Source organism: Silene latifolia, chromosome 2 (genome assembly GCF_048544455.1).
Source record: "Silene latifolia isolate original U9 population chromosome 2, ASM4854445v1, whole genome shotgun sequence".
NCBI lineage: Eukaryota > Viridiplantae > Streptophyta > Magnoliopsida > Caryophyllales > Caryophyllaceae > Silene > Silene latifolia.
The window spans coordinates 16,224,949-16,297,037 of record NC_133527.1 but is presented as its reverse complement, the minus strand read 5'-3'; the positions used below and the strand labels follow the sequence as shown (position 1 = coordinate 16,297,037).

Here is a 72,089-nt window from a genome sequence, read left to right as displayed (position 1 = left end):
TGCTTTTTTATTTAATTAAATTCCTAATTACTTGTATTTCGACATGAGAACCCTGAGTTACTCCCCACTGACTGTGACTTTCATATTTATTATGAATGACAGGTTGGTGATGAAGCTTAAGTGGGGAAGACCGTGTGAGCTAGCGAGTTCTTACCTCGGACCTTATTTAGTTATCATTTCGATAGACTCACCCCCTTTTGAACTTATGTTAATTCGTGAGATATCTTTTTGTAATACTCCGTATTTATGAGTCTTGGGGTACTCTATCGAGTAGGCCTTACTCTGTCGAGTAAGGGAGTTTTGCGAAATAAAATAGTTTCTGACCTGTTGGGTACTCGATCGAGTAGCTGGAGTACTCGATCGAGTAAGGGGGTACTCGATCGAGTGTCCGGTTTTACGGGGAGTTTTCTCGGGTTTTGTTAATTATGCGATTAAGGTATTTAAACATAGTCGTCATTGTTTTAAATCACTTTTACAAAACCTAAAACCCTGTTTAAGAGAGAAAGCAACCAGTTCATCTTCCTAATCGCATTCTTAGCAATTCCCGGAGTTCAGACGGTCAGTTCTTGTCGTTGTTTATAACGTTGAGTTCCTTGCGTCGAGGGTAAGATCTATGTACCCTTTTTATTGTATTTCCTTTGATTTGGTTAAACCCTAATTTTGGGATTGGGGGTTTTTATGATTTGGTAAGATTAGATTGTGATTATGTGATTATGTGATAGGAGAAGGATTTGTAAAGGAGAGGTTTTGAGACAGCTGCTAGACCGTCGTATGATTGTGTTGCTTTCCAGGTAGGATTTCCTACTCAGTATTAGTCCCATAATGGGATGATTGTTGATGTGTTGAGATTGATTGTTTGATATAGTAATTGTATTGTGACGGCTGTGATTGTGATTGTACACTGTTGATAGATTCAGACGATTGTTGATTTTGTGATTGTGATTGGTTGCCTATGGTTCTCGAGATGCGCTCTTGGCTGAGTGGAGTCACTTGCGGTAGTGGCTTCACGCCCTAGTTTCGCCCTTCGTGGAACCCGCCACGGAAGGGGATGTGCACATTAATGGGACAGGGTTATCGCTCGGTATGATGAGCGGGGCTTAGGTGGGAACGGCTGCGGTCCCCCAGCTGCGTAATGGTCCAAAGGACGGTTAGTATTGAGATGATGGGAATTGGTTGGTGGTGTGTGTGTGTGTGTGACGGATTCAAATTGTCTGTTTATCTTATTGTTGTTATCTATATTAATTGTGTGATTAGTCTTGACCCGTTTAAATGTTTTAAAAACTGTGGTGATCCATTCGGGGTGGTGAGCGATTGCTTGCGGTATATCTTGGGTACGCGTGGGATCTAGCTGGGGATGGAGTCATCACATATCCGAGTCTTTAGTCTTCCGCTGTGTTTGTTAGGACAGTTCCTTTCAGTTGTATTTTCCTTTCAGTTGGTTTTGTAATGTAATCACTTAAACTTATTTAATAAAGTATGTTTCTTCATTGTCTTATGATTATCATGCCTCGGGTAACCGAGATGGTGGCATCCTTATACCTGAGTGGTCCTGGTAAGGCACTTGGAGTATGGGGGTGTTACAAATGGTATCAGAGCGACGATCCTGAAACCTGTAACCAATGAATCTAATGAATCTAGGGAGTCAATTAAAATGAACCCGGGGTAAAGGTTGTAGGAGCTAATGCAAAGGCTTGGGAGACGTCCTAAAGTCGCGAACTCGCCCTACAATTTTTAACCGGTCACCATGGGATATGAGTCGGGGTCGCTATGTGTTTAGCTTGTGAATTGTGTACCAATATGGTGATGTGTGGCATGAATAAGGGTGATTTTGTATGCTGTTGGTTGAAAGCATGTTGGATGATACTTGGTTTACCATGTTGATTGGAATAGTTGGAAAAGTATGTGAGAATGACGAATGATGTGGCGGAAAAAGGAAATAGCTTATATGTGATGAATAATGATGTGCAAGATGAATGATTTATTGTGTACATACTAGTAACTTGTGGTTAAAGGATGTGACATGATTTTTTTTCATAATCCCGTTTGCGTAAAGTTAGATAATAAGTTCATATAATTGTCTACTGCGGTATCGTATGCACTTATAGATGAAGAATGTGGATGAAATAGATGAACTGATTGGAAAAGATGGGGTGTCAATTGGATGAGAATATGAATTTTGTGATTTTGAATATGTTTAGGTGACGAAGTGGGTTTGTAATATTGTTGCATTAGTAACATGGAAATAGGATTTGTAAGGTATGAGTATGTTTTGTGTTACGAAAAGTTATAAAATTAAAACATGTGTGTAATATGTGATTTGCAAGTTATATAAATTATGTGCATGATGAATGTTGTTGTTTGGCTTTTGAAAATAGTAACATATGATTATGAATACTGGTTTTATGAGTTTGGACTGGTTTTGTTTGCTTGGTTGTTGTTTAAGCTGTTTGGAAGTGAAAATCAAATAGTTATGTCGTCTGATTACCGCAAAGTTGTCTTTAAACTGTTATAACTTGAGATGCATAAATGATTTTGATGTGATTCCAATTGGAGGTGATAGCTTGTCCTTTTACGATTCTAACGATAGGTCACACGCCCAAAACGACCAAGAAATGAGTGAGTTATGACTGTTTTACGAAAAATGGACAAAGTCTTTGAGAATTGGGGTACTCGATCGAGTATCCTTGGTACTCGATCGAGTAAGGGGGCACTCGATCGAGTACGTTAGTTACTCGATCGAGTAGCCCTGGTGATTTGTTTTACGTGCTTCTGATCTTGACCTACTCGATCGAGTAAGTACCTTACTCGATCGAGTGGCCTGTACTCGATCTAGTAACCCTTATTTTGGGTCATATGCTTATCTTTTGACTTCGTTGCATATTATGTTTAATTCAAAGTGGTTATTTTGCTTCTTTATGCATTGTTTTACATGTATGTTGGTCTTGACGCGTAAGTTACCCAATCTTGTGGTGTAGTGAGTGGCACCTGTGGTAAGTATGAGTTCGGTGGGAGGACAAGAGTTATACGTGGTTGTAATAGATAGTGGAAAAAGAAAAGGGAGATTGGTATGGCTTAATTGAGGCATAGAGCACGTTTTGCGAGACGGGATGAGTGATATGATTGTGTGTTGAGTAATGTAAAAGTAAGAGAATGTGGGCAAAGAGTGATGCAAGTTTAATGAATGTGAGAATAAAAAGATTGAAAGTAAGGATGCGAATAGTGGCAGCTTGAGATGTGTAAAGAATTATGGAGGGAAATGGTTAGGAGTCGTGTGGGTTATGGATATATGTAGTGAAAGTTCGTTTAAAGGGGTTGAGAAGAGTAATCTATAGTGAACTTTGTGGAGACATGTCGCTAGGTGTATTTGTAGACAGTGAGTGGGTTTGGGAGGTTTGGTTTATTAAAAGATGAAACTACTGTGTGATTTCCTTGGGTAATTAACGGTATTAAATGAATTCTGATTTCTAGAAATGTAAAAAGGGAGATGCAATTGTTAGAACAGTAACGTTGATTTTATGGATAAACTAGAGGCAAGAGTGATTAATGGCATAATAAGATAATATTTATGGTAAGAAAGAGTGAGATGATATCGATATGAAATAATGGGATTTGAGTTTTGGAGCAATGAAAAGATAATCGGAGCACTAAAGAGTTAGATAGAAGTAATAAGGAGCTGAGCTATTAATGGTATTCTTGAGTATAACGAGAAAAGAAGGATAAAAGTAGGTTGAGAAAAAGTTCACCGGAGTTATGTGACATAAAGTAAGGAATTGTCGAGATGTATGATACTATCAAGGGTAAGTAAGTTAATAGTTATACGGAAGTTTCAGGACAACATGATTAATCATGAGTTTCGAGGAATTAAGGGAGTATGAAGTTGGTGGAGTATTTGCACGATACGAGATTTTTGGTGGAGAGTTAGATGATGATACAATTAAGGATAGTATTGGGAAGAATGTTGAGGTAATTTTGTTAATGGATTGGATGTTCGTTATTTGGGATGTCAACCAAAGATAGGAAACAAATCGTGACGTTTAGAGATGAGTGTAAGAGGTTTGATGCCCGGACAGCGGTAGTGTTATGGTTTGTTACTAGTGGTTAAGGGTAATGGTATATTAGAAAGGTAACAATTCTAAAGAGGTTGATTTTGCAGAGACCAGATTGATAAGTACAGTTATGAAAGAGTATAAGATGTGGTTATATGAGGCGGTTGTTAGTAGTTGAGTATTAATGGTGTGGCTACATTTGGCAGAGGGTGATGGATATGCGAAAGGGAGAATATGTTATGAGGTGTATACGAGTTAAGCTCGGGCGACAGGTAACCTATGTTGAGTGGTAACTTACGTGATCAGGATCGACCAGTTGGTTGTGATTACGGGTCTATGATATGTGTAAATGTTTGTGTGAGGTTCTGACCTCACAAGAAGTGGTATGGTGTGATAATTATAAAGTTGTTTTAGGAATGTTCTGTAATATATATGTTGGACACGGTAATTTAATTGAATAATATCCAAAAAGGTAATAACTTGATTAATTTGACATGGCTAGTTATAATTTTATGTGTATTAATAACACATGTGTATTCCGTGAAATGGTAGAGATGATGTTCATGAGATGCTTATCTGTTTATCCATATAATATGTTGCGTGGTGATTTAATAAAGTGGATTTGAGTAAGTTTTTCTTGTCTGAGAAGTTATGCTCAGTCAGTGTTTATGGTAATCGTATGCAGTTGTGATGTCTATCGGTGTGGTTGTGGTGCCTCGGGTGGTGATCCGGGCACGGTACATAATGTTGTGATGCGGGTATTTTCGCACTACGGTGTGGCTGTTGGTGGCGGTGTTGTGATGCCGTCACCGATTGTGGTGGAGTAGGCGGGATGATTATGATTCGAGTTTCGAAAGTGCATACCAGTTATTCATAGTTTGTTGTTTTGTTTGATGTTGCTCCCTGCGAGTTTCAGTTTCTGCAGATAGGCAGTTGTCTTGTTTATTGATGTTTTCTTTACCAGGTTAAGTTGGGAATGAGGGTATAGTATGATATGAAATAGAGTCGTATATGTTTTAGTTGTTGTCATGGTATAGTGATGTTCTATTGATGGGACACGGTTGTGAGAGGTTGTTACAGTAATTTTGATCTTGTTCTAGATAAGGCTTTAGTAGACATGGTAATGGAAAATGATTCGTGGAACATGTGTTGTAATGATCTGAAAGCGGCAGGTAGTTCATAATCTTTTGTTGGGACAGTGAGTGTAGGGTGTTGGGGGAATTAGTGTCATATTAAGTTATGTATGAGTTTTGCGGTAATAAAGGAAAGAACTTGAGGATCTGGAATGAGTGCACGTAACAAGTGTGGATCGTGAGTTATGCTTTTGATGATGGGAGTTTCATATAGTTTATATAGAGAGGTATGTCATGTTGCGGTAATGTGGAAAAGTTGAAGTTTTGGGTTAAGATAAAGATTTTGAGGTATAGGTTAGGTGGTGTGACGAGTGAATTGAAGTATGAGAATTGTTTAAGTAAGAGAGCCTTGGATACATGCACGGCGAGTGTTTAGAGTATAGGTGGTTATCTATGACATGTGATGATGATGAGAATAATGAGAAGATATAACTAAGGATATAGTATTAGTAGGTTACGAGGACATAACATTTATCTTAAGAGGAGTAGGATGCGATAAAAGAGAGTTTCATGGTGGTGCATGTTGTAATATAATTGGAAGTAGAGTGTTAGCGTAGCGTAAAGGAGGGATTTGTTTTGTGGATGATACTTATAAAAGGCCATGGCCGTGCTTGTAGTAGTGTGATGCTTCGGAGTGTGAGAATATTTTATATAGTGTTGACAGTTGGAGGATGATGTTATGAGTCTGAGTAAACTTCGAGGACGAAGTTCCTTTTAAGGGTGGTAGAATGTAACATTCCGTTTGATGTTATGAGTATTTTGGTAGTGTATGGAGTTAGTGCTGAGAGAGATATAATGGAGTTGATACGATATCGTGAGCCATGTTGTGGAGGTAGGAATAGTTAGTGGAGTTGGTGTTACGAGTTCATGTTTGGGTTGGAGTTTTGTTTTGAGTTCTTAGTCACGTTGTTGTGTCTTGATCGAGTTAGTATGTTTGTTTTCATGTATGGGTTGAACTTCGGGGACGAAGTTCTTTTTAAGGAGGGAAGACTGTAATACTCCGTATTTATGAGTCTTGGGGTACTCTATCGAGTAGGCCTTACTCTGTCGAGTAAGGGAGTTTTGCGAAATAAAATAGTTTTTGACCTGTTGGGTACTCGATCGAGTAGCTGGGGTACTCGATCGAGTAAGGGGGTACTCAATCGAGTACCTTGGGTACTCGATCGAGTGTCCGGTTTTACGGGGAGTTTTCTCGGGTTTTGTTAATTATGCGATTAAGGTATTTAAACATAGTCGTCATTGTTTTAAATCACTTTTACAAAACCTAAAACCCTGTTTAAGAGAGAAAGCAACCAGTTCATCTTCCTAATCGCATTCTTAGCAATTCCCGGAGTTCAGACGGTCAGTTCTTGTCGTTGTTTATACCGTTGAGTTCCTTGCGTCGAGGGTAAGATCTATGTACCCTTTTTATTGTATTTCCTTTGATTTGGTTAAACCCTAATTTTGGGATTGGGGGTTTTTATGATTTGGTAAGATTAGATTGTGATTATGTGATTATGTGATAGGAGAAGGATTTGTAAAGGAGAGGTTTTGAGACAGCTGCTAGACCATCTGATGATTGTGTTGCTTTCCAGGTAGGATTTCCTACTCAGTATTAGTCCCATAATGGGATGATTGTTGATGTGTTGAGATTGATTGTTTGATATAGTAATTGTATTGTGACGGCTGTGATTGTGATTGTACACTGTTGATAGATTCAGACGATTGTTGATTTTGTGATTGTGATTGGTTGCCTATGGTTCTCGAGATGCGCTCTCGGCTGAGTGGAGTCACTTGCGGGAGTGGCTTCACGCCCTAGTTTTGCCCTTCGTGGAACCCGCCACGGAAGGGGATGTGCACATTAATGGGACAGGGTTATCGCTCGGTATGATGAGCGGGGCTTAGGTGGGAACGGCTGCGGTCCCCCATCGGCGCGGGCTGGTCCAAAGTGGACGATCGATATTGAGATGATGGGAATTGGTTGGTGGTGTGTGTGTGTGTGACAGTTCAGCTGTCTGTTTATCTTATTGTTGTTATCTATATTAATTGTGTGATTAGTACTGACCCCGTTTAAATGTTTTAAAAACTGTGGTGATCCATTCGGGGGTGGTGAGCAGTTGCTTGGCAGGTATATCTTGGGTACGCGTGGGATCTAGCTGGGGATGGAGTCATCACATATCCGAGTCTTTAGTCTTCCACTGTGTTTGTTAGGACAGTTCCTTTCAGTTGTATTTTCCTTTCAGTTGGTTTTGTAATGTAATCACTTAAACTTATTTAATAAAGTATGTTTCTTCATTGTCTTATGATTATCATGCCTCGGGTAACCGAGATGGTGGCATCCTTATACCTGAGTGGTCCTGGTAAGGCACTTGGAGTATGGGGGTGTTACACTTTTCCCCAATAAATAGACTTGTTTTGTAAACTTAAATTTAACTAACTAAACTTATGTATCGTGTTGGTGATGCCTCGCGTTGGACTTCATGAGAAGCCTTAAAAGTTTTAAAAATCTCGTGTTTCCGCCACGATTTACTAGTCACTTTTAGTTACCTCAACGAGGGGTGTCACAGTTGGTATCAGAGCATATATTGCTCCCGACGCACACACGTGTACCCCAACTTAAAATTCTTACTTGACCTTGAATAATGAATGAGAGATGGGTAGAATTAAGGACCTAAGTTGGTAGCCTTTTTGTGTATGTTTTGTGATAGGTTCTAACTTGTTTGCTCTTGTGCAAAAGATGGCACGACCAACCCATGTGGAAAATTCTATCATGCAAGCCCTCACTCAAGTGCTTGCTAATCAACAAAATGCTCAACCCGCTCCCCCTCCTCATGAAGCTCACCGTCAAGGAAGTTATGCATGGATTGCAAGTCAACTAGCAAGGAACAAGGCTAGGACCTATGGTGGTGAAGTGGATCCCGTTGCTCTCTCGGAATGGTTTCGTGACATAGAGAAGAACTTCTCTCTCTTTGATGCCCGAGAGGAGGACAAGGTGAGGTTAGCCTCTCACTTTCTTGTGAAGGAAGCCGATAGGTGGTGGACTTTGACCGGTCCTACCGCTACTCAAGACCCCAACTTCGATTGGAACCGCTTCAAGTCACTTGTGGAGACCCGCTTCTACCCTAAGGAGCTCAAACAACAAAGATTGAAGGAGTTCATGGACTTCAAGCAAGGGAAGCTATCAGTTCAAGCCTACACCGATAAGTTTAATGAACTTGCTCATTATGCCTCCAAATTCGTGAAAGATGAAGAGGATCGTGTCTACTTCTACAAGAACAAGTTGAATCCTAAGGTGGAAAGCATGGTGAGAAGAAATTCAACTACCTTTGTGGAAGTCTATGATGATGCCATTTGGGCCGAAAGCTCTTTGAAGGCCATTGAAGAAGAATCCAAACCCCACTCCTCTTCTCATTCTTACCGTTCTAACTTTCATGGCAAGAGACCATTTGTGCCTTCTACTCCAAACTATGCCAACAAGAGGAGGTTTGTGCCAAGGATGCAAGACTATGGAGGACAAGAACCAAGAGTTCAAGAACCAAGAGGACAAGCTCCCACATCAACTAATAGGCTTGAGAAGGAACGCAAGTGCTACCATTGTAGGCAAGCTCTACACCCCGGAATTGGATGCTATGGCAAGCCCTTGACTTGCTTTCATTGTAAGAAGCCCGGAAATCGTGCCGTTTATTGCCCCGAGAAGAAGGATGCTCCTACTCCAAATGCTAGGCCAAGAGGAACCATCTTTGTCATGAGTCGAGCCGAAGCCGCCGCTCATCCCGATATCATTACGGGTATGTTCTCAATTTTTGATCAACCTTGCCTCATTTTATTTGATACCGGCGCATCTTTATCTTTTATATCTTCCAAATTCTCCGAAAAGCTAGCCATTGAGCCTATTCCTAGTGAGGAAACTTCTATATCCTTACCTTCCGGAGAAATGTTCTCTTGTTCCCTTTCTTTCTCCAACATTCCTATCTCTATTTCGGGAACCTTATTCCCCGCTAACCTACTTAGTTTTCCCCTTGAGGAGTTCGATATAATTTTGGGTATGGATTGGTTGTCAAAATATGATGCAAGATTCGAGTGTAGAGACCAAAAGATTCGCCTCAAGAGTCCGCTAGGCACTCGTGTGTCCTATAGGAGAGTCCGTTCCCAAGAAGGTGTGAAATTGATTTCCGCTTTGAAGTTGATGAGTATGAGGAGGAAAGGTTACCAAATCTTTCTATGCGTGGTGACTTCTACCTCCCCTACCTTACCAAAGATCGAAGAAGTGCCCGTGGTTTGTGAGTTCGCCGATGTCTTTCCTGAAGAGTTGCCCGGAATTCCTCCCGAGCGTGATGTTGAGTTCTCTATCGACCTTGTACCCGAAACCGGTCCGATTGCTAAAGCCCCATACCGTATGGCGCCAACCGAGTTGAAGGAGTTGAGAAAGCAACTTGATGAGATGATTGAGAAAGGATTCATTAGACCTAGTGCCTCGCCTTGGGGTGCTCCCGTTCTCTTTGTGAATAAGAAAGATGGATCCATGAGACTTTGCATTGACTACCGTGAGCTTAACCGTGTCACCGTCAAGAACAAGTATCCTCTACCAAGAATTGAAGATTTGTTTGATCAACTCAAAGGTGCTTCTACTTTTTCCAAGATTGATTTGAGATCCGGTTATCATCAGATTCCCGTCCGTGAGTCCGACATTCCTAAGACCGCCTTTAGCACGAGATATGGACATTTCGAGTTTAAGGTGATGCCCTTTGGTTTAACCAATGCCCCTTCTATCTTCATGGATCAAATGAACCGGACCTTTAGTGAGTTCTTAGACAAGTGTGTTGTGGTCTTCATTGACGATATCCTCATCTTTTCCAAGTCCGAAGAAGAGCATGCCGATCACCTTCTGTAATACCCCGTATTTTATATAATCGATTAAACGGATATTATTATATATTAGTTAGTATACATTTTATATTACTATTAAGTCGGGTTAATTGTTTAGTCGTGTTGATATCGTAAGACCGAGTTACTCGTAAACTTGTTGGGACGGGTTTAACTGAACGATAGCTTACCCATTTACCAATCACGTTACCCATGACCCATTTACCATCTAACTTGATCTTTAACCTAAATTTTAAACTAGTTTTACCCTAACCATACACACCACTTATCTCACACGCCTCCCTCCTTCATCAACACCAATCATCAGCTTTCACGCAAAACGAGAGAGAGAGAGGGAGCATGAGTGTTGACGGCGCAGCAAGGAAGGCCTTAGGGTGTTTGTCGATGACCGTGGGTGGCCCTGGTGGCTGTTGTGGTGGCAAAAAGGTAAGAGTTCAACCCTTTCCTCTGATTTCGCATTTCTGTCGAGTTGTTTGGTTGTTGTTTCGTGTCTTAGGGAGGGGATGAGGGTGGTTGGCGTCGGGGTAATGGTAATGGGTGGTTAGTGACGAGTGTAGTGGTGGTGGTTAGGGTGGTTATAGGTGGTGTTAGTGGCTGTGCAAGGCGGCATCGACAGGGGGGTAGTAAACGTGTTTAAGCAGGGGTTTTCAGGCGGTTTAGATGGTTAGGTTGGGGTGGCACCACCGTGGACTCGGGGGAGGTCGAAATGGTGGTGCCACGGTGTCTGGGTTCGTCGGCTGACGGCAAGTAGGACTGTGGTGGTGTGGCAGGTTATAGGTGTTGGCTGCGGTGGTAGTAAGGAGAGAACAGAGGGTGTTTGGTGAGGCTTGGCGGTGAACCAGGCCAAATGGCAGCCCTGGTTCGACTCGCCGGCGGCAGTCGACCAGGCTGGTGGTGGTTGTTGGTGGTGGGGTCGAAGTGGGGAGCATGGTTGGTGGTTGTCGTGGTGGTGTAGGTGGCGCGTAAGTGGTGGGGGTGAGAGTGAAGTCGTGGGTTGTGTTTAATCGGGTTATTCATATTGTTTTGAGTTTTGAAACGGGTTTGTCGGAGATTTAATCGTTATATTTCGTAATGGGTCGTATTCTTAATTAATTAATTAATTTAATTCTGAGTTATTTAAATAGTTAAAGACGGGTTTAAGTCGGGTCGTTGAGTTGTTCAGTATTTGATTCTGGTTTTCTTAAGCGTATAATTCGTTTAATCTTTATTTATCATATTAGTTATTTAACTTAAATTCCCGAGTCTTTTAAAATAATTCAAGTCGGGTTTTGAGTCGGGTTTGTTAAAAGAGAAAAGTTTATATATCGGGAAAGTTTCCATTTTAAGAAATTCTATTTTTAGTAACTTTCTATTTTGGGAAGTTGGGTCAAATACTAATCGGGTTATTTTGGTTATCAGTTGGGCATAAGTTTGGTGTCGGGATTGTATTTCGGGAAAGCTTCTATTTTGAGAGATTTCTATATTTAGTAGTTAGTAATTATAAATATTATAATTGTTTTAGGTGACGGATTCGTGAAGGATCGATAATCAGATTCGTTGCTTTATTTCTGGACTGCTTGAACTACTTAATTGGATTTGCTGGCACTTTGAGGTAGGGAAATACACTTGACTTCTTATCGTGTTGTTGAATTGTGTTGACGTGTTTGTGTTTCATATGACCAAATTGTGAACGTGACTTGATTCGTGGTTGTTGAGTACGCTATGATATGGTTGACTGAATTGTTCGTGTAGAGTGTGTTATCACAACATCTGGTAGCTGACATGATTTCATTCATTGATATACATATTGTATTGCATTGTTTACTGTTGAGCATTCATATGCATTGGATATGGAGGATGTTGAGGTGATGTGGTGTGGTGATGATGATGTTCTGATAAGGCCCAGGCGGGTTCTGCAGGACTTGCCCTGGTGTCCTCAGCTGCGAGCTGGCAGATCGGCTACGGTCGATATATATATAGTCTACCGGGGATCGGTATGGCTGGGTTGTCCGGGGTATGAGATATGAGATATGAGTTGAGATGGAGATGGAGGTGACGGAGGAGCATGCATATCATATTTTGTTGTTTTATTGTTTTCCCTACTTAACCTCGTGGTTGACCCTGTGTATTCGTGAACACCTGTGATGACCCAAATATTGGCGAGCAGACTTGACAGGTTAAGAGATAGAACGGGAGCTGGATGGGCGTGAGACACTGGATCAGACGACTTAGTAGCTAGATCATCATCTAGAAGACTTTCACTTTTATTTATGTTAGTTCTTGTAATTTGACGTAAAGAGGTTTTGTAATAATTCAGTTAAAGTAATTATATAATTTTGCCTTGGAGTTTAATTTGTTATTCACTACCTCGGGAAACCGAGATGGTAACAGTCCGGTTTATTAGGGAATGTCTTGCTAAAGGCTCCTTCATAAACCGGGGTGTTACACCTTCGTATCATTTTGGAGATCCTCCGTCGCCAAAAGTGGTTTGCCAAATTCTCCAAGTGTGAATTTTGGTTGGCTAAGGTGTCATTTCTAGGCCATGTTATATCTAAGGATGGTGTTGTGGACAGCGGGCCGCCCACGGGGGCGCTTGGTGAGGAGCGAAAACAAGCGTTTGCATTTTGTATGGAGTCGCCACCAATTTTTATGGGAAATTGGAACCGTTCGAATACCTTGCGTCATGTCAAGACACAAAGTAGTGACATGAACACTAAGCAATCGTTACCCTTAGCGTTCTATGTCTAGAATGACTCTCGTGGATGCCAATGAACACGGGTGCTCACAGATATCTAGAGTAAGGGGTGAGGGTACGTATTAGGAAGCTCTTTTGATCGAACACCTAATCCCGCCCGCCTCGATAGCGGCCTCTACTAATGATTAGGGAAGTTATTCGTACTTGATATATCGTCGGCTATATGCATGCAATGCAACATCCATAGATTAATCCTAACATGTGAAAATTAATACTAAGTCGGTGAGACAATTAGTTTAGCATACAATTGGGTCGAAATAGGATTTAATATTGATTTACATGTGAAAACATACAAACAATAAAAGAGAAATACAATAACGATAAATTACAATAATGGAAATTACATTAATTACATTGAAATAGGCGATTTATGTCGAAAATACCTTTAAAACGGATAATTTGAGAAAAGAAAACAAAAGAATAAAATACGAACAGGAATTAGTGTGATAATACGGATAATAGTTAGTTAATTACGTAAACTAATTAATTAGGTCAAGGCAGAAACGGAGTTCGAGGACGAACTCAACTGAACAGCGCAAAGATAGTGCGCCCTCAGAAGAGGCGCAGCGATTCTTTCGTCTGTTCCAAGGGTGAGTTCGGGCCGTGAGTTTTAATCGCAAATCGTTAATGTTAATTGTTAATTTTAAGGATTGATTAGATTATTTGACTCGGATGGAAGTGATTAACAGGTTATTTACATATTATTAACGGTCATGAAAGCGATAAACATGGATGAAACTAACTAGAATGAATCATTTACAAGATTAATGAGATATTAATAATTAACAAATTGATGAACTAATTAGATTAAATATGATGGATTAATGACGAATACATGATGGTGACAATGATAAACAGATGTAAATATATCAACGGATGAATTCCAGAGATTCAATACGGGAGAATCGAACCTCTAAAATCCGAATTGATTTTAATGACGAAAACCCGCAAATATGAATTACTTGGGATTTAAGTCGGATTTGACGATGAATCATAAGTATTAATGATGATAAAAAATATACATGTGGATTAATATGTTATTATGACGAAAGATTAATGAACAAAAGGAAACAAATAAATCAAACAAACACGAATTACAGAGGACGGAGGAAGAAGAAAAGAAGCAGGAACTGCGGCAGCCTTACGAAGAGGCGCGCAAAGCTGCGCTCCTTCAAGAGGCGCGGCGATTCTTGCTGCGTCCTTTCTCGACGTCTGTCTACTGAAAATCCGTAAAAAGGGTTTCTTTAAAGACGGTTTTGAAATCGGTTTTAATTGATATTTTCGACATAAATCTTACAATTGATGATTACAATAAAATAAATACAATAAATAAAGAGATAATATACACCCTCAGACTTACATGTTGACGAAACGAGAAGGACTAAGAAGATCGATTAGTGATGCTCGACGCGAATGCAATGAAAGTGCCCTCGTAAGAGGAAAACGATTGATTAATTAAGTTGATTGAGTGTAGTTGGTCAAATTGGTCGGTCATGCAACAGAGAGGCTGGTACCCGGAAGGATCCGAGCTTACGTGGTCGGAAGTCCAAGCACGTAGGCGCCAATTAGTAAGAACGAAGTCTAGAATGCAAAGGGAGAAGAGAAGGGCGGACACTCGCGTGAGAAATATGAGGAATGAAGGCTCCTATTTATACTAATCACTTGAAGGAATTATGGTAAGATTAGGATACGGAAGGAAAGATCCGGAAATAACCGACTTAGGTTAAACGCGGAAACTTGGACAAAAAGAAAACCTTGAGGAAAAGGCGCACCAGGTGCTGCGTCCCTTGGAAGAGGCGCGGACTTGCGCGTCCTTTCCCACAGGTTCCTCTCGCGCGTAGAAAACGCGTTTGACAGCCTGTCGTATTTTAGGCATAACTTTCTCTACAAGACTCGGATTAAGGTGATTTCGGCGGCGTTGGAAAGCTAAGAGAAAGATCTAGAACTTTCTGTGAAATAGGCCTGACCCAAAAAATCCGTTATGACCTCGTAAAATGGGCCTAAGGGTCGGGTTATCATTTTAGCTAAATGAAATGCACATTTTGTAATGTAACTTTTAGTTTAGCCTAATGAAGTGACATGGGACTCAAAATGAGATATAATCTCAACATTTTATGACATCCTAACCTTAGGTAGACAAGCCCATTGCTTTGACTCGGGATTTGACGATTTTAGGAAAATGAAGACGGTTTTTGACCCGGACTCCAAATGAACTCTAATTACTGTCAAAACGACCGTATCGGCGTGTAGATGACAACTAAGAGGTAGACATTAATATTTGAGCAATCACTTGACGATAATCTTACGAACTGTCACAAATCGTTCCGCGTACCAAACATGCGGCCCAATCATCACCGGGTGGTTTGCGAGGGGTGCAGAAACGAGGTGTCTACAGAGCCCCCACTTTGACTGAGGCTTGGACAAGGCGAAAGTCAAAGTATAGCCATCAGGTCAATCGAAGATTACAACCTGACGACTATGGCGACGCGAGGCGGCTCAAGGGGTCTGAGCCAAGGACCTGTCGTCGGGAACATTTTAGAGTCTGTCGACTATCGGGGAGGGTCGTTTAAAGTCCATTAGACTACGTAAGGAGGCTCGCCAGCCATAAGAAGAGACCATACCTGAGACTTCTTTCTCGAGATGCTTCCGGAGTTGCGTAGGAGCTAAGATTGAGCATGGGAGCTAAGGGTAAGACCTAAAGGACATATAAGGATTGTGCTAGGGTGTGGGACCCTAAAGGAAAGCATCGACGGAAAGGAGGCCAAATATAAGTTCAACTTAAGGGGTAACCAAGGTTTGAGTATAGGAACTCTAAGGAAGGGTGATCCTAAAGGAATATGACCCTAAAAAGGAAAAGGTGATCCTAAGGAATATGATCCTAAAAGGTATAAGGTGATCCTAAAGGAATATGATCCTAAGGAGAAAAGTGTATGAACTCTAGGGAGTTTGGGAACCTAAAAGAAGCTAGGTGTGTGAACCTAAAAGAACGGCTGGTATGGGAACTTAAAGGCTTATGAACCTAAGAGGATTTGGGATCCTAGGGTTAAGTTTAGGAACTTACTGGGTTACTAATTATTGTTTCAAGTGCGTTAAGGCTTTCTGAGGTATGAGAACTCCAAAAGGATTTATGGGTTTATGAACCTAAGGATGTTGGTGTGGGAGCTTAAAGGTTTATGAACCTAAAGGAGGCCATTTTGGGATCTAAGAATCTAGGGGTAAGAATCCTAACTTTGGGTTTACGGACCTAAGGAAGGAGGCTTTGGTTTGGGAACTTTCGGAGAACGACACCTTTGCCGAACTCCGTGGGGAAACAATAATATCGAGGGTAGCAGGACGTCGGTAGAAACTGCTAGGGAATCTGCTTGCGTCGGTCTCAAGCGAACTCTGGCAAAAACTTGAGGTTGAATCTGCTTGCGTCGGTCTCAAGCGAACTCTTGTTGGGGAATATGTTGACGATTAGGAACATCTTAATCGCCATGGAAGAAATCTTGAGTGAGCAATCTTTGCAAAATATCTTTCTGGGGGACAAATATTTTGACGACTAGGAACATCTTGATCGTCATGGAAGAAATCTTGAGTGAGCAATACTGCAAAATACTACTGCGCTGGAAAGAATGAAGACTTGGGTGAAGCCCCTAGTCGGAGCGAGCACTGCTTCTGATACTTACCTGCATGGTTAGTAGCCACACAAGAATACAATCTAATATGCAAATAGAACATAAACACATATGCACGTAAGCAATTATCACATGGACCTCGAATGAGGAAACTCATAGGTTTTGCAAAAGGCGTTTCTTTATAAAAGTTGTTTAAAACTTGTTCAAAGAAGTTTGTCGTTTATAATGCGATATGCATATTCAAATGGGCTTTAGACATAGGACTTGTCATGACACAGACCTTATACGGACGTGACGCGAAATGTAGACTTAGGTTTGACTGACGCGACACTAACTTAGGTTTGACGCGACACAGGGATGACTTTGACAGACTTTGCTTAAGCATGCGCAACTCCTAGCCAAATATGGGTGATAATGCGTATCAGTTCCAAAGGCAGAAGAATCGCAAGAAAGATGAGGGCATATAAAAGCAAGGCATGAGCCATGGATCATCTGTCTACTTGGACATCTTTTGACATCGTTTGCTATAAAAGAGACCCCTCTTGAGGAATGATAACTTGGAGAATCGATCTAAGATCTTTGTCATTGTATGGACCGAGTACTAGCTAGACTTAGAGGAATAAAGGAAGGGTAGAATCTCGGAAGAGAAGCCCCCAGGATGAGAATATGACTCCGGACTTTGGTAAAAAGGAGGCTGGGCGACAATAAGGAGCCCCCAGTATAGAGGTGTTGGTTGTGGAAGAGATGTTAATTGAGGCTGGAAGGTTGAAATAGAGGTTGAAAGTTGATGGTTGAGGTGGTTGTGTCCTTGAGGACTGCCTATGTATTCACGTGAAGTGAAATCAAATCAGATCGTAGTTCTGAGGTTTGGTTAATTTTGTTTGGGTGTTGTGGTTGTATCCTTCTTGTGTAAGAAAGGACTGCCTACGTATCCACCTGAAAAGGTGAAATCAAACCAGATCGTAGTTCAAGTGTGTGCCTAAGCTTATGTTGTTAGGACCTTAAAGTGCGTGGGTCAGGAGAGTATATTCCTTTGGTGACTCGAAGAATCGATTTGAGATAACTCTCTATGATCGTAGACCAAAGAGGTATAATTAAGTTTGTAAAAATTTCCTTGTCATGTGAGCACACTTAGTGGACCCTAAGGATGAATATGGGTATGTCCCATTCTACGTAGCAAAGTATTGAAGACTCCGTGTATGGGTCAAGGTGAAACTGGATTGGATATTTGGAATGTGGAGCTCGGAAATAAGAGGCTTTGATGAACAAATCTCTGGAGTTTGATTTTGTGGAGTTAAGGCTTGATGGGGTTATGGCTTGTAATGTGGCTTGGAAATGGAGTCTCTTGGCTTGATGTAGCCTGAGCACATAAAGGGCAGGTTGAAATGACGTGGGTTCAAGCTTCCATGTCTTGGCCCTAAAGGATAGGTATACTTGACGAGCTTGAGAGGATTCTCAAAATTCCTAACTATCTCCCCGTAACGGTCTCGAGAAGGACTTAGGGTGTGTAATGTGTGAAAGGCTAAGTGAGGGTGCTAGCTAACCATCTTGATTGGTGTCTTTATTCTACCTAGACTTCAGCAGTATTCTGTATAGCATTTGATTTCAGACTTGTTCTTGATTCAGACTCGGATTCTTGGTCTAGAATACATCTCGACTTTTTGCTCGGATTCTTGATTCAGGTTTTTTGAGGATGACATCGTCTTTGGATATTGACATCGTTGGATTAATTGAGCCTTTTTTTTTTTTTTTTTTGACTCTTTTGTCTTGGATATTGAGCATAATTGTGGCCTTGGATATTGACCTCAGTTTCTCTTGATTGAGCCTTTTGTCTTTGATCATGGCTCGTATCATCTTGGATTTGCTTGCTACCATGGATTTGGGTCAGACTAGCACCTTTGGTGTGAAACGGGTTGGTCTTTTTAGTAACACCGGTTGTTTATTGTGGGGAAATGGGTTTGCCTTCCGTCATGGATCATTAACAAGGGAGATGGTTTGGATTCGTCCTAGAATCTCTTGAGATAGGCTCGTCCTAAACTAGGGTTATATTGTGGTTTCTATTGCCAGACATGGAATAGGTAAGAAAAGAACACGGAGTTTCAGGTCCTCTACAACTTGGAATGGAACATCGACTAAGTGTACTCACATCGACTGTCATGTGTTGTTGTTGTTCATTTTAAAAAATGTCTCAAACCAATTCTTGTTGTCACAGGAAAAGGGTAAAGGAAGAGATAAGATAGAATATGTGGATTGAAAAGTGTGCTTTTATTGAAATGAATAATAAATGTATTTAACGTAGACTCGAGAAGACATGTGACTCGTGGGACAGCCCCCAGGTTGTCACTAGAAACGGAAATGGACACAAAGAAAGTTACTAGAACAAATATGAGATAGAAAGCCTAAAACTCGGACTCGGACTCGGACTTTGACTCGATCCTAGAACTAGACTCGTAATCATCGGCCCACGCTTGAACATTTTCTCTTCCAGCAACGGGCTTCGACATCCGGCTTTGAGCATTCACCCATTTGAGCACCTCGTCCTCATCATTGGGAACGTTGGAAGGATAACAATCAAGAAGAGTTTCTTGATAAGTGGTATATCCATGAGGATTGTCCAAGCTACCTTGTGGGTTAAAGGTTGAGAGGGACAACCTCCCGCTTTCGATCATATCCTGAATGACATGTTTTAATTTGTAACATTTCTCTGTATCATGCCCTTTGCCTCTATGGTATTTGCAGTAGGAATTCCCATCCCAGAACTTGGATTTTCTTTCGGGTTCGGGAGTAGGTCCAATGGGTCTCAACATTCGTTGTTCCATGAGTCTCTGAAGGGCATCGGTGTATGTAATACCAATGTTGGTAAATTTCCTAGGAGGTGTGCCCTTATTTTCGGAAGCCTTTGTAAATGACCTTGGAGAGTTGTTAGGAATAGATCGTTCACTAGTTACTTTCTCCTTAAGACTGTCAAATTGAGGGTTTGTCTGGACACTTTTCATCTTGAGAGGTTGGGCATCAAGCTTCTTACCCATTTCAGCAAACTGGTTCTCTATGTTGGAAAGCCGAGAGTTTAGACTATCAATAGCTCCCTCTATTTTGGAAAATTTGTTGTTGAAGGCAATGGAAAGCATGAGCATTCCATTTTGGATATTGTCGTCTTCAAGCACGTTGATCTCTCCGTCGTCACGAGGATCGAGGAGGTGAGAACAGTCTAGGAATGATTCTTCGTCATGTTTAATAATATTAGACTCAAGAGGGTCGATCTTCTTGGATTTCCCGACAGAAGGTGGCTTAGGAAGCTTGCCCTCTTCGATCATATCTTGGATAACGTGTTTCAAGAGAAAACACTCTTCAATATCATGGCCTCTACCTTGGTGATATAAGCAATATTTGTTGCCCTTCCAGAGGTTCACCTGTTTCTCTAAAGGTGGATCCGGAGTCGGCCCTATTGGATGTAGCTTGCCTTGGGCAGAAAGTCTCTTCAAAGCATCGGCATAAGACATGCCTAAATCGGTAAGTACCCTTTGATGCCTCCCAGGTTTCCTTTCAGCTGTTTTCGGCTTTCTAGAACGATTGTTATTACAAGAGGTAAGCTTTGGATGACCTAAACTAGAGGTTTCCCTAGGTGGTATGTTCTTTTCCACTATTCCATTTTTAAGGGTGAGGACGTGAATGCTCAAATTTTCCACTGTAGCTTGAACTCCTAGGAGCATGGCATAAACATCTTGGAGAGACGCGGTGATGGTGGCTTGATCTGCTTCGTGACTTTGCTGATTGACGGAACTTGCTGGATTCCTACTCGATAGAAATGAAGCGCATTACAACTCGATTCGACATGGGATCACGCATACTAAGGCAACAAACAAAGGAAGGGACGAGATGACAAATCTAGACTTGACTTGTGAATTCATGAAATGTCGTGAGTGACTTCTCGTGTTTGAATTCACGGTGCTTGACTGTAATTTTAGACTCGAGTGTTGACTTTGACAGAGTGACGTTTATGGTTGACCTTATTGACGGGATTGGCGACACGTGTTGATTCTAATTCGTGTGTTTAAGACAGACTTGACTCGAGGTTTGGGTAGGTGTGTCCCAAACGTGTACCAGGAGGATTCGAAAGACGGATTGATGTGTTAGCCTCGAGTGTGTGAGTCGAGGTGTGGAAATGTTTAGCTCATAATTGAGTTGGGGTAGGGAGTCCAAAATGATGGCGTGACGCCTTAGGACTTGACTTGAATTTTGAAAAGACCCAAAATGTAAAGGAAGACGGGTTTATGACTCGACAGAGTTCTGACTAGGACATAGTCGGTTTGAACTTTGACTCTAACTTAGCCCAATTGAATTTACATATTTACATTTACATGTTTTGAAAATATTTTTTTTTATTTTTCGGACTTTTTATTTTTCGTTTTTTTTTTGTTGGACTTTTTTCGCTTTCGTTTTTTTGTTTTTGTATTTAGTTTTGAAATGGGTTTGAGGCCCGAAGTTTGACTCGATATATGGACAGAGATTTGACTCATTTTGCGCTATTTTGAAAATGTTTACATTTTGAAAAGGATTTTATTTTACAAAAAGGTTTTGTTTAGAAAATGGTGATCACGTAAGGTACAAACATTTATACAAGCATTATAACGGGATGCTGAGTGCATTTAAAAGGGTTTTGGTTTAAAGGGTGGGTTGCCATACCGAACCCTCAAACCCGAAGTCTGTGGAGAGGCTCGTACCAAACAAGAGTAAGGCCGATTCCTAGTCCATTTCCTCAAGTAGTGAAGGCCCTTGATACAAACAAGAGTAAGCATCATGGTATGGATGACGTCAATCGCTATCCATCCTTAGGCCCAAATAAGAATTAGGACCGTTTAGACGGGACGATTGGTCGAATGGGTTGGGTTGGGCCTAGGAAGGCCGAATAAAACGGTCTAGGAAGACCGAGTCATGAAAACCGACAATTGTCTTGTACAAACTATTCCCTAACCTTGTTCAAGTTTCACCCTTGGCTACACGTAAGTGTATTATCCCCAGCGGAGTCGCCAAACTGTGGACAGCGGGCCGCCCACGGGGGCACTTGGTGAGGAGCGAAAACAAGCGTTTGCATTTTGTATGGAGTCGCCACCAATTTTTATGGGAAATTGGAACCGTTCGAATATCTTGCGTCATGTCAAGACACAAAGTAGTGACATGAACACTAAGCAATCGTTACCCTTAGCATTCTATGTCTAGAATGACTCTCGTGGATGCCAATGAACACGGGTGCTCACAGATATCTAGAGTAAGGGGTGAGGGTACGTATTAGGAAGCTCTTTTGATCGAACACCTAATCCCGCCCGCCTCGATAGCGGCCTCTACTAATGATTAGGGAAGTTATTCTTACTTGATATATCGTCGGCTATATGCATGCAATGCAACATCCATAGATTAATCCTAACATGTGAAAATTAATACTAAGTCGGTGAGACAATTAGTTTAGCATACAATTGGGTCGAAATAGGATTTAATATTGATTTACATGTGAAAACATACAAACAATAAAAGAGAAATACAATAACGATAAATTACAATAATGGAAATTACATTAATTACATTGAAATAGGCGATTTATGTCGAAAATACCTTTAAAACGGATAATTTGAGAAAAGAAAACAAAAGAATAAAATACGAACAGGAATTAGTGTGATAATACGGATAATAGTTAGTTAATTACGTAAACTAATTAATTAGGTCAAGGCGAAACGAAACGGAGTTCGAGACGAACTCAACTGAACAAAGTAGCGCGGAGAGAGCTGCGCCCTGAAGAGGCGCGGCGATTCTTTGCGTCGTGTTCCCAAGGGTGAGTTCTTCGGCCGTAGTTTTAATCGCAAATCGTTAATGTTAATTGTTAATTTTAAGGATTGATTAGATTATTTGACTCGGATGGAAGTGATTAACAGGTTATTTACATATTATTAACGGTCATGAAAGCGATAAACATGGATGAAACTAACTAGAATGAATCATTTACAAGATTAATGAGATATTAATAATTAACAAATTGATGAACTAATTAGATTAAATATGATGGATTAATGACGAATACATGATGGTGACAATGATAAACAGATGTAAATATATCAACGGATGAATTCCAGAGATTCAATACGGGAGAATCGAACCTCTAAAATCCGAATTGATTTTAATGACGAAAACCCGCAAATATGAATTACTTGGGATTTAAGTCGGATTTGACGATGAATCATAAGTATTAATGATGATAAAAAATATACATGTGGATTAATATGTTATTATGACGAAAGATTAATGAACAAACGGAAACAAATAAATCAAACAAACACGAATTACAGAGGACGGAGGAAGAAGAAAAGAAGCGAGAATCTGCGGCCCTTACGAAGGCGCAAGTGTGCTGCGCTCCTTCGAAGAGGCGCAGCAGTTGCTGCGTCCTTTCTCGACGTCTGTCTACTGAAAATCCGTAAAAAGGGTTTCTTTAAAGACGGTTTTGAAATCGGTTTTAATTGATATTTTCGACATAAATCTTACAATTGATGATTACAATAAAATAAATACAATAAATAAAGAGATAATATACACCCTCAGACTTACATGTTGACGAAACGAGAAGGACTAAGAAGATCGATTAGTGATGCTCGACGCGAATGCAATGAAAGTGCCCTCGTAAGAGGAAAACGATTGATTAATTAAGTTGATTGAGTGTAGTTGGTCAAATTGGTCGGTCATGCAACAGAGAGGCTGGTACCCGGAAGGATCCGAGCTTACGTGGTCGGAAGTCCAAGCACGTAGGCGCCAATTAGTAAGAACGAAGTCTAGAATGCAAAGGGAGAAGAGAAGGGCGGACACTCGCGTGAGAAATATGAGGAACGAAGGCTCCTATTTATACTAATCACTTGAAGGAATTATGGTAAGACTAGGATACGGAAGGAAAGATCCGGAAATAACCGACTTAGGTTAAACGCGGAAACTTGGACAAAAAGAAAACCTTGAGGAAAAGGCGCAGCAGGTGCTGCGTCCCTTGGAAGAGGCGCAGTACTTGCTGCGTCCTTTCCCCAGCGGGTTCCTCTGCGCGTAGAAAACGCGTTTGACAGCCTGTCGTATTTTAGGCATAACTTTCTCTACAAGACTCGGATTAAGGTGATTTCGGCGGCGTTGGAAAGCTAAGAGAAAGATCTAGAACTTTCTGTGAAATAGGCCTGACCCTAAAAATCCGTTATGACCTCGTAAAATGGGCCTAAGGGTCGGGTTATCATTTTAGCTAAATGAAATGCACATTTTGTAATGTAACTTTTAGTTTAGCCTAATGAAGTGACATGGGACTCAAAATGAGATATAATCTCAACATTTTATGACATCCTAACCTTAGGTAGACAAGCCCATTGCTTTGACTCGGGATTTGACGATTTTAGGAAAATGAAGACGGTTTTTGACCCGGACTCCAAATGAACTCTAATTACTGTCAAAACGACCGTATCGGCGTGTAGATGACAACTAAGAGGTAGACATTAATATTTGAGCAATCACTTGATGATAATCTTACGAACTGTCACAAATCGTTCCGCGTACCAAACATGCGGCCCAATCATCACCGGGTGGTTTGCGAGGGGTGCAGAAACGAGGTGTCTACAGGTGTCATGGTAGACCCTTCGAAGATTGAAGCCGTGATGGAGTGGAAGAGTCCAACCGATGTTGGTGAGATCCGTAGTTTCTTGGGTTTGGCAGGGTACTACCGTCGCTTTGTGAAAGATTTTTCCAAGCTTGCTAGACCGATGACCCAGCTTTTGAAGAAAGAGACCAAGTTTGTATGGACCGAAGCTTGTGAAGGTGCATTCCAAGAGTTGAAGAAGAGGTTGACTACCGCTCCCGTGTTGACCTTGCCCGAGGATGGAGTTGATTTTGATGTGTTTTGTGATGCTTCCAAGATGGGTTTAGGTTGTGTTCTTATGCAAAATAGAAGAGTTGTTGTCTATGCTTCGCGACAATTGAGAGTTCATGAGGTGAACTATCCCACTCATGATTTGGAGTTAGCCGCCATTGTTCATGCTTTGAAGATGTGGAGACACTACCTCATTGGAGTCCATTGCCGCATCTACACCGATCATAAGAGTTTGAGGTATATCTTCACCCAAAAGGATTTGAATATGAGACAACGACGTTGGTTGGAGTTGGTGAATGATTATGACTTGGAGTTGTTATATCATGAAGGAAAGGCAAATGTGGTTGCCGACGCCCTTTGTAGGAAGTCTACTCATTCTTTGAGTGCCATTCGTGTGCTCCCCGATGACCTTTGTGTCGAGTTTCGTAAGTTGAGTTTGCAACTTGTGGAGAGTGGTTTTGATTACCTTGGTGCTATGGTTGCCGAGCCCGTTCTTCACCGTGAGATTCTAGATAGCCTTGTGGACGATGCTACCTTTAAAAGTTTTCAAGCCAAGCTTCTTGAAGGGAAAGCTAAGGATTGTGAGATTGATGCTAGAGGTTACCTTCGTTACCAAGGACGCATGTATGTGCCCGATGCCGTTGATTTGAGGAAGAGAGTTCTAGATGAAGCTCATCTATCCCCTTATTCGATTCATCCCGGAGGAGATAAGATGTATAAAGATTTGAAGCTTCAGTTTTGGTGGCCTAACATGAAGAATGACATTGTGTCATATTTTGGAAGATGTCTTACTTGTCAACAAGTGAAGATTGAGCATAAGAGACCTGGTAGTTTGCTACAACCTTTGGATGTTCCTCTATGGAAGTGGGAGTCCATTTCCATGGATTTTGTGATGGCTTTGCCTAAGACCGTTGGTGGAAAGGATGCCGTGTGGGTTGTTGTGGATAGATTGACCAAGTGTGCTAGGTTCATTCGTATCAAAGAGACTTGGAGTTTAGACCGTCTTGCTAGTGCTTATGTTGAAGAGATCGTTCGTTACCATGGTGTTCCTAAGGAGATCGTTTCGGATCGTGACCCGAGGTTTTGTTCAAGATTTTGGAAAGCTTTGCAAGATGCTATGGGTAGTAAGTTGTTGATGAGTACCGCTTTTCATGCCGCTACCGATGGACAATCCGAGAGGACGATTCAAACTCTAGAAGACTTGTTGCGTGCTTGTGCCCTTGATTTTCATTCTAGTTGGGAGAAGAGCTTACCTTTGGTGGAATTTTCTTACAACAATAGTTATCATGCTTCTATCAAGATGGCTCCTTATGAAACCCTTTATGGAAGGAAATGCCGTAGTCCGATTTGTTGGGATCAAGCAAGTGATGTTCGTGATTTAGGACCCGACAAGTTAGCCGAGACGATTGATCAAGTGAAGCTCATCCGTGAAAGAATGAAGGCCGCCCAAGACCGACAGAAATCCTATGCCGACGTTCGCCGTCGACCCTTGGAATTTGAAGTTGGAGATAAGGTGTTCTTGAAAGTGTCCCCGATGAAAGGAGTAAAGAGATTTGGAGTCAAAGGGAAGTTGAGTCCGAAGTACATTGGACCTTTTGAAGTGGTAAAGAGGATTGGTGCCGTGGCTTATAAGTTGGATTTGCCCCCGAGTTTGGGTAAAGTTCATGATGTCTTTCATGTTTCTCAACTTAGGAAATACATTAGCGACCCTAGTCATGTGTTGCAAAAATAGATTCCCGAGCTTGAGCCTAGTCTTTCTTTCGAGGAGAGACCGATTCGTATCTTGGATAAGAAGGAGAAGAAGCTAAGGAGCAAAGTGGTGCCCTTGGTGAAGGTTTTGTGGAAGTGTGGTGATGTAGAAGAAGAGACTTGGGAGCCGGAAGCTCCCATGCGTGTCAAGTACCCTAGTTTGTTTTCTTAAGGTAATGCCTTTCGTTTCAAGTTTCGAGGGCGAAACTTTTTAACAGGTGGGATGATTGTAACACCCCGCGCTTTCCTTATATTTTAAATAAACTTTTAAGTAATTTTTATTAAATGATTATTATTTAAAGCTTATTTTCATAAAATATCGTCTTAGCCGTGTAACGGTAATAATAGTGTAGATTTTAATAATATTATTCTCCGTCTCGAGTTATAGTAGACTTGGGACGAAAATTCTAGTGGATACCGACTCATTTTGAGTTATTGGGCTTATCTTGACTCATGGGCCTTTTTCCCCTCTTTTCTCTACACAAAACCTCAACTAAACCCTCACAACTTCATCTCCCTCACTTCTAATTTCTGAAATTTCCGAACAACCACACCACCATTGTTGAACCTTCCTTTACTAACCCTAAAATCACCATATCTCATTCATTTCTTCACCAATCGCGTCCCTTTTCGCGCCATTCGCTTCCTTTTCTCATTTCCCTTCTTTCTAAGTAAGAAAGTCACCATCTTTTCCTCTATTTAGAAATTCTCATCTTACAAGGATGTGGATTCTTGACTTAATACCTTTATTTTTGTGTTTAGGGGAGAACTTGGACAACCCGGAGGAGGATAGCTACATCATTGACGAGTCTTTAGAAGATTGAAGTGCAAAAAGGTAACGGTGATGGGTTACTCGACTTTTATGTTAAAATTGTGTGGTTTTATGTAGTTATAATCTCATATGAATGATAAAAGTTGTATCTTTCATGATTGGTGCTAATTTGGTTGTTGAATATCATGCTTGTTTGCAATTCTCACATGTTTGGATGAAAAATCTCATGCTACATCTCTTGAATCCGAAATTACCCATTCACATGCTCAAATATGTTGTTTTTCCGAGTTAGAATCATGCTAGGATACGTAAACAATTGATGGGAAACGATTTTTGTTGATTTCAAATGATTCGGAAGCGTTTTGCATTGAATCCGCGTGTTTGTAATCCCAGCCGGTGGACCGGCAGCCGGTCTACTGACCGGCTGGGAGATCCCTGTAAGTTTTTGAACATATTTTCGTAAGCCTGTAGTCCCCCGCCGGTCGACCGGCGGCCGGTCTGCCAACCGGCTGGGAGTACACTGAACGTTTTAGGTGATTTTTGAATTGGCCGTATTCCCAGCCGGTGGACCGGTAGCCGGTCTACTGACCGGCTGGGAGTTTCCTGTAAGATTTTTGTGAAATTGGGATTTGGCTTGTACTCCCAGCCGGTGGGCCGGCAGCTGGTCCACCAACCGGCTAGGAGTGCACTGTAAATTTCTTTTGATTTTCAATATTAGTGTGTTGCCCCAGCCGGTGGCCCGGCGGCCGGTACACCACCCGGCTGGGAGTCCCCTGTTTGCTCTATTTCACTTGCGACTTCTAATAATGATTGAGTTATACATGTATCTTCTTTCCTATCGATAATTGGTTACTTTAAGACTCATTAATGTTATGATCATTCTTACTCTTTTTGTGACCCAAGTGTGACGATTTACATTGTGTGACGACTTGACATTCCTTATTTACCCTTTCGGACCTTTGGTTACGGATATGTGTGCCATGTTTCCGGATTGGGTTATCCTTCCGCCTCTTCGGACCTTTGGTTACGGACTGTGTGCCATGTTTCCGATTTGGGGTTACTCGACCTTTGGTTACGGTCTGTGTGCCATGTATCGAGTCTTGGATGCGGATAGGTCGCCGCATGTCGAATCGGGTGACGTCCATCCCGAGAGTCTGGATCCAGGTTTAGACTAGGACCGTATTATGATCGTCGTCCTACCAGGAGGTTGGAGTCTAGGTTGTTCGTCTTGTCCGTCCATTCTTTGTATTTGTCTTACATTTGAGTCAAGTTGATATGTGACAGTTTGACCTAATAATTCTTCTCTCTTTGGTGCTTTACCATTCCTATTTTCTTATGCCCACTAATCATGATTTTCTTATTACCGTAAGTATTTATTCTTATGCTTGTTTATTTAATTAAATTCCTAATTACTTGTATTTCGACATATTGTGGCTGGGAGAACCCTGAGTTACTCCCCACTGACTGTGGCTTTCATATTTATTATGAATGACAGGTTGGTGATGAAGCTTAAGTGGGGAAGACCGTGTGAGCTAGCGAGTTCTTACCTCGGACCTTATTTAGTTATCATTTCGATAGACTCACCCCCTTTTGAACTTATGTTAATTCGTGGGATATCTTTTCCCCAATAAATAGACTTGTTTTGTAAACTTAAATTTAACTAACTAAACTTATGTATCGTGTTGGTGATGCCTCGCGTTGGACTTCATGAGAAGCCTTAAAAGTTTTAAAAATCTCGTGTTTCCGCCACGATTTACTAGTCACTTTTAGTTACCTCAAAGAGGGGTGTCACATATTTTCCTGCTCCTAAAATATTTTTCTATTCCTAAATATTTTTCTGGGCCTGAATATCTCCTGATTCTGAATGTTTTATGGCTCTAAAACGTTATTTCTGAATTCAACATTTCTGATTCTAATAGCCTCGCTCGTATTTTAATTCTAACAAGTTTTAAGTTGTAAAACCACCTTGAATAAATTTTTCAAGTAAGCCGAGTAAATAAAATGCAAACTAATCTGGCAGAGCCTGTATTCATTACAGAAGGCGTGTGTCCGTGGCTAAGCATGTACAACCAGGACAACCAAGCCTCCCGCGATGCATTAGCACCCACGCAAGCCTGGCTCCTCTGGACGAGTGGGCATACTAGACCCCTTAGCCAGCAATCTAACAACGATGGCCAAACAAACGACGTGCATGCACAAATCAAAGCACCAGAAACGGTACGACACAAAAACATAACCATTAGGAAATACTTAAGTTTCAAAAGCAAAGTATGTCTGGCACCAGAGCCAGACCAAAGTACATAAACTGTTCAAAATAAAGATGTCAATGCCCCGTAGGGCCAAAAACTAGCTAAGCATAGCAAAAGTCTTTCAGATGCAAGAAAAAACTAATCTATGTCAATATGCTCCACAGCTTCAGAAGCAGCTGCTTGAGCATCAGGAGCAGGAGAATTCACCTCTTCCTCAGCATCCTGATCCTCAGCGGAAGCAGCACCAGGTTCCACCAAGCCAGCCAGCACGTCCAGATTCAAACCATCAGGGAAAGCAGCAGCAAGTCTCCCCTCTTCAGCTCCTAAGTCCCAGGCCAAATGCTCTCCCTTCCGGAACATCTTTATACATTTGATCTTCGTTTCCAGAGCAGCATAGGACAAAGCATTCATCAGAGTCCCTTTTAACTCCCGCACATCCGAAGCCTTCTCTTCCTGGATCTGAGCAATACGAGCCTCAGCATCTGAAGCACGTTTCTCAGCATCTGCAGCATGTTTTTCCACCACAGAAATATGTCCCTCAGCTTCTGAGGCACGCTTTTCAGCATCGGTAGCCTTCTTCTCAGCATCAACAATCTTTCCCTCAGCACCGGAAATCCGCCCTTCAGCAATAGAAAGACTGTTACGCAAACTATGCTTCTAAGTGGCCTCCTCCAACAGCAAACTCTGGGACTTGTTCAGATCAGCCTGAGTCTTAAGCCTATCCTCATTGGCTTCTTTCGCCAGCTTCTGGAGTTTTTCATTTTCTGCTATCAGGAGAGACACCTTCTCCCGCAGATACAGAGCCATCTGGAAAGACTGGTGCACCAGAACCAGGTGTTAAAAAAAAAAAAAAAATGTTAGCGACCAATGGTCGTTTACCTCAAAAGAGTGCTCAGCTGCACGGTCCACCGAGTCAAGCAAAGGTTTGTTATCCAACGCAGATCTAGGAGCTGGAAGAAGCATCCGGTTCATTAAGTCCAAGTTACTTGCAGACCTAGCCCTTCCAAAATCGTTTGGAAGTGTGAAGACAATAACCCAGAAGCAGGAGCAGATTTAGAACCCGAGGCAGCCCCGGAAGCAGGGGCACTCCCAGAAACGGAGGCAGCTCCGGAAGCAGGAAGAGCTTCAGACATTGGGATTGGGCCAGAAGCAGACTTGGCCGGAACAGAAGCGGGAATCGGCTTAGGGACCGGGGGACCTCCAGAAGCAGATGACCCATGCCCAGGTAATGGAGGCCTCACAGCTAGAGGAGTAGCTTCGATGGGAGTCTGCTCCTTGTCCCGGCTAGCAGCAGCGGACCTTCTCTTGGGACGAGGTCCAGAACCAGGGGCAGGGGTGGACTTTCTTTTCTCAGCAGGCTTGGGGGCAGCCGCAACCTGCTCCTTTTCCTTCTGAGCCAGGACATCCTCTAGAGAAATTCTAAATTTTGCAGAACCTAGAAGCAGCAAAAATCAAGTCAGAACCAGATATATGAAATATCCGGAAGCAGAACCTAGTCAAAAAAGGAAGAACAACGCACTAGTCGACATCGAATCTTTCTCTTCAGCAGCTGTTTTCTTCACCACCGCAGTAGAATCCTGAACCAGATTGGGGAAAGTCCTATTTTCTGGAGGCGGACTAAATAGCTTGGAAAGAGAGGCGGTTCCGTCAAGAGACGAAGGCAAAGGGCACAAACCTGCACAAAACACCAAGTAAGGAAGTATAAGCGCCAAAGGGAAAATACACAGGAATAAGGACATGCAAATACCATCTGTTGACCGCCAGACGCTGACAATGTAGTCGGTCGGAGGAGGAAGGGTATCAACTTTGGCAAAGATAAAGCGAGAAAACCACTTGTTGTCATCCGGCTTCACGGGAAAGATGATGCAATTCTTTTCTCCATCCCTAACCCGAATGGTCACTTGACCCCGAGCGAGGGACCTGACCGAAAACAAGTGTGCAAGGTCCGGGAGACCAATCCCATAACCAAAACGGTTATTCATAGCATCAATCGCAAGCAAGGTCCGCCAAGTATAGGGAGCCACTTGGCAAATAGCCAAACGATTCAAGTTCAAAAACTCTTGAATCAAAGGAGGAAAAGGAAACCTCAAACCCAGACGGAAAGCATATTCATATAAACATATCCACCCCACCCTCACTGAGTCGGCTTTTTGGCCAGGGGTTGGGATGTGAAACACCACACCGTCAGAGAAACCAAAGGTTTTCTTGATATAATCAAGATCCTCGGAGGTAAAGTCGGAATCACAAGAATGTTTGGCGGAAAGGACGCCGCCGGAGAGAAAAACGTCAGACGGCATCACCGGATCCGAAGCCGAGGGTGAAGAAACAGATCTTTTTGGCATGATGTGCAAAGAAATAAAAAGAAAGCAAGTTGAAGACGAAGTACCTGTGGAAAATCAACCGCCAGAAAGAAGGAAGGTTTACAGGAAAAGGAGATGAGAGTGATTGATGGTGATGGAGAAGTGAGAAAATAGAGAGTTTGGGAATACCGAGGGGATATAAAGGGGAGAGAGGAAGAGTTAGTGGGAAAGTGGGAGAGTTATTGTGGCGGTTGGGAAGTTATCAAAGCTAAGGTAACTGCTAAAGCTTCATCAGTTCTCCGCATCGCAACAGAAATTCCCGCCTAAAAATATTTGAGACGGAAATTTGGGGGCAATTGTTAAGAATAAAAATTGATTTTATCATCCGTGACGTGGCATTATTTTATTGGCAAAAAGAGTGGTTGTAGGATGACGATGTGGCATGAGGCGGTTGGTAGAAGAAAGGAAAAAGGGATTGCTGAGGTGGCGAGTTATGGGCCGTTAGATTGAAAGAGAAACAAACACAAGTTGAGAAAGTATAAAACACACGTACAAAGAAGGATTGTGGGGGTAAGTCAAAAACAAACTCCTATTCTAATGGAGTTGACCCAAAGTCTAGGAGCAAAAAGAGGAAAGAAGCTGTTGGACTCCCTATTCCCTGTTCGGCAACTATAAAAGGACAAAGGAAGCAGCATAAAAGGGGCATTGAACACTTCACTCAAAAATCCACCAGCAATTGGCGATAATTATCTAGCAACATAAAATTGTATTTCCTTACTTGGGCGTTTTTACATCGATTATAGTGCAAAGTTGGCGGGATTCCGACTCCCCCCGCGGTTGTTCCCACACCGGGTTTTCCGCGTCACCAAAAATCTCTCGTGTCATCCTTTTGATTTATCTTTTCCTTCTTTACTTCGTTGCATATTCGTCTCTTAAATTCGTCATAATCTGTTATTAATCGGCCATAGATCAATCACTATCACTCACCTATAAAATTAGTAATTCGGTAAATTTTTACCAAAACATTTTTCTTCTTAATGTTTCTGACAACAGTCAGAACAAGCAAACTACATGACATTCGCAATGCTTGGTAATCTGGATGGTGGCCGGTAAAAGTTGTCCTTTTAGTTATAGCTATGACCTCTTCCTTCTTCATCCCTTCCGAATTCATTCATTTATATGGCAAGTCTAGATTGTTTAACAATGCTTATGACAAATTTAACGTGGGCTGTGTACATCCCTAGGTGGTTATATCATATTAATAGTGACCTTACCATATGTTTCCAGGTGAATTCGCTCGTATAGGTGCAGGGTAATTTTCTGATTCTTATATCCATCTTAATTATGAAATAGTGATCTTACCTTTTATTGTACGGAAAGTTATTTTACATGCATCGGTTTTGAAATAGTGATCTTACCTTTTATTGTACGGAAAGTTCTTTTACATGCATCGGTTTTGAGGAAGTAAAATTTAACTTAAGTTATTCACCTTATATTACTTCGTAATTTTGTTTCATGGGCCGCCCAATTCAGAATGGTTAATCATGTTGCAGGGTTTTTCTTGCTCTTCAACTTATTAGCGTGATTGAGTTTATAGCGTGGTGGAACAAGTACTGGATGCCAGATGAGAAAACTAAGCAAAGGTTTATCTTCTTGAAGCTCCCTAATTATTATTTTTTTTTTCTTTGAAGCACCAGTTCATAAGCTCAAATGTATCACCTCTAAATCTCCGTAGATTACAAGAAACATCGGTTTTTCTTGAGGAACATAAGTTTTCACATTTAACTGTCGGAGTAACATAGCATTTGACTTCAGTTTTTTCATGAAGTTTACGAAAGGCAATTCGTTGATGCAGCTGCTCCCTTGGATTATTAATGTCGACAGTGCTCTATGCAGCGTCTGTGTGTGGAGTTGTGATGTTGTACATCTTGTATGTCCCGAGATCTTCCTGCACTCTCAACATATTTTTCATTGTTTGGACAGGAGTTTTGCTTCTTGTAATTATGCTTGTATCTTTACATTCAAAGGTAGCTTTGCCCGTGTGTTTAGAAAACACAGATAGGCGATGCTGTTTCGGAGAAAGTTTGCATTTATCTCTGAGATAAACATTTTGGTGATAAAAACTGCTTACTAAAGACTAAAAACTCTAAATATTGTTTTCAGTGAACCAGCTGACGATAAATGCAGTCCGCAGAAGGAAATGAATGGACATTATGATTGGATTACTATAATTGTAAGATTTCTTCAGCTTCTCTACCATTTTTTTACGAGAAAACTAAATGGATTAGATTTCTTCAGCCTCTCTACCGTCAGTGAAACTGATAGATTTTCACTATATTCAGGTTATTTGAACTGCAGAAGACACACTTCATAGTTTTAAACTCGTTGGGTTATTCCTGTACTAATGTCATGAGATTTCTGTTAGCTTTGTGTATTAACATTTCAGCGATTTTTTTCAGAGTTTCTTCTTTGGACTTTGCGCAATTGTGATGGCTACTTTTTCAACAGGGATCGATTCTGAGTCTTTTCAGGTGAATCATACATTCCTTTCTTCTGAACAATGAGACTTAAAAAGATTGAACTTTCCTTCTGTTGTCATTTAATGTGCACTATATGCTAACTTTCTATGACCGCCATTTTTATGCAGTTCCGCAAAGATAAAGTACAAGAAGAGGATGATATTCCTTACAACTATGGCTTCTTCCACCTGGTATTTTCGTTGGGTGCTATGTATTTTGCAATGTTATTCATTAATTGGAACCTCAACAGCTCTACCAGAAAGTAAGGCATTCTTTTGATAGCTCTATTCGGCTCCTTACGTTTCCCAACCATTTACCTTCTTTAACTGCAATTCTTTGTGTGTCAAATAGGTGGAGTATTGATGTCGGATGGGCAAGTACATGGGTTAAAATCATCAATGAGTGGCTAGCAGCTGCCATATACAGTGAGTTATCGGATATACGCAACCTTAGGCCTTAGCCATATGTTATTCTAAGATAGATCAAATTTCAGGCCTAGATTTAATAACCTAGGAATTTCATCAAAAAAGTTATTTTATTGACATAAATTACATGGGAATTAGAAATTCCGAGATATGGAGTATAATGAAAATTAGGATTTCGCATGCATTACAAATTCCTGCAGTGAATATGAGTTTGATAATATTGCAGTGTGGAAATTGATTTCTCCGGTTCTTAGACAAGCTAAAGTCATGGATCAAGGTTCTGTTCAGCCAGAAGATTTCCGTTTTCTTTTGACTTTGTGATCAAGGAAGTCGATGTTTTTCTACACTTTACAAACTTTCCCGTTGCATAACAGTGTACATCAGTACATTAGTCGAACTAAGCTACACAAGAATCAAACATTCTTTCGTATAAGGACGTACCAAGAAACAACCGTACTACAAACAGTACTTTGTATGTAGATAACTTGTTATCTACTTTATTTTCTTCTTGCAAAATAAATTAAATGTAAATTATTCACTGAGACATAAAAGTACGGAGTATCGATGTTAATGGTGTCAAAAGAAGAAAATTTGAGAGCATACAACTTTTTATACAAGTCCCTACACTCCTATCGTAGACAATAAGTCTAATATTCGAATCCACATACTAATGGTAAATAATTCAGCTTCTGACTTTGAGTCGTTGAGGTCAGGGGTTCGATTTCCATCGTATTATATTATAAGCTAGAGGTGAATTTTAATATTTTACTTAAATAACCTTACTAAAATAATTTCTACCAACATCACTTTTTCATGAAGAGGATATCAAAACCATTGTAATATGGTTTCACATAATTTTATCATAAAACTGTTTTTACATGGGCTTGGATATTAATACTAGCACAAATTCTCATTGAAGACATGACATATCCGTCACAAGCTGAAGACGGATACCATTTTACCTCACAATGTACCCACTTTTTCTCTCTCTGCAACATTATTCATGTGGTCCCCTTTCTCCACTAACCCATTTTGTTACCATTTTATCTCACAAAATATCCGTCACAAATGGTAACCCGTCACAAGGGAGACCAATTGTAATACTAGTTTTATAAATGAGAAAATGACACTTTAATTATTGAGTAAGTCTCGTGTTACTTGGCATTGGTGGTTTTAGTTAGCGCATGCCCATGTGGGCTGATCCTTTCAACTCCAGTGGCTACTTTTTGTGCACTTTTAAGAGAAGCTACCTCGGGACTGTTGATTAAAGGAGGCGATCATCTCAAAACTCTGGCAAAGAAAAAAACGATCGGATTTGATAAGATTGGGACTATAACTAGAGGCGAATCCACACTGATGAGCTTCGTAACACTAGCTAGCTGATGATGTTAGATTGAACTAACTATTGTACTGGTGTTTCAGAATTTCCCGGGGGAAGGTGTTTTTGGAATAATTGATGGGAGGAATCTTTACATTGGAATAACACTAGCAGCTTATAAAGTATTCATCAGTAGTGGTAAGCTAGCTAGTGTTATTCCAATGTAAAGATTCCTCCCATCAATTATTCCAAAAACACCTTCCCCCAGAAATTCTGAAACACCAGTACAATAGTTAGTTAAATCTAACATCATCAGCTAGCTAGTGTTACGAAGCTCATCAGTGTGGAGTCGCTTCTAGTTATAGTCCCAGTCTTATCAAATCCGATCGTTTTTATCTTTGCCAGAGTTTCGAGATGATCGCCTCCTTTAATCAACAGTCCCGAGGTAGCTACTCTTGAAAGTGCACAAAAAGTAGCCACTGGAGTTGAAAGGATCAGCCCACATGGGCATGCGCTAACTAAAACCACCAATGCCAGGTAAATTAACATCAAAGTTCTTAACCCTTTCTGGGTTTACTGCAAACAGAAGCATGAACACTACTCTCACCCTCCAGCAAGTCCTCCCTTAGACGTTTCTTATAACCGTCCATTAATTCCATAGCCTTCACCACTACTGGCCAAGGTATAGTATTTTCACGATCAAGAAGAGCATATGATTCTCGTAGAGCTGTGACACCGGTGAGAAACTGACGGTCCATGTCGGCCTACGTAATCGCTTTTTTATTCTATTAGCTTCAAGTTCGCGGCTATCTTTGTCTCTTTCTTTAGTGACAAAATTCATCTGCGCTTCAGCAATGTCCAGCCTCTGTTGTAGTGACTTTCCATTCACTTCAGCTATGTCCAGCTTCTCGTACAACCCTTCTTGATGTTCTTCTAATACTTCGTTTTTACCAAGCACCTCAATAAGATATTGATTCAGTGAATCTCTTTCGCGTTTCATTTCAGCGAGATCATACTCAATGTCAACGAGTTTTTGCTCGATATCCGACATTATTTCCACATTGGTAACGGAACTCATATTCTGGTTCAGGCAAAAAATAAACGTATTTTAAAAAGAGTGACAATAAACTTAAGGCATTATAGGAAGTACCAACTTCAACCATATTTAAGGCCATACTATAGGGTAAAACAAATTAACGTGGGCTTTGACATTGTATAATCATGGAAAGAGCAAACAATGTTATTGTGAAAACAGATTACAACAAAAGGTGAAATAATCTTCTCCTGCAAATATTAAGCACGTTGCCAGATTGAAATATCTACTATACTTAGTTTTGGCAAAACGTTCCAGCCACAAATGCAGTTTGATTTTCAGACCTGAAGCAACTTTTAATTCGTTTGGGGACTAAAGTATATATTTCTTTTCGCAAGATAAAAAAACATACTAATTAATCAAATAATACTTATAAATGAAATAATCTGAATGTTATATAGGCTACTATTTACATAAAGATATGCATTTCTTTTGCAGGGATAAAATAATAAGAACAAAAAAAAAACAGAAACCAGAGCACCTTTTCAAGGGAGTGAAGACGTTTTCTATATGATTATTCCATAGATTTTGTAATTAGCACACTAGTTTAGACAAGTATTTATAGTGAGTTTTATATTTAAACTGATTATGAAACAGTCTTGAATGGCTTTTGTAAGTATTTCTAATATTAATTAAATAATATTATGTCGTTTACTGTCATTAACATTCAATACATTTTTTATATATGCTATATCAAAATGCACAACAATATTTGCTATGAACATTATCAATAAAATAAATGTTCCTCTAAAGGCATGACAATGGACATTCGCAGGAATACATTATATATGAACCTTTATTTGTATGAAATAAATTACCAGAGCATATTAGAATTCCATTACTGCATTATTCTTGCAATAATATTCAATATACTTATTTACATAAAGATATGCATTTCTTTTGCAGAGAAAAAATAATAAGAACAAAAAAAAAACAGAAATTAGAGTACCTTTTTAAGGGAGTGAAGACGGTTTGTATGATTATTCCTTAGATTTTGTAATTAGCACACTAGTTTAGATAAGTATTTATAGTGAGTTTTATATATAAACTGCTTTGGATAAGAATAGGAGAAGTTACAATTTATGAGTGTAGTATCACTACTACAAGTGGCTCCCTTTGATATAAGAGGTAGTGAAGGTAGAAGCTGAAGGAGAGGTTTATATGAATGAAAAACACATGTATATAGAAGAGGAACAATACGGCAAATTACATGAAAGAAATGATCATGCAAAATGGGAAGCCTAAAAGAGGCCAAAAATAAGGGCAGTTATGAAAGAAATGATCATGCAAAATGGGAAGCCTAAAAGAGGCAACCTAACACTTCTTGCTGTATACAGAAGCTTAGGCACATACAGTCGTAACCAAAAACTATTCTACTACAAACAAATGCAGGCGGAATAATATTGGAATGAAAGACGCATGCTTAACAGCTTACGGTTATGGTTGAAACACTCCCTTGTAATATTTCCTTTCGAGTTTGTAATAATTACAATACTACATACATAATCATGTATATATCGGAAAAAATGGTTGAGCAATCCATATTATTTGAGGTCTGGAGCTTTATTTCCATCTTCAGAATTCAAAGGAACACTCGGTTTGTTGTGGTCTTCACCACATCAACAACTAATGAAACAACGTGGAAGTAATCGAATCATCATATGAAGTCGATTAGATAGATATTTCTCGTCGTCACTCAATTGTTTTGGCTCAAAAAGGATCACTATCATCACCAAGGGTAGAAAGTGAAAACGGGGCAATTGCTACGTTGAATGTCCTTGATCCCGTTTTGTCAATGTGTTTCATTTCAAAATCACCCTCCTGAAGTTGCACACAAAATATACGACATTTAGCACCCACTAGATTCCACGACAAGGTCAGCAACATTATCGAGGTGCCCCAAGCGTACCATCCTATGGCGGGATAAAGAGGCTCAAATGTATGGTATACAATCCTACCCCAGATGCAAAAAACCCACCTTTAATGAAATTAACTGAGAAATGCATCGATAACTAGTAACTACTACAGAATACGGAGTACTTCACAATAAGAACCACGGCAAGTTTAATAATCATTTTGCTTTATTCCGTCATCATTATAATCCATAACTAAATAACAGTGAGTCTTTCGCTCCATTAGTAATAGGATCAAAACGTCGGAAGTCTGTATGGACGTGCTTCTCAGCAACTCCATAATTTTATGAATGAAAAGGTCGCCACTCCATAGACCATAGAGTGTTTGGACAAAACTAGATTGGCTATTAAAATAGGTCCACAAGCCCCGATCCATATTTGACAAGATAACATGAGGTACTGAACGTGACCATTCATATAGTGCGCAAACACTATGGATAATTCATTTATACCCGTCAAAAGGGGGGGAAAGGAGCAAATTAAAACAAGCATAAAGATAAACTCACCATTCTTCCGCTAGAAGTACTTAAGGGACATGCTGAAGAGTATTCAAAACCAGTCCTCGGAAGTATAACCGGCTGTTCCCCAATAACTCCTATACCCCTGGTCATAACAGAACAAAGAAACATGTAAACAAAGGCAGCAGAAAATAGAAAAGCTGAAAATTCTCAAACATTGATGACAAAACTGACCAGACATTCTCGGTTTTCCCATTGGCATCTGTAATGATCCAATGCCGCCTCAATAATTGTACAGGACGGTCTGAATTGTTAATTATCCTAATCCTATATGCGAAAAAATACAGGCCTTTGGAGGGCTGGCTACGTCCTTCAATGTAGACACTCCGAACTTGGACACGGATCCCCTACAATATACGAAAACTATAGATTTATAAAATATATAAACCATTTGATAAGACCTTGACTTTTTGCCACACGACTACACGAGTAATAGGAAAGGGATTAAAGAAAGCCAGCATCGGCAATTCTTCATCAACATCCACAATAAGGAAGAGAACTCTCGCCAAAGTTAGAGATGATGATAAAAAAGACACTCAAAGACAATAATCTTAGCGATAACAGGCACACACAAATAAAAACTTATGTCAACATACGGAAGAACTTTGTTTCCTACCAAGGTTGTAGCATCACTTGAACACTTCAGTAGAGAATGTGGAGAAATCTCATTGAGTTCATCCCTATACATTGCAGCATCCTGATAAATTACTCAAAAACTTAGTCGCTTGTCATTTCAAAGTTGACAGAAAAGTGAACGTAATACATACATTGCAATTCAAAACAATGAAAGGCAGCATAAAATCTAGGCAGGAAAAAGGAAAGCAGAAATTTCAAATTGTTAAAGTTCTAATATCCTACTTTCCCTTTTCATGGCCATCAAAGCTGACAACAATCCTCGATCCACCCTCACACCACAGAAGATAATCCTGCTGCTCCCAAAAAAGGTGAGAGAAACTCCTCTTTGCAAGCCAAAGAATATTCCATACTAAAACTAATCCTTGGTTTATATGTGATCAAATGTATCATCTTTTATCAATATGGACGGTCACACGTGGGCAAACAAATCAAATACGAACTCCTTTAGCACATGTGAGCAGAAAAATGCACGTCAAGTTAAATCTAGATAGCGAGCCCTTCAATATTTGGTTCAGAAGTGAGAAAGCCATATAATTTTCCATTGATGTGCCGAACTAGAAATTGGCCAAATAGCAAATATGATACTCCCTTTATCCCACTTTTATTGTCCCTCTTTCCATTTTGGGATGATTTAAGAAAACATGATGAAATACCAATCCTACCCCTTGAATTAAATGGAATGAAGACAATTATCATTGGGATGAAGATAGTGGTAGCTAAATTATCTAGTGGCAATATTGGAGGTTCACAATTTTTCCTTACTAAAGTAGAAAGGGGACAGTAATTGTGGGATAAATTTTAGGAGAAAAAGGGAGAATAAAGATGGGATGGAGGGAGTATCTTTTTTAAGCATGTTAAACTCAACGTAAGTATTAAGTTTGAATGTTGATTATAGATCAACTCTTATGTAATTATGTTTACCGGAAACATGACAGACAATTTTGTTTGTGAAATAGAAGGCTAAATAATAAGTAAAAGTCATACACTGAGAGTCTGAGACTATAAATCCATCTGCGTACCCTAATGCTACACCACTACCATAGTTCACAGAAAAAGAGAGTACCTGAAACCTCTCCTCAGCAATAGCCTCTTTCAAAAGTCTCCTCAATCGCAAAACGGGCTCTTCTTCCTCAAATAATCTTAATGAATCGCGTATTCTAGCAGCTTCTTTATAATCCTGCAAGTAGACCTCAAATATCAGACACTACGCCTAAACCAGGAGGCAAAATCCCTTCTAAAACAAATGATCAAGTAAAAATTCCAGCTTTAGGATATCAACTAATGCATGTTTCCATCAAAAGTCAAACCAAACCTTACAATTGTTTCCCATAAGGGCCGGCCATTAGAGAAACAACGTGGGATCGGGACAGACCATTTTTTTACACAAAGAAGTTTCTGGCACCAATATGATCTTCTCAAGTTTCAGATCATAACCAAACAAAAGAGCCAAGGACCAAGAAACATTTCCATACCACAATTTTTGCAACAATGCATCGAAAAGCTATCAAGTACAACTCTTTCATAATAAACTACACATGAAGACCTAGAGTAGATTCACATCCATTTTACCACTTCTACAAAATCAAGGTTCTCGTGATTGTTCTTAAACCATTTCTATTACGGACCTATGATTGGTCAGCTAAATGACAATTCATAAACTAAATGAATGAAAGTCCTTGAAACAAAAAATTATGCCTGTACAGGAAAATAAACCCATATAAAATCGCCATTATCATCCTATAACTTTCCATTTCAAACTGCAATCCTCACAAAAATCAAACATGTAGATACCCAATGTGTTTTTTTCAATACAATTTGTTTCCAAATATACTATACGACAACAACAATATAACCCTACTTACCCTAGTGCCTCAAGCCCTCAAAGACTCCCGCAAATAACAGGGTAAGGTATATAAGTATATGACCCTCGTGCGTCAAGCCCTCAAAGACTCCCGCAAATAACAGGGTAAGGTCAAATGTACACAGCTCTTAGTTTAAAAAAGTGCGCCTAGGTGCAAGGCGCAGTGAGGCGCCAACCACCAACCAGATCGCATCAAGGCGCATGGAGTCAAAAGGCGCACCTAAGGCGCATGAGGCGCACCCAAGGCGCAACTAGTGAGGCGCACCAAGGCTCACACGAGGCGCATTAGTGTGCAATTCCATATTTTTTTCGAAATTCTTTTATTTTACCCTTCATTTCTCCCCCTTATCCTTAATTTTCACTTTTAAAAACATGTTAGCCCTCTTCAAAAAAAAAGGGACTATTTTCGCACAAAATTTGATTGTAAAATATGGATGTTCTTTTGAAAAATCAGTGCGCCTAGTGTGCAAAAGGCGTGCGCCTTCGCCTTGCGCCTTATCCCCTTGGGACCCCATCGCCTCAGTGCGCTTTGCGCCTTCTCAAACTAAGACACAGCTTTACCTCTGTGTTACAAAACAAACATAGAGGAGTTTCTGGATAACTCCTAATGACAATTGCATTGAATGATTGCTACCCTACAATAGAAAAAGAGATCACCCACAAGGCCAGAATGGTACGATATTGTCTATAAAATAATCGATATTCTAATTCACTCCGAACTTCCGAAGTCCAAAATAGACAAAAAAAAAATTAAAAAAAAATATAGCTCCTACATTGATTTTCATTCACATGGGTGCACAACCAATGAAGCACAGTAAGTACAACAATTAAGGACTATCTCATATAGCCTAACTCGTGCAGTCATGCCCATCCCATTTCCTGATTCTAACAAGGCATGGAGGAGACTGAGGAGTCTTTGGATGACTCCTAATGACAATTGCGTTGGCAATTGCATTGAATGATTGCTAATTTGCTACCCAACAATAGAAAAAGATCACCTACAATGGTACAATACTGCCTATAAAATAATTGATGTCCTAACTCCTAATTCACTCCGAAGTCCAAAATAGACAAAAACGATTAGGAAAAAAAATTGCAATTCACATGGGAGCATATAAAGAACATCAAAAGGCTATGAGGAGAGAAAAGCAAGTCCGTCTTACCCAATACTTGATAAATCCGACAATATAATACTCTTACTTGTTATAATCATAATTCATCTACCGTAAATCACATGAGAGGAAAAAACAGTAGTAAGAATCCAACAAGAAAATACAAAATAGTATGCAATTCTCAATCACTTAAGTAAAATACACGTATACAATAACCTAACATGTTACACTAATGAAACGCACGAATACCATTAAAATAGAAGAGTTTGAAATAGAAGAGCTAATCGAGTGCCATAAATTCAGAATGACCATAACAAACAACTCTTGGCTTTTGTATAACAGCATATGCGTTTTCTCACTTAACTTGGATACTTATATTAGCAGGTTGCTTACATATATGTATGGCCTATGTAATCTTATCAATAGGAGTCACAAATCTTCATCTTGGACAAGAAGGGAATTGGTAGGAACAAAATGGTTCTTGAAAACTCAGATTATAAAACACAATATTATTAAGGCCAAGAAGGGTAAAGAAGGCTAATTATCTCATTAGTTGAGGGTTGAGCATCAGAAACAATAGATGACTAAACAAAAGTTGATATTGTGTAAGATAATCCCATGGTAAACATAATTATCATGACAACATCAAATGAGCTAGATTATAAAAACAATTGACACTTTCTATAAATCAATACACTCATGATTGGTGCTTAAGAACATTTCTAGGAACATTAAGATTATAATAGCAGTGAACACCATCTAAGTATTCATCAATATTATAAGAACTCCAACAATGAGATATGGTTTGAGGTTTCTGTAATAGACATAGAGTTATGTATCAGTTAAAAAAAAATTACGACAAAATAGTGTGATTAGCCTCGTGTAAGGTGGTTTTACACAAAGATAGTGTGAAACGGATCCAAACATATAACTACAATACTAGGCAAAGTCGTTAAATTAGGGGAAATTAAACACACTTATGGATACATACCTGCAATTCTTCATATACAAATTATGATAGATGAATGCCATTTTGACTTAAGAGACCACGAACACAGGAACTTATATCTGCCGAAAATTATTACAAGTGGTAAGGTAATGATGAATCAGGTATCTCAAGACCCACCAAAATCATATACAAGACTATTAAATTTGTACTCCCTAACATTTCCAACCTGGAATGATTCATATGGAGTTTCACTAGTGTTTCACACAATATAGCTATCCCATTGACGCTTTCATACTTCTTTAGTTATAATATCAGTTTCCTTTGAACCTAAAATTCGAACTTAAGACACAATGGTCCAAATTTTCGTAGAAACCCTAAATCACAAATTGATCAGTTTCATTTCAATAGAAACCAAAACCGCAATTCAATTGAAATAGTTGAGATGATATCAGTTTCATAGCAATTAATCAATAAAAGCGAAACAAAACAAAATAAGGTAGGGGTTGTACCAATATAGAAGACCGACAACGACAAGGAGCGAGGGACTGCGATTGCGACAATACCTTAGCGTTTCCCATGAGATGCGGAGTTGGTGGTTCCAAGATATGAGCATCGTCAATCATCATTGATGATTTTCCTGTGGAGATGAGATCGAAGACGATGCTGATAGAGCGAGCTTTGAGAAGTGAATTGGGAAAGGTGGTTCAAACTTCAAAGATACGCAATATGTCGAAGGCGGGATGGTAGATATTGAATAAGAATTTTGCGTAGACAAGCCTGGGCCCATTTACAAATTACTAACTCAATCTATACAATACTATTAAAAGGGGAACTTAAAATACCACGTCATAAATGCCACCTTACACTACCAAAAAGCCACGTCACTTACTACACATGACATGTCAAATTTTAATATGACATGGCGAGTTAATGTGATATAAATCATCAACTTATTATTATATGACATTAATTTAAATATATTTTTTTCCAAAATTTATATATCCCTTTCAAATTTACATCAAAATTTCATAATTTATAATTAAAATTTACACCAAAGTTTACATCATTATTTCTAATTTTAAAAGTAAAAAAGAAAAAAAGAAAGAAATATTAAATGCAAATAGCATTACAAATATTATACTTTGGACTTTTAAGTTTGTAGATAAATAAAAAAACAATTAAAATCAAAATTCATATTAAATTTTGAATTTCGACATTTATTGTTAGAATATTTTCAGTAACAAATAAATATCACATAATTCTAATTTACTCCATTTATTAAAAAATAAATATTTTGTTGATATTAAGAGTAAATAATAACATATTTAACATTAAACAAGGTGGCTTTTGTCAACAAAAAAATAAAAAATAAAATAAAAATTAAAGCAAACCTTTAACATTTCATTTCTCCTTGCTCCATATTAATGTTTATATTAAATTTGCTAATTATGAAAAAGAATGCTCAAAAGTCCTAAAACCTCACTACATAATTATTATATATATATTAAATTTGATGATAATAATAAAAAGACACCCAAAAGTCATAACATGCATCCTCAATTGGATATAAATGTTCGATGTAAGACAACATTTGTGAGCCAAATTTTACGCCAATATTTTTTTGCTCTCATCGCCAATAAAATCGTAGTTGTATATGTAAATAGTCTTTTTTAAATCTTATCAGTATATCAACATCAAGGTAAGTGTATTAAGGTAAGGTAAATGTATTAAGGTTTTAAATTAATAATTTATTTTTAAGTTCCATTGGTTATGAAATGCTCATCACGTTTTAAAACTTTCTTATGTAGGAACTATCAAGATTTGTGGTAGGTAAATGTATTAAGGTTTGGTAAATGTATTAAGGTTTTAAAATAATAATTCATTTATTTGTTTTTAAGTTCAATTGGTTGTTCATCACTTTTTAAAACTTTCTTATGTAGGAACTATCAAGACTTGTGGTATTGTGCTATTCGAAGGTATATACTTACATCTTTATGGCTCAATGCCCTTTTTCTATTATTATTTAAATAAAAACTTAAATTAATAACGATAAGATTAATATCACGTAAATCAAATTTCACCATTTTATTTCTTATTAATTACTCGATGGATTTTGTCCTTTTTTTTCCCTAGAGATGGTTCATTGGAGAAAAAAATACTATATGGAGAAAGAAAATATTAGAATTGCTTAAACAACTACTCCCTTCATTCCACTCAATACTATATTATAAACTAACTACAAGATTGACTATAAGTTTTTGACGGAAGACAACATTTGTGAGACAACATTTAAGTAAATATTTTTGTACCGCTATCGCGAAAAGAATTGTATATGTCACTAACTTTTTTTTTTTATCATTGTATCAGCATCAAGGTAAATGTATTAAGGTTTTAAATTAAGAATTCATTTATTTATTTTATTTTCCATTGGTTATGAAGTACATCACATTTTTAACCTCGAATATTTGTTGTTTATTTCTTATTTAGGGATATTGAGATTTGTGGTGTTGTGCTATTCAAAGGTAAATATACTTACATCTTTAGACTCAATGTCATCTTTCTTCCATTATTTAAGAGAAACTTAAATTAATAACAAAAATTAATGACTAAGTGATTTTTTTTTTTATGTAGGGATGATTTACTGAAGAAAGAAGACTAAGAAGAGAAATATTAGAATTACTTAAACAAATACTCTATTCATTCGACTCAATACTATATTATAAACTAATTATAAGATTGACAACATGAATGTAAATGACTAATTGTTTTTAGGTTCATAAAAAAAATTAGTATTTCAAAAACTTTCAAATGTATTCTTTATTTTGATATGTGTTGTTTTTTAATCATCATTTTTCCTTAGAAAAATAACATTCATAGAATGAAATTGAATTTGCGAGGATCTCAATCTTATTGACATGGATAATAGGTAGCATAAATAATGGAGTGAAAAGCCCAAAAATTATCATTTAAGAAAGGAGTTAGATGTTAAATTAGTGAGGTGAATTAATTATCAATTATTAATAACTATAAAGATGAGAGAAATTTAAAAAGTTTATTTACATCTACATTATTCTTTTGTACACCTTAAATTTAATTTTCATTTTCTTTAATTATACACATGAGACACATGCCTATTCAAAATGGCTTTTGATAGAAAACATGATTGAGTGGAATGCTTAGTTTACCTATTTTGAAGTATACGGTTGAATCCCCAAGGTGGAAAATTTGGAGAAATGTCAAAGCACATTTTTGCTTAATATTGTTTAATGGATGGAGTATAAGGACTTAATGATCCAATTATTACGAGTTGCTCCTTTCAAATTCTTAGTTCCGCAATTTATTATAGTACTAGCTACAATATTATGGGTGCTGTGAAATGTTAGTTTTTGTCACAACAATTCTAATCGTGTGTTTTATATTAATTTCGGATTTGTTGATAAAATTTTAATATCTAATTAGTGAGGGTGTTGCATGTTTGGCGATCTTTGTTTGATAATATTATGGTTTCATGTAATGTGATTATGCGAATACATGTATTATTAATTGATTTTAATCAGCTTCCAATGAGTTACTTCAGTTTTCGATTATGCGAATACCTATATTATTAATTGATTTTAATCAGCTTCCATTTGCGCATATTATTTGACATATCACAAAGCACGTAAAAGTATTTGAGTAACACCACTTACCATTTAAAACCCTCATAAAAGAACGTCAAATAATGACATAGTTTTGATAAAAGTATTTACTATATAACACTTTAGTTTCTGATTTTACATAAAACTATTGTACAAAAAAACTAATTTGTCTTGATTTTATAGAAGTCTTAAAACATGAAATCATATTGTAGAATGTTATGATTTGATTCACTAAAAATATCATAGTAAAAAACAAAAGATGCCGTGAATTTCACGGGTCACAAAACTAGTTTCATTTTAAACGAGCATTTGAATTTTCTTTTACCCAAATATATGTATAGTATCACAGTTAATATATTATACAATTGGTTGTATATACAACTTAGTCAATGTAACTTAGCGTTGTTACAAAGTTATCGAGCTCTATTAATGTAGATACCCGTATCCGTCGATATTGGAATTTATAGAGAACCCGACAAACACCCGATGATGATAGGACACATGTATTCTTTAGTTGTCATTGTCATTATTTGGGTTCGTTTTACGATGTAGAATGGGCGTCGTCGATGAAGTATTTTATTAATTTAAATGATATTTAAATTAATGTTTTTTTTAAGTGAATTCATTTTATTAATTTAAATGATATTTAAATTAATGTTTTTTTAGTGAGTTCATTTTATTATTTTAAATGATATTTAAATTATGGTTTTTTTGAAGTGAATTCAATTTATTTTATTTTATTTTGAATTTATTTTCCCAAGTTTATTTTATTGAAAATAAAATAAATAATTGATTTGAAAAATCATTTTATGAGTATATTTGATTTGAAAAATCATTTATTAATTGATTTGAAAAATCGATTTTAAAAGCGAAGAAAACTCGTTTTAAAAGCATGTTTTTGAGCTCGATTTTAGCTCGGTTTTTGGGCCCGTTTTCTTTACGAGTTGGCACGAATATCGAGTACACTAATCAACCTAAGCCTCTACCCATCCACCCAGTTCGAACCCCCATAACCACGGCCCAAATTCCATCCCAAACACCCCCCAAACAGCCCGCATATACACGAGCGACCCCCACTGTTTTGCAGCTCAAATCCCGAGCCCAAAACCCGCTCCAAATACCACCAAAACCCGTACCCATTAACCCTAACCCATACCCTAGTATCCTACCCATATTATCCTAGCTTAATCACCAAGAAAACCCCTCTCAAACCCTCACAAAAGCTGCTGGACAGCAGCTATGCGTGAGCAGGCCCGACTGCTTCTCCCTCTCTTTTACCCTACTTTAACTCCTTATAAATACCACCCCTTCACCATACATTCATTCCTCTAAGTTCTCCACCCATCCTACCATCACTCACAAGCTTTAAACCTCAGAAACAAACCCTAATTGCCTCTCAAAAACCCTCCACAAAACCGACATACAAACTGAAACTGTTTGTGTGTCCTCCTCGAAAAACAATTCGTTCCTCCCTCAAACCTCCATCAAAACTCGATTTTCTTGTTCCTAATTAACCACATAACATCCATCTACACATTAGACAAAGATTTACAAGCCAAATTGCCCTTGAGAGTACACGAAATCCCTCGAAAAACAGAGTGTTATACACTCTGTTTTTGCGATTTGTTCTGTCTGTCGATTCTGTTTGTGCTCGTTTTTCGTGCCCAATAACTCAAAACGAGCAGGGGTTGCTTTAAGATCTCTGTTCTCCTCTCTTTCAAGTTTTCAAAACATCTTTTAAATCGAATTTTTATCGTGAAACGAGGGAGAAATCGCTGTTTGAAAGTTGCTGTCCAGATTCGATAAAAACGCGTGTTTGCTTTGTTTCTTCGTCGACGACGGCCTCTCGAGATAAAATCTACCATCGATTATGACCCAAGACGGTGTCAACGATACATGTAGGTTGAGGGTGCATCAAATCCTCCTCTTTCTCCTTTTTTTATTTCGTTTTTATGTTTGTTTTTCTTCTAGTTTGTTTTGCTTGTTTATCGCTTTTTATTTATCGTTTAAATTAACTATGAAACTAGTTTAGTCCGAGTATGAGTTAAAGTACCACCATGAACACCCGTGTTGACTTGAGATGGGAAAAGAAACCGCTACATCAGTCGGTCGTACACCCCCGTCTCATTTACATATCCTCGTGTTCAAGGTAGGGCATAAATAAAACGAATTTCTAACTTCGCTCCTCGTTTTTGACCCTTTGTTTGTCTCGGCCAATTCGACCCACCTTAGGACCCGTTGCATGTTAGTATGACTTCTGATTATTAACATATGACTTATTTAGACGACATTCGATAATTTAAATAACCTAATTAGACATGTTAGGGTGTTTCGACATAGCTTTTAAAATCAATCGACTAACAATTCTATAACTTAATTGAACGCATCTCTCTTTTCACTAATTTTCTCGCTAGCATGGAAGTGCGTGCTTAACACCTTTCCATTTGCACTCGTTGACAAATTAGAATTGTTTTTAACCTAGTTCGTAATTATTTAATTTAATTTATAATTAATTAACCTTTAATTTGTTTTACTTGTTTCTAATATTGTAAATTTTGTTTTTATTATTTTTTAAGGTTCAAAATATGTAAATTTAATTTGTGATTTTTTCCGTAATTTATTTTGCTGATCTCGAAATTAAAATGCAATTAACTTTGTTTTCTACAAAAACCGTGCACTGCACGGGTCTGTTCTGACTTCTGATCCGTGCACTGCACGGGTCTGCCAGTTTTGATTTCTTTTCTTCTTTTGTTTCTTTAATTGTTTACTAATCCTATTTTAATAAATATGGATTGGTGAATAATTTTAATGAGTTGGGTTCAATTTAATCAATAAGTTGTACCTAATTTATTTCAAGCCTTTGTACTTATTTATTTTAATTTAATTAGTTTAATTCTAATCTAATTTGTTTATTAACTAATAATTCGGCTAACATCTTTAATTAGTCTAACTTAGCTTTAGCTTTTTTTGTTTACATTTGTTTCGTTTATTAAGACTTAATAGTTTAAGTTGTATTTTGTTAGTTTGTATTGTAATCTGAGTCAAAGTAATTACGATAGTTGTTGTAATTAGATTGAGTTGTAATTTATTTCTCGTTGTGTCGGCATGAAATGCCTGGGTTGTAATAGGATAGATCCCAATGGCTCCCCCATTCCCATCAAGCCTTGTTTGCTTTGCTTTGTATGTTGTTAGATTAATCAACCCACATGCTAAATTATAACTTTGACAAAGTTAGTTTAGTTGCATCTAAAACGACATAGAAATTGTTGTCACATGTTAGGGTTTAAAACGATGTTTGCATATCATATATCGTAGTAGCTATGACCTTGTTTCAACTCCGACACTTGACTTAGTAGAGGCCGTTATCGACGGGCGGGGTTAGGTGTCCTTATGGGCTTCCTAACACGTACCCTCACCCCTTACTCAAGATCTATGGTTTGTGGATCCGTCTAAATACCATTGGATTACGAGAGTCATTCAAATCGAGTGATATAGGGTACAAGTCTTTATCTTTAATCACTCGTAGTCGATTGGCTTTATGCTTTTCGATGAAAGGTGTAAAGTTGACTTGAACGGTTCCAAGTTCCCAAAAAAACTTGGTGGCGACTCTAATTTGTCTTAATTCGATTCGAAAGAACCTCGAGTCGATTATGCCTAGTGTGGATCCCGCGGACGCAGCCTTCCGAGGGCCTTGTCCACGCTTTGGCGACTCACTGGGGAAAAGAGGACTAGTTACACTTTGTTTCTAGGGTCTTTTCCTCCGAGGTGAAACTTGAAAAGAAAGTGTTGGAAAGTAAAACATTACTCATAGTGCTACGATTCATGCATAAACCCTTAAAGACTTGCCCGGGCCGTCCCAGCGTTTCTTCGTGATGCGTGGGGGGCGACGTCCCACTATGCTAGGAAGCTGCACATTGCTCGCTTCCACTTCACCTCGCGTGGTTCTTGATGGTGGGGACGATCTTCTAGGTACTCTACCTTAAGACACCTTGCTCTATAAGACCGCAAAAGGATGGAGGGCATAGACCTTCTTGTAGAAGACTTGCCGAGACTTAGAGATGTCTAGGAGCATACATCCTTGTAACATGAGAATGACAATGTGCAAATTGTTTTCCCGAGTCTTTTCGAAATTTCCCATGTCCTTTTCAAAACCGAACTTTTGAACAACTTACTTTCAAAATAGCATGGTTTTAAAAACGCGGAATGCTGCCCAAATAGGACTAGAATTTTCGGCCCAAAATGAGCTTTTATAGCCGGCATGCTGCCCATTTCAAATCTCATTTTCGAATCAATCTTTCGTTTTTCAAAATCAATCCAAAGTGCCTCTCGAACCTCAACCAAGCATGAAATGCGTCAAGTCGTGTCCAGGTCATGGCCGTGTTAGGCCGGGTGTGTTTCGTTCTAAGAGTCTAGAACACGACCTTGTTGGGTCACCCAAGCTCACCTCTTGGGCCTTGAGTCATGTTGGTCGACCTTTTGGTCTAGTATAGTCCACAAAAACGCCCAAGCTAGGCCATTTAGGGCGTTTCACCCGAACCTATGGCTATGTTAGTCCAATCACGGGTTTGGCCACACCGAGTCCGGTTTATAACCGATTTATGACAGTTTGAGTCATGTCGTTTTGTCGAGTCTAAAATGAACCAAGGTCTAGATCCAACCGTGAGTCGAACCTCTGGTTAGTCAATCTCAAGTCGAGTCTTTGTTTGAGTCAAGTTGGGGTCGTGTCCTTAAGTGTGCAGGGGCTCTTACTTTAAATATTGACTTAGTACGGGGTTTTCTTGTAGAAAGGCCGCAAAAAACCCGACGTCAAGCAATGGAAGATGCTGTTAACAAGCTCACTGAGACCGTGAACCTCATGATGACCCGAATGGATGCAATCGAATCTAAGCTGGGTGAAGATTCCCCTCCACCTCTCGACGATCCGGAGAAACGGTTCAAGTTCATCGAAGACCGTCTGAAACTCTCCCAGGGGAAGAACATCCACTATGAGAATGCTAGGGCCTATGCCCCGGTTCAGGATAAGTTGCCCACGAACATGGTACTCACCGACATCCCAAAGTTCAAGGGCACCAAGATCCAGATCCACCATGTTAAGGCCTATAAAGGGTACTTAGCACTGAAGGGAGTACCTGCTGATATGCTCTCTGAAATTTTCGCCCAATCTCTGGGTGAACACCCAAAGGCGTGGTTCTATAATCTTGACCTCAAGAACTTCCCCACTTTCGAAGATATTACGGTGGAGTTACTGTAAGCACTATCTTGACAATGTTGAGATTCAAACCAACATAAGGACTCTGGAAGTGATGACACAGAAAGACAAAGAAGGCTTTACTGAATTCCTTGCAAGATGGCGCGCTGAAAGCGTGAAATTAGCCAAGAAGCCTGACGAGGTTGAAATGGTAGATAAGTTCGTAAAGAATCTACGACCTGTTTACCGCAATGCTCTGAAATACTAGAATTTTGGCTCTTTCAAAGAATTGATAAGAATCGGGATAAAGGTAGAAGATGATGTCATAAGGGCAGAGGCTGAAAAGCCGAAAGGGTACCAAGGGGCCTCATCGTCTAAGGGCAAGGTCCCAGCAACGGCCCATATTGATAAAGCCATCAATCTCTTAGAAGGGCAATCGAAGAAGTCGCAGCGCCAAACACCTAGGGCATTCACAGATATTGGATGCACTTATACATACGCTCTCCAAAGGCTCATAGCCCAAGGAAAGCTGAAGCCTATTGGTCCAACTCCGGACCCTCCCGCTGATCAACAAGGTAAATGGTATAAACCAAATGCCTACTGTGCCTTTCATCAAGGGAAAGGCCATGATACTGAAAGGTGCTATCGACTGAAGCACGAAATTTAAGACATGATTGAGAACGGAACGCTCCCAATCCCAACTGTTAAACCCAATAACATTACCAATCCATTTGGCGATCACGCTAACTTTGTTTCTGTCGAAGACAATGTCGATTATTCTCATCTTATCCGCCCATGTCACTTGAAAGGGGTGTTCATCGGAAAAATATTTGTGGATTGCTTTGAATTCTTGCCAAACCCGAAGAATGAAATTCGAGTCGGGAGTCTTGTTCTAGAATGCACTTCTCACATTAACGAAGTTAATAAAAGACAAATCGATTCACCAACCTCCATCACTGGCGTAGATCCTTAGAGGACTACCTCGGGATGGAGGTAGACCATCAAAGGGATCAAGGACAAGAGCCGAGCATCTAAGTTGATAGCTGAACAAGGGAAAGCTCAAGACCAGATTTGAAAATTACGAGCCGGGATCTGTTTTCTTATCTTAGTTGAGTCGAGTCTAGGACTCTATTTTCTTGAATTTGAGTCGTTTTTTTCCTCGATGACCTAGGGTGTGTCCTAGGAGTCATTCCATCGAGTCTGTTAAGCATTTGCCTTTCCAATAAAAAGTTGCAGTTTCGTTTCCAAATATGTCTTGTTTTCCATCCTCAATCATTTCGAAATATGATAAAAGGCACAACACACTCAAAGGGATCCCTGGGGTAGAAATATGTCTTGTTTCAAAACGTAAGGTACAATAGGATTCCGTGTTTGATTCCTTTACCTATTCCATGTCTGGCGGTAGAAAACCTCCATCAAAACCAATGCTTAACACAAGCCTTTAGATGATTCTATGACAAACCCGGACTAGCTCCTTGTTTCCCCTATCGATGATGGAAGGCAAGCCTTTTCCCCAACAAAATCATCCCATCTCGAAGAGAGAAGATATCAACCCGTTCTAATAAGGAATTGTTAGTTCCTACCCAAATTAGTTGGCGAAGCCCAGTTTTTAAGGTGTATCCATTTGTGACTAAGGGAATGAATAGAAGACCATTTTCAAGAAGAGAAGAAAAAAAGATGAAAAAGAATGACAAAATGAGAATAAGAGAAAAATTGGGAAAATGAAAAAAATGAAAAATGAAAAATGAAAAAAAAAAGATGAAAGTGATGAAAGAAAAAAAAGATGTTGAAGTAATTGCAGAACGCTTTTGGTTGAATGTCGAAGTTACGGAAGCCAGAAGTCAAGTCAAGTACCCATAGTTGAAGTTCAATGGGCGAAGCCCAAAAGCTTAAGTAGTAACCTCTTTACCCTCTAAGTCCTTCCCGAGACAGATTCTGAAGGGATAGTCGGGAATTTTGAGAATTATTCCGCTTGTGTTGTTACACCCAACCTCTAGGGTCCAGACATGGAAATTTGAACCCACATCATTTTTCAACCCATTTGCACTCGTGGTTCATCAAACCTGAGACACCCATTCCAACCACATCAGCAGCCATAGCCCTTGGCCTTAGCACCACAAAACAAATCTTCAGAATGATGGTTAACCATTCCAACTTGTTATTACCAAGCTCCACATCCCAAAAGATCCAAGCCTTTTACACCTAACCCCAAACACGGGATTTAACGGTACCTTACAGGCTAGAATGGGATATGACATGATACCTTAGGTGAAACCTTCGATTGTGTACACACAATCAAAATGCCAAATTTATGCACCATGATCGAACTACGTCGGATTTGATTTCGCTCCACGCGAATACGTAGGCAGTCCTTCAGAATAAGGGATTCAATCCACTCATCAACCAAGTTATCATCTTGTCGGTTTCTTACGGGTCTTAACCAAGTCCAAATGAAGCCACCTTTGTTTGAGTTGGTCTTAGTACTCGATGTAAGCTAGGATAAGGATATAGGTTCGGATGAATAGTATCAAGTCTCAGAATGAGCTTTATCTAACGGTTTAGGCAAAGATGCTGAGTCATATAGATGTGAGTTTGTGTTGGGAACAGAAAATATGAAAAACCCGCTGAAAAGAAAGAAGGCGTGGAAGAAAAAATAGTAAAAGCCCGCTGAAAAGAAAGAAGGCGGTGGCAAGAAATAATGAAAACTCACTGAAAAGAAAGGAGGCGAGGAGAAGAGTGACAGAATGTTCCCAACAAGAGTGATGTGTGATGTCTAAGTATTCTCATAAAATTAGTCTGTGTTTAGTGTCGGGCGAAGCCAACGTTGTTGCTCTGTGAGTTTAATCCACCTTGTCAATGCCAAGTGATCTTGATTCCCATGTGCCCTCGGGAGCACGCCCATGCCATACGATATCTCCGTTCCACGTCCGACGACCTTGTGATTCCCATTTGCCGTTTTTTGGGCGCCAGAATGGCCAATTTACATTTCTACCCCCAACAAGTCAATAATCGAATTAAAACCCGTGCACACTTAGGGTTTTATTTTCCTTTTTTGTTTTACGGTAGCGGGCTACGCCCACGTTGTTTACGGGTCATACGGAGTGTCTGAGTCGTATTTCATGCTCACCCATCAAGGTTCGATTTCAAAAAAATTCAAAATTTCAAAATTCCAAATACTTTTTGCGAATTGTGGATAGATGATCCAAGTAGTGGAATCCTTGTGGGTCGATGATCCAATCCTTCAAAATTCAATTTTCGGGTCGATGACCCAATCATTAAACATTTTCAAATTCAATTTTCGGGTCGATGACCCAATCATTCAAAATTTTCAAATTCAATTTTCGGGTCGATGACCCAATTATTCAAAATTTTCAAGTTCAATTTTCGGGTCGATGACCCAGTATTTCAAATGATCCAATTTTAAGATCGATGATCCAAATGTGCTTATGTGATGATTATTGCTAGTACGTTGTTGTGTTTCAAATGTAGCAGGATATGCTTCAACTGGGGGCTCTAAAGTCTTCGACTTTAGAGCCATTGCAAACTGGGGGCTCTGAAGCCGTTGGCTTCAGAGACCATTGTCAAGATGAAATGGATGATATCCACCAAGAATTCAATTCAATACAAGAGTATGAAATGGAAGAATTCCGTAGCTGAAAGCAAATGATGAGAGTGGCGGCAACCTCCTCGGAAAGTCCCGTCCCATTTTGGCACCTGCCTGCAGATGATAAATTTTGGGCAAGTGTCAGCAGATGATGAATTTTGGACAAATGCCAGCAGATGATAAACCTTGGGCAAGTGTCAGCAGTTGCCGAACTACGACGCGGGTTTGATTCCGTCAGAAACGGATACGTAGGCGCCTAAGGATAAGGCTCAATCCACCATATATGCAATTTTATGGGTCGACGACCAACGACGATAATTTGACACAACAGAAGCGAGAGTCAATCCCCAACGAAGTTTCAGGTATGGTCTCTTCTTATGGTCAAGCGAGCTTATATACGCAAGTCTAATGGACTATAAACGACCCGAAGAATCCTCCGGTCGAGAGGGACCTGGGGTATACTTTGACTTTCGCCTTGTCCAAGCCTCGGTCAAAGTGGGGGCTCAGAGATACCCGTATCCGTCGATATTGGAATTTATAGAGAACCCGACAAACACCCGATGATGATAGGACACATGTATTCTTTAGTTGTCATTGTCATTATTTGGGTTCGTTTTACGATGTAGAATGGGCGTCGTCGATGAAGTATTTTATTAATTTAAATGATATTTAAATTAATGTTTTTTTTAAGTGAATTCATTTTATTAATTTAAATGATATTTAAATTAATGTTTTTTTAGTGAGTTCATTTTATTATTTTAAATGATATTTAAATTATGGTTTTTTTGAGGTGAATTCAATTTATTTTATTTTATTTTGAATTTATTTTCCCAAGTTTATTTTATTGAAAATAAAATAAATAATTGATTTGAAAAATCATTTTATGAGTATATTTGATTTGAAAAATCATTTATTAATTGATTTTAAAAATCGATTTTAAAAGCGAAGAAAACTCGTTTTAAAAGCATGTTTTTGAGCTCGATTTTAGCTCGGTTTTTGGGCCCGTTTTCTTTACGAGTTGGCACGAATATCGAGTACACTAATCAACCTAAGCCTCTACCCATCCAACCCAGTTCGAACCCCCATAACCACGGCCCAAATTCCATCCCAAACACCCCCCAAACAGCCCGCATATACACGAGCAGCCCCCCTGTTTTGCAGCTCAAATCCCGAGCCCAAAACCCGCTCCAAATACCACCAAAACCCGTACCCATTAACCCTAACCCATACCCTAGTATCCTACCCATATTATCCTAGCTTAATCACCAAGAAAACCCCTCTCAAACCCTCACAAAAGCTGCTGGACAGCAGCTATGCGTGAGCAGGCCCGACTGCTTCTCCCTCTCTTTTACCCTACTTTAACTCCTTATAAATACCACCCCTTCACTATACATTCATTCCTCTAAGTTCTCCACCCATCCTACCATCACTCACAAGCTTTAAACCTCAGAAAAAAACCCTAATTGCCTCTCAAAAACCCTCCACAAAACCGACATACAAACTGAAACTGTTTGTGTGTCCTCCTCGAAAAACAATTCGTTCCTCCCTCAAACCTCCATCAAAACTCGATTTTCTTGTTCCTAATTAACCACATAACATCCATATACACATTAGACAAAGATTTACGAGCCAAATTGCCCTTGAGAGTACACGAAATCCCTCGAAAAACAGTGTTATACACTCTGTTTTCGTGATTTGTTCTGTCTGTCCAGTTCTGTTTGTGCTCGTTTTTCGTGCCCAATAACTCAAAACGAGCAGGGGTTGCTTTAAGATCTCTGTTGTCCTCTCTTTCTAGTTTTCAAAACATCTTTTAAATCGAATTTTCATCGTGAAACGAGGGAGAAATCGCTGTTTGAAAGTTGCTGTCCAGATTCGATAAAAATGCGTGTTTGCTTTGTTTCTTCGTCGACGACGGCCTCTCGAGATAAAATCTACCATCGATTACGACCCAAGACGGTGTCAACGATACATGTAGGTTGAGGGTGCATCAAATCCTCCTCTTTCTCCTTTTTTTATTTCGTTTTTATGTTTGTTTTTCTTATAGTTTGTTTTGCTTGTTTATCGCTTTTTATTTATCGTTTAAATTAACTATGAAACTAGTTTAGTCCGAGTATGAGTTAAAGTACCACCATGAACACCCGTGTTGACTTGAGATGGGAAAAGAAACCGCTACATCAGTCGGTCGTACACCCCCGCCTCATTTACATATCCTCGTGTTCAAGGTAGGGCATAAATAAAACGAATTTCTAACTTCGCTCCTCGTTTTTGACCCTTTGTTTGTCTCGGCCAATTCGACCCACCTTAGGACCCGTTGCATGTTAGTATGACTTCTGATTGTTAACATATGACTTATTTAAACGACATTCGATAATTTAAATAACCTAATTAGACATGTTAGGGTGTTTCGACATAACTTTTAAAATCAATCGACTAACAATTCTATAACTTAATTGAACGCATCTCTCTTTTCACTAATTTTCTCGCTAGCATGGAAGTGCGTGCTTAACACCTTTCCATTTGCACTCGTTGACAAATTAGAATTGTTTTTAACCTAGTTCGTAATTATTTAATTTAATTTATAATTAATTAACCTTTAATTTGTTTTACTTGTTTCTAATATTGTAAATTTTTTTTTTTTTTTTAAGGTTCAAAATATGTAAATTTAATTTAGTGATTTTTTCCGTAATTTATTTTGCTGATTTCGAAATTAAAATGCAATTAACTTTGTTTTCTACAAAAACCGTGCACTGCACGGGTCTGTTCTGACTTCTGATCCGTGCACTGCACGGGTCTGCCAGTTTTGATTTCTTTTCTTCTTTTGTTTCTTTAATTGTTTACTAATCCTATTTTAATAAATATGGATTGGTGAATAATTTTAATGAGTTGGGTTCAATTTAATCAATAAGTTGTACCTAATTTATTTCAAGCCTTTGTACTTATTTATTTTAATTTAATTAGTTTAATTCTAATCTAATTTGTTTATTAACTAATAATTCGGCTAACATCTTTAATTAGTCTAACTTAGCTTTAGCTTTTTTTGTTTACATTTGTTTCGTTTATTAAGACTTAATAGTTTAAGTTGTATTTTGTTAGTTTGTATTGTAATCTGAGTCAAAGTAATTACGATAGTTGTTGTAATTAGATTGAGTTGTAATTTATTTCTCGTTGTGTCGGCATGAAATGCCTGGGTTGTAATAGGATAGATCCCAATGGCTCCCCCATTCCCATCAAGCCTTGTTTGCTTTGCTTTGTATGTTGTTAGATTAATCAACCCACATGCTAAATTATAACTTTGACAAAGTTAGTTTAGTTGCATCTAAAACGACATAGAAATTGTTGTCACATGTTAGGGTTTAAAACGATGTTTGCATCATATATCGTAGTAGCTATGACCTTGTTTCAACTCCGACACTTGACTTAGTAGAGGCCGTTATCGACGGGCGGGGTTAGGTGTCCTTATGGGCTTCCTAACACGTACCCTCACCCCTTACTCAAGATCTATGGTTTGTGGATCCGTCTAAATACCATTGGATTACGAGAGTCATTCAAATCGAGTGATATAGGGTACAAGTCTTTATCTTTAATCACTCGTAGTCGATTGGCTTTATGCTTTTCGATGAAAGGTGTAAAGTTGACTTGAACGGTTCCAAGTTCCCAAAAAAACTTGGTGGCGACTCTAATTTGTCTTAATTCGATTCGAAAGAACCTCGAGTCGATTATGCCTAGTGTGGATCCCGCGGACGCAGTTCCCGAGGGCCTTGTCCACAATTAACAAAATTATTGAGTTTTGGTACAAAGTTATTGAACTTACCAAAATAATTATTAAGCTCAATAACTTCGCAAAATAGCTATATAGCTTGTAAAATAGGTCAACAACTTTGTGTAAGAGCTCAACAACTTTGAGGCGGTTGTACATTGCTATTATACAACTGGTTGTAGGATAGTATTTGTGATGGTATTAACAGGTAAATATTGGGTCAGGTGATAATTAGGTAGTCGGATCGGGTATGGATCGGGCCAGCTTGGATCAGGTCATTTCGGGCTATCATACATTCCAGATCTGGTCGGATCGGAACGGTCATTTCGAGTTTCAGGTAAATTTCGAATGACCTGTTGTTGGGTCATTTCAGGTTGGGTCACTTTCGGGTATGAGTCATTTTGGGTCGGGTCGCTTTTGAGTTAATGGTTAAACACTTTAATTATTACTCCCTCCGTCCCGGTCATTTGTTATCTATTTCCATTTTGGAGTGTATCAGTGAATTGTTATCTATTTCTACTTTTGGTAAGTTTTATATGTAAAAGGTAGTGTGCAAGTGGATGAAATAATAATATTATATTACTTTATTAGACATCCACTTGCATTTCCTTGGTCTTTGTGCTAAATATAATAGATAACAAATGATCGAGACGGAGGGAGTAGCATTATTTTGATTAAGAAACATTATTTTGCAAATTTAACTATTTATTAGGGACGGTTGAAACAAATGAAACTTTATTTTGATATATATAATTAATAGGACTTAGTACTTATCGTTTCGGGTCATTTTGGTTCACTTCAAATCATTTTGGATCAGGTCAATTAAGAGTTAGGTCTTTTCGAGTCGGGGAAACATTAGGTCATACAAGGTTGGGTCGGGTCAATTCGGATTTAAGGTCAAGCAAGTTGGGGTCACTTTTGAGTCTCGAGTCAGCCTTATCGGATTGAGTCATTCAGGTCTGACCCATTTTGCTAGGTTTAGTCAGGCTCATATTGGGTTTTTTTTTTTACTTTATTATTAAGTCAAACGTATCAAACTAAATACTAAATCCCTTTCATTTTATTAATATTAAACTTAGTAATTTGCGAGTCATCAATTTAATCGGGTTAGTATCGGGCCAGGTTCATATTGGGTCAGGTCAAGTTCGGGTTCGGGTTCGAGTTCGCAATATCACATATTTCCTAGGACTATAATCTTTATACTATTTAGTAACATTTATTTTTGTTTTAATACTTATAGAGAGGAAATATTTTAGTAGTATCACATAATTAAGCACAAAAATCTGAACCGACCAATTCAGAAAGTCTTGTATATGTGGCTGATTTAATGTAATATATATGAAAAGTGTTGCCAATTTTTTAATAAAAGGGAACCTTTATGAGAAGTGTTGCTATACTTGTAATAATATGCAACACTTTCAAGAAGTGTTGCATTTACCACAAAACGCAACGCTTATTTTATAAGTGTTGCATCTCACATTCTACTTGCTCAAAATGCAACATTTACACAAAGTGTTGCATCGATAGTGTTGCAATAGGCTTATTTTATAGTAGTGTGGTGAGTTTGAAATGTGTCCTACAGCTAAGGACATGTGGGACAAGCTTAAGATTTCGTTTGGTCAAACTTCGGCAATGAGGCTCCGTGCCTTGAACCTGAAGTGGATGGATTATTCGATTGATCCTAAACACAATGTGACCGAACATTTACGTGTCAAGAGTGCCATGATACGTGATCTGAAAGCTGCTGGGCGAGACGTGCCCGATGAGGAACAAGTAGTGAATGTGCTTCGCTCTCTTCCCTCCGATACTGAGGAGTGGAAAAATTTTAAGCTCCTCATGTCTCACAGTGAAAATATCAAGACTTTCACTGAACTTGCTAAACATGTGGAGATGGAGGTGGAGCGTCAAAAGGCGCTCAAACCGCCTACTCCTGCTGCTGCACTTGTTGTTCATAATAAGTTTAAGAATAACAAGAGTAAGAGGGGTAAGAAAGGGAAACGCCCAACTAATACTCCCGGACCACAAGGTGGAATCCAAAAGCAACAAAAGGCTAAAGAGCCTAAAGAGCCTAAAGAGGTCAATTTAGCGCATGTGAAGTGCTATAATTGTGAGAAGAAAGGTCACTTTGCTCATAAGTGTCCCGAGCCAAAGAAGATACGGGGGCGAGCAAGCACATAGTTCGTGATCGTGATGGGTTTATGGATTATCATCGATTTCCGGTGGGTTCACAAACCGTCATGCTTGGGAACGGTAGTGAGGAAGATGTCCTTGAAACTGGTACCTATTAAATAAAGCTTCGTGGAGGCAATACGCTGCTTCTACATGATGCCCTCTATGCACCTGGGGTGCGATGTTGCTTAGTTTCAGTAATTAGTTTATTGAAATTAGGATTTGTTTTCAATTTTAAAAACAGTAGTTTGGAAATTTTGTATCATGGCGATGTGTTTGGCCATGGTATTTTAAAAAATGGTTTCTTTGTACTAGACTTGGATGATATTTATAGTAATTCATCTTATGCTTTTGTTTCTCATTTTGATGTCGATTCTGAATCAGTTAAGTGGCATGCTAGACTTGGTCATATTGGCCAAGAAAGGATGAATAGACTAGCTAAAGATGGTCTTTTAGACCGACTTACTAGGGTTAAGTTGCCCATATGTGAGTCTTGTCTAACTGGTAAAGCAACAAAGAATCCTTTTAGTAAGGCTTCAAGAGCTCTATGTCCTTTAGAGCTTATCCATTCTGACATTTGTGGGCTTTTAAATGTAAAGGCTCGTCATGGTGCTATATATTTCCTCACCTTTATCGATGACTATACACGTTTTGGTTATGTGTATTTGTTGTCTCGACGTTATGAAGCACTTGATACGTTCAAGCGTTTTGTAGCAGAAGTTGAGAACCAATTGGATCGAAAAGTAAAAACTCTTCGAACCGATCGTGGTCGCGAGTACCTTTCTGATATGTTCAATGGTTTTTGTGAGGAAAATGGTATACGTAGACAACTTACGATTCCCCATACTCCACAACAAAATGGTGTTGCGGAGAGAAGGAATCGTACCTTACTTGACATGGTTAGGTCGATGATGGCTCAAGCCAACCTACCAATTAGTTATTGGGGAGATGCGTTGCTTACGGCATCCTACATTCTCAACCGTGTACCAAGTAAAAGTGTACCCCTCACACCATATGAGTTGTGGTATGAGAGAAAGCCCTCTTTGGATCATTTATGGCCGTGGGGTTCGGCTGGCTATGTGCATAACCCGACCCATAAACATGGCAAGCTTGGTCCAAGAGCCACCAAAATGGTGTTCATTAGATATCCTGAGCATTCCAAGGGATATGTTATGTATGGTGAGCACCCAAATGGCGGCATGACCGAGATTAATTCTCGTAATGTCGCTTTCCTTGAGGATGAGTTCCCAAGTATTGGTGAAATTAATAAAGATCTCGAGTTGTATGAGTTACAACAACCATCTCTAGGTGAAGAGGGGGAATTTAGAACTCTCGAAGTCACCAGAGATGGTGAAATCCCGTCTAATGATGTGAATGATGGGAATAGTCCCGTAATTCAAGAAGATGGAAATTTGCCTATTAGTGAAGATCCACTTGAAATTGAGGTAAGTCCTCAACTCTCTAGTGTAGAACATGAGATTAGTCCTCAAGTTCAAGATCCCATTTCTTTAGAAGATAGTGGGAGAGATTCTTCACTTAATGGCATGGAACGTAAGAGTGAACGAGGGAGAGTTCCTCGAAGATATTTTGATATCGAAGAGCGAGCAGCGTTCCTTTGTGCTATTACAGAGATCGATGAGCCTACTTCTTTTAAAGAAGCTATGGATTCACCAAATAGTAAAGAGTGGATGGATGCTATGAAGGATAAGATGGACTCTATGACAAGGAATGGAGTTTGGGAGCTTGTTGACCTTCCGCCTAAATGTAAGTCAATTGGGAACAAATGGGTTTTCAAAGTTAAACGTAAAGCGGATGGGTCAATTGATAAGTTCAAAGCCCGATTGGTAGCGAAAGGTTTTACCCAAATTGAGGGTATAGACTATGATGAGACATTTTCTCTTGTGGTGAGACTTGCCTCTATTCGCCTCCTGCTAGCTCTAGTTGCCCATTTGGACTTGGAGTTGTTCCAAATGGACGTAAAGACTGCTTTCCTCAATGGGACGCTTGAGGAAGAGATCTATATGGATCAACCTATTGGGTTTGTCTCAAAAGGTGAAAATGGCAAAGTGTGTCATCTTAAAAGATCTATATATGGTCTTAAGCAATCTTCTAGACGATGGTATTTCAGATTCCATGAAGCTATTACTGAGTTTGGCTTCTATATGGTAGATGAAGATCATTGTGTGTATGTCAATAAAACTGCAAAGGGGATTGTGTTTCTCTCATTGTATGTTGATGATATACTACTAGCTAGTGACAACTTGGAGATGATTAATGCCGCTAAGCAGTGGCTATCCTCTGTCTTTGAGATGAAGGATATGGGTGAAGCTAGGTATGTCCTAGGCGTGGAAATTATGAGAGATCGTTCTAAGAAACTTCTTGGTTTGTCTCAAGAGTCATATATTAAAAAGGTGTTGGAACGATTTAATATGCATAATTCCAAACCCATTGACACTCCAGTTGAAAAAGGTAAAACTTTAAGCCTTGATCAATGTCCTAAAACAGATTCAGAAAAGAAACAAATGAGCAAGGTTCCATACGCTAATGCGATTGGTAGTTTGATGTACGCCATGTTGTGTACACGGCCGGACATCTGCTATGCGGTTGGTTTGGTGAGTCGTTTCCAAAGCAACCCAGGACTTGCGCATTGGCAAGGAGTCAAGAGAATCATGCGTTATCTTCGTGGTATAAGTGATCTAGTCCTCTGTTTTCAAGGTGGAGACTTGAGGTTAAAGGGTTATTCGGATGCCGATTGGGGTGGTGATTTAGATGAGTCTAAATCAACCTCAGGATATGCCTTTATACTTGGTGGAGGTGCAATATCCTGGTGCAGTAAGAAGCAAGATTGTATTGCTTTGTCAACCATGGAAGCAGAGTATGTCGCTGCTAGCCTTGCTGTTCAAGAGGCAATGTGGCTAAGGTGTTTTCTCCAGGATCTAAAACTTACTCCTAAAGTTGATGAACCTGTTGAAATGTTTTGTGACAATACTGCTGCTATCCAGTTTGCCCAAGATCCTAAATTCCATAGAAAGACCAAACATATTAAGAGGCGTTATCATTTTGTTCGAGACGCCATAAAGAATAAAGAGATAGCCATTAAGTATATATCGACTAATAAGATGATAGTTGATCCGTTAACTAAACCTATTGCTAGAGATGTGTTCCGGGCTCATGTGAGGAGCTTAGGTTTGCAAAGGTTTTAGTTTTTTAGCTTGTAATCTTGTTTAATGTTTTTTCGACATGTATTGGATAATGGACTTGTATTAAGCATTCTGGAATAAAATTTGATTTTCTTCTATAAAATGTTTATGAGCATATGTTGCACGCTAAGGCACGTTGGAGATGTCACCAAGCTATATGATGCCTAGTCACACAGGTAATCGCCTTGATACTAGTGGAGCATCAAGATGAGACTGAGTCACGTTGGTACTTTGTGTGTATGGATGACGGAATTTATACTTGTGTAGTATAAGTAGTCTATTGACTCGTTGCATAGTCGCCTTAGTATGTCTAAGATGAGATTCTAATAGAGTCGGGTATGAAATACATGTCTTTCATACTAAAGCTTCTGAAACCGAATCTTGAGTGAAAGATTGAGCGTTAAGTATGCCAATCAGGTGACTCGGGTTAGATACTTGTGTAGTATCTAGACTTTTGGTTCGCACGACATAGAAGAGTGGCATGCCCATCGTAGTGGGAGCTATGTTGTGACACATATATCATACTATGTGTGTTTTGTCGACCGTAAGGAGTGACAGATCAATCCCTAATCTGTTGCTGTGTGAGCCCTATTTTGATACGAAGCCCTTTGACTTAGAGCTGTGAGATGAAATTGAGATTTGATGTTGCTACTTTAGCGTGATTTCGGAGAATCATAAAGTCATTGGTTCGACGGGTCATGTTAGGAAAGCAGTTGAGTTGAGATGGATTTTCATTAGTGTCTAAGGAACGGTCAATTCAACTACACCATGTTAAGCCCGGTCGGCGGTTATATTGTGTATATAACTACGTAACATGTTATAGCATAAAGGGACAGTGTATGCTGCGGTGTTGTTTGAATGATCTGGGGAATCGTTATTTTGAAAGTGTTATGTTAGTTTGATGGTGACTTAATATAATGCTACTTGTTACATGTTGGTCGCACACCCCATTTTCCTGTATGAGTTGTGATTGATAGTTCTGTGATAAACTTGGCTGTGTGACCAAGTGGGAGGATTGACTCGGTTGTGTGGCCGAGTGGGAGTATTGTAATTTGAACGGCCTTTTGATATGGCTATTGCAGGGAATCTTTTGGAGCCAATATTATGTGAATAATGACTCACATAATGGCTGTAATTAAGGTGAAATAATATCCCATTAAATCAGTTTTAATGGCCATTATTTCTCCCTTATTTTCCTCCCCGTAATAGCTCTTTTGGAGCCTTATAAATAGTGAGCATTCTGTGAGAATACAACACACTCAACATCATATACACAGTAACATACAATCACATAAAAGACACCATTGTTAGAGCTTTTGGAACTTGGGGTGTGAACTATCACCGAGACTCTAGTAGTATCGGAATCGGGTTTCGAGGGCAGAAAGTCGGCACGTCTATTTTCCGTACCTATTCCACTTTAAGGTACGCATATTCTTACATTAACAAATAACAGACTTATAATTTTTTATTTCGGTTTCCGTTGATGTCTCAACTGATATCCAAATTTTGAGATAAAACTAATATCCACCTAACTTATTACTCTAATGAACTGATGTTTGGTTCATCATGAAAAAATAGAATTCCCATGCACTTTTTCAATGACTAGTTCTTGCTCCGCGTCCGGCAGTGGTGGAGCCAGGGAGGGGCTAGTAGGGGCGGTCATTCCCGTTGACGTTTAAAAATTTCGAAAAGTTAAAATTTTCGAATTTTTTTGAGGCCCCCTTATAATATTACCGTTTCGCCCCCACTAAAAATTTTCGCCCGCGCTGACTTAAATTCCTGGCTCCGCCACTAGTGCCCGGCGCAGTGCCCCAATTTGGTTAATTGTCTAGCGAATCTCATTAGTAGACATCGAAATAGAAACGTAAACTTCCTTTCACCAGGTAAAAAATGTCGGTAGAATAAAGTAGCATAAAAAAGACATTTACGTAAAATACTTAAAGCACAGCTTGAGTATAATATAAATCGAAACGCTACAAACCATAGGGCTAAGCAAAACTGTATACCCGATAGGTTTTGAAAATCGTATCGGGTATACGGTTTTTAAATTCACAATTTTATCGATATGGATCCGACCCGGTTTAACCGCATACCCGGTTTTCGTATACCCGGTTTTTCCGTATATCCGGTTTTCGTATACCCGGATACGGATTTCAGTTGTTTGTTGTTCAATTTATTGCATACGCGATAAAACCAGTACACTGTAACTTAAATTTAATAAAAGCTTACATATTAAAATAATCAAAATTTCAATATTCATTATGCAAATGCATTAGGGAAAAAGAAAGTGGACAAGTTAAAGTGATTTTGGTTATAAATTATTTAGTTTTTGTAAGATATTTTTGGTTTTTTTTTTATTTTTTTCAAAAACGGTATTAGAAACCGTATACCCGGTTTTGTTTTTGCTCGACACGGATACGATACGGTTTTTTGAAAACCGTATCGTATATACGGAAATCCGTATCGTATATATGGAAATTCGTTTAATTGAAACCGTATACTGTATCGTATCCGTATATTAAAACCGTTTCGTATATCTTTGCTCATCCCTAACAAACCATATGTTAGGGTGCAAACCCTTGTCCCACATCGGTAGAATATAATAGTATGAGGCCTTTTGGGAAGGAGCACAAGAGTAAATCCGTGAGGGCTTGGCCCAAAGCGGACAATATCGTACTATTATAGGTTGTGGACAAAGATGCAGCAGAGGCCTAACACAGGATATTCACGCTTCCGCAACACAAGTGGTATCAGAGCCCAAGGTTCGACTTGGGCTAGACACAGAGATTCATCAGACCAAGACTTGAAGGTGGACGTACACTATAAGGCTTGGAACTCCTATAGCTCGAGGGAGAGCTAATATGTTCGCGAGAAGCGACATGGTCTCACGGCGTTGAGACAGGGCCGTCCAAGAGAAGTGGATTCGGACCCAGTCCAGGGTATATTGGATGTAGAGGAGTTTGGTACGCAAGTGTAGCACAAGCCCCGTGAGACACATGGTCTGTCGTTTTGGTGATGCGGGTGTCTAGGTGATGGGGTTGCATGGTGTGGGGAATTCTCCGTGGTGGTCAAGGTCCAAGTTAAGATGAATGGGTCCTTGGTTTGAGGGGAGGATTTTTAGGGTGCAAACCCTTGTCCCACATCGGTAGAATATAATAGTATGAGGCCTTTTGGGAAGGAGTCCAAGAGTAAATCCGTGAGGGCTTGGACCAAAGCGGACAATATCGTACTATTATAGGTTGTGGGCACAGATGCAGCAGAGGTCCAACACAGAATATTCACGCTTCCGCACAACACCATACATTGTAGTCATCACCTAATTGGCGAAAATGCCTGAAAAGACGATGTTTGGTGCAAAATAATTAGCGAACAACAGTTGCGAAATAGGTATTGGCGAGAGTGAGAGAAAGCTTGTTGTATTTTTGAGCAGGAGCTGCGAAAGGGAAAGAGAAAGGGGAAACACCTAGTCCATTGAAAGAATTTTATAGCACTACATCTATTAGCAAGAGCATTTTTAAAAAAAATTATGGAGCTTGTCCTATATTAGCATTACCCTATACAAGCAATAAATGATCTCCTCTCCCACCCTTTTTCCTCCTAGTTTTGGAGAAAACCAAACACAAAGTTTCAGATTCTTGTTGCCACTTGTTCCATTATGCTCTAACGAACACTCGGGAAACTATTTCATAAACTTTAATTTTCTTTAAAATAATAAATTTTATATTTACATGAAAGTTACTTCCAGTTATGAAAAAAAATATATTGTAAATGCACGTAACAAAAGTAAACATTAGTGAGCAGTTCAATTGAGATTATAGTAGTGTAAATGTGAAACGACCGCCCCTGCAATAGGCACGAAAAGAGGTTTCAAAAAATAAAGAGAAAATTGTTGATTACAGCCTTTTAAAAATCACTTTTTGAAAATTACAGCCTTATATAATTTTTTTTGTAAATTACATCCAGAATATTACTTTTCTTCTAAAACTGCACCAACTTGAGGATTCCGGTGAATTTTGATGATGTTTTACCAATATACCCTTTATTATTTGAGAGCCTACTTACCCAGATTTCTTACCTCTCCTTAACACAAACCAATTAATCACCCCAAACAACATCAAAACATCATCAAAATTCACCGAAATCCTCAAGTTGGTGCAATTTTAGAAGAAAAGTAATATTTTGGATGTAATTTACAAAAAAAATTATATAAGGCTGTAATTTTCAAAAAGTGATTTTTAAAAGGCTGTAATCAACAATTTTCTCAAAAATAAACAACATTTTGAAGTATGGAATGCATGTTAGGGCACCCAAAACATATGCGTTACCCTAAGCATAAATCATCTATTTCGCAAGCTACTCGACTAGGTAGCACCAAATACCCTACAACTAAATTTGGCACAACAAAGTAGGTAGCACCAGATACCCTATAACTAAGTGTGCCAGAAGAACTTTAAACATGAAGATACAAGTTATACAGTTCACTTGAAACAGAAAATCGAGAAAAATTGATTTTCGTATATAATACATCCTTTTCGGACAAAAGAAGGCTTTCTTATAAGATTCATACATTTTAATTGTTAGGGCGCAAATTCATGTCCCACATCGGTAGAATAAAGATGAAAGCTCATCTTTATAAGTGTCTACAAAAATATAATAGTACGAGGCCTTTTGGGAAGGAGCCCAAGAGTAAATCCGTGATGGCTTGCCAAAGCGGACAATATCGTATTATTATGGCTCGTGGACACAGATGCAGCAAAGGCCCAACACGGGATATTCACGCTTCCGCACAACAAGTGGTATCAGAGCCCAAGGTTCGACTTGGGCTAGACACGAGGATGCATCAGCAGGCCCAAGACTTGAAGAGGTACACTGTAAGCATGAAACTCCTAGCTCGGGGGTGAGTCCTTGAGCAGGCCTGATCCAGGGTTAAATGGATGAAAGGCGTCATAGATCTTGTAGGACAAAGACCATTTGTGTACTAGAACTGTTGATCAGGGGGACCCTTATCAGATTGAGTGCCACAAGTCTGGTGGGTCCTTTCCAGGTTGGATTCCAGAGACCGTTTGTGTTCTAGGACTTCTGAAGTGACGGACCCGGAAGTGACGGACCCGGTCCAGGGTATATTGGATGCAGAGGTTGTTCGATATGCATGTGTAGCAAATTCCCAAGAAGGGCACAAGGACATGCTCTAGTTCAGGAGCATGTGAGGGCACTCACTTGACCAGGCGGTGACATGTGGTGCAAGACATGGCTCGTGGTAGCATGGTCTGTCGGCTAAGGGAAGGTTATCAAGACTTATGGTGTTTCGATTGTCTAGAGCTGGGGCTGTAGAGTGTGGGAGTCCTCCATAGAGGTCAAGGTCCGAGTTAAGATGATTGTCCTTGGTTTGAGGGGAGGATTGTTAGGGTACAAACTTATGTCCTACATCGGTAGAATAAAGATGAAAGCTCATCTTTATAAGTGTCTACAAAAATATAATAGTACGAGGTCTTTTGGAAAGGAGCCCAAGAGTAAATCTGTGAGGGCTTGGCCTAAAGCGGACAATATCGTACTATTATGGCTTGTAGACACAGATGTAGCAGAGGCCCAACACGGGATATTCACGCTTTCGCACAACATTAATCTTTCTATACACCATGTTCAACAAGACAACTAGCTTAAGTGGAGATTCCTGGGCCACCAAAAAGACGGTTTCCCAACCATTATCTTCTATCTTGGATCGTCCATATAAAGTGACTATGCTATCTGCATCGCAAAGCACTTGCATGGCTGAACTAATTAATCATACGGAATTGATTACTGATTACTTGTAAAACTTTGTAAGTTATTCTCCTGCTTTTGTAAAAAAAAAAATCATCTATTTGGCATGGTAAGCAAGTTTTTTTTAATATAAAAAGTACAAGAATATGATCTTTATGTCAACTCTTGGCCATGAACCGGTTATATTTTGCCTTTGTTTTTTGGTAAAACAAAATTTAGACATTAATTTTCTTTGATTTTGGAAAAATTGACCACATTATAGCTTCTATACCTTTTGTAACTTCATACGTGCTAATAAGTATCTTGCTCCTTAATTGTGTTAGTCTATCTTTCTTTAATATCTGCCCCATAATTTTTTTCAAAGCAGCAGCAGTGGCAACAACTTGCCGAGAATTTGTAACAAAATCAATAAGCACCACCATTTAACAAATATACTGAAATTGCATTAGTTACATAGCTCAAAACAAATCAATGTAGCTAATTCTTAATTAACATGTTAGACATGTACCATACACAATATACATTTGAAGCTTGTTGCTCTATAGGTAACATTTATCTAGAGAATCTTTAGACCATCCACAATAGAGGGAGCTTATTTTTCTCTTATTTTGCCTCACTCCCTCTAATTTTTGGACTCCTCATTTTCTCTTTCATTCACTTTATTTCTCACCATGTTCATCCTCTTTCTTTTATTTTCTCACACAATAAAGAGGATCATCTTATGTTCCTCTCTTACTTAAATTACTCTACCAATTTTTATTAAAGAAAAAAGTACAAGAATTATTGTCCATATGGCAAAAAGTGGTTGATTAGTAGGCATAAGATCCAAGTTAGCTTTCCTCTAAAATCCTCTAAAAGTAGAGGAAGTGACTACCTTCCTCTTGTTAAGAGGACACTTAACATAAGTCCCACAATAGAGAGAATGTCCTCTTAGAAGAGATAGGGTACTAAGAGAATGCTCAATCCTCTCTATTGTGTATGCTCATACCCTTCGAAGTTGGTAGAAGCAATTCCTTAAATTGAGTATAGGCGTCCACAAGTACTCTCAATTCCGACTCTTGCTCCTTATCCTTAACTGAGTAGGGAGAGC

General features: G+C 39.1%; 2 protein-coding genes across 2 annotated transcripts; one reads left to right on the top strand and one right to left on the bottom strand.

Moving 5' to 3' along the window:
• Window positions 1-32,401: 32,401 nt before the first annotated feature.
• Window positions 32,402-34,834, top strand: LOC141642357 (membrane protein PB1A10.07c-like). Its single transcript, XM_074451141.1, has 8 exons — window positions 32,402-32,651; window positions 32,893-32,982; window positions 33,195-33,269; window positions 33,503-33,572; window positions 33,799-33,870; window positions 33,987-34,120; window positions 34,210-34,283; window positions 34,510-34,834. The coding sequence occupies exons 1-8, from the start codon at window positions 32,617-32,619 to the stop codon at window positions 34,602-34,604; spliced, it is 645 nt and encodes a 214-aa protein (XP_074307242.1). The 5' UTR covers window positions 32,402-32,616; the 3' UTR covers window positions 34,605-34,834.
• Window positions 34,835-38,552: 3,718 nt separating this feature from the next.
• LOC141634878 (uncharacterized) lies at window positions 38,553-44,309 on the bottom strand. The gene is made up of 8 exons (XM_074446688.1): window positions 44,247-44,309; window positions 43,453-43,548; window positions 41,134-41,262; window positions 40,825-40,938; window positions 39,742-39,822; window positions 39,300-39,472; window positions 39,114-39,210; window positions 38,553-38,648 (listed from the first exon to the last, which is right to left on the bottom strand). Exons 1-8 carry the CDS (start codon window positions 44,307-44,309, stop codon window positions 38,628-38,630), a joined length of 774 nt encoding a protein of 257 aa, XP_074302789.1. The 3' UTR covers window positions 38,553-38,627.
• Window positions 44,310-72,089: the final 27,780 nt, after the last annotated feature.

Excerpts from the sequence above, each read along its gene's own strand:
- LOC141634878 (XM_074446688.1), bottom strand. The coding sequence starts at position 44,309 with ATGATGATTGACGATGCTCATATCTTGGAACCACCAACTCCGCATCTC. Across the intron at positions 40,939-41,133 it reads CTTCTTTGTGTAAAAAAATG|GATTATAAAGAAGCTGCTAG; the intron begins GTCTGTCCCGAT and ends GTCTACTTGCAG. Across the intron at positions 39,823-40,824 it reads TTGCTGAGGAGAGGTTTCAG|GATGCTGCAATGTATAGGGA; the intron begins GTACTCTCTTTT and ends GTAATTTATCAG.
- LOC141642357 (XM_074451141.1), top strand. The coding sequence starts at position 32,617 with ATGTTTCCAGGTGAATTCGCTCGTATAGGTGCAGG. Across the intron at positions 32,983-33,194 it reads GATGAGAAAACTAAGCAAAG|CTGCTCCCTTGGATTATTAA; the intron begins GTTTATCTTCTT and ends TCGTTGATGCAG. Across the intron at positions 33,270-33,502 it reads GTTGTGATGTTGTACATCTT|TGAACCAGCTGACGATAAAT; the intron begins GTATGTCCCGAG and ends TATTGTTTTCAG.